Consider the following 72089-nt stretch of genomic DNA (forward strand, 5'->3'; position numbering starts at 1 on the left):
TTTACACCTGAGCTTCTGAGGGACAGTCAGGATCTGAACTGCAACAGCAATGATAGGCTATGGAGTTCTCCCCCAACGTGTTGAACGTTTGTCTCTATGCAGGTAGTCCAATCAACGAGAGGTCATTGACTGAAGGGGGCTGCCCTGTCATCACTGTGTCATGTATAGATGGATTCATAACTTGGTGACATCCTTAGGGCATGGTGGAGATATAAAGCTGGGCCAGACTAGGGGAAGTGGCTCAATGTGGTATATACCACTGAAGAAGAGTATACTTTCCTCTGCTCCCATTTCTATTCCTTAGCCACCACATGGTGGGTGAGCAGTCTTCTCTGCCACAGTTCCTACCACCATGCTGTCTGACTTACCTGAAGTCCAGAGATATAGGTGAAGCCACGAGTGGACTGAAATGGTGGGCTGACATTGATGAATTCTTCTTCAGGTTGCCTATGTCTAGCATTTTGTCTCAGTGATGCAGAACTAAGTGTTATCTTGCGTTGGTTGTAACAAGGCACGTATCTTCCATTAAAAGACTTGAGAGAAGGAAAGGGGTGATGGAAAATGAGAGACTCCTAAGCACCTAGTCCCAAGTTAAGCCTGGCATGCTAACGCAGGCCTATAATCCCAGAAGTAGGGGTTTGAGCAGCATTAACAGTCAAGAGGCAGAGAGCAGGGAGCTTCCAGCTAAACCGTTTCCTCGCTATGCTCCCTTTCCCCCAGTTTGGGATGGTAGTGTATATCCTGTGCCGTTGTTTATTGGAAGGATGTGATCTGCTTCTCATCTTGATTTTACAGGGGATTACAGTTAAGAGATTTCATGAGTCTCAGAAGAGACTTTGAACTTGTAAACGAGTTTGAGAGTGCAGGAGACGATGGGGTCTTTTGAAGTTGGACTAAATGCATTTGCAGTATGATAGGGCTGCAAGTCTCTGGGGGCCAGGGAATGAATGTGGTGTTCTGAAAGAAAATGGCCTCCATAGGTTCATAGGGAGTGTCACTATTAGATGGGACCTTGTTGGAGTAGCTGTGGCGTTGTTGGAAGAAGTCTGCTGCTGTCACCTCCTGATGCCTGCTGATCCACACCTCTCAGTTAGCTTCTGAGATCTTCTTCAGTTTCTTTCTTCAAAGACGTAAAGTTCTTGTCATACAGGTCTTTTATCTCTTTTGGTTAGTGTTACCCCAAGATATTTTATGTTATTTGTGCCTGTTTTAAATAGTGACGTATCTCTGGTTTCTTTCTCAGACGACTTATCATTTGTATATACGAGGGCTACTAATTTTTTTTTGAGTTGATCTTGTATCCTGTCACATAACTGAAGATGTTTACCAGCTGCAGACGTTCCTTCATAGACGCTTTGGTGTCACTTAAGTATACTATCATATCACCTGCAAATAGTGAAAGTTTGACTTCTTTCTTTCCAATTTGTATCCCCTTGATCTGCATTTATTGTCTTTTTGCTCTAGTTAAAATTTTGATGTTGACTGTCAACTTTCTGTATATTGTTTTTTTAATATGGTTAGGTATGTTCCTTGTATCCCTGATCTCTACAAGACCTTTATCATGAAGGGGTGTTGGATTTTTCAAATGCTTTTGCAGCTTCTAATGAGATGTTCGTATGTTTTTTTCTTTCAGTTTATTTATTTCGTGAATTACATTGATAGATTTTCGTATGTTGAATCACCTCTACATCTCTAGGATGAAGCCAACTTGATCATGGTGGATGATTTATTTCTTTGATGTATTCTTGGATTCAGTTTGCCAGTATTTTATTGAATATTTTTGCATCAATGTTCATGAAGGAGATTGGTCTGTAATTCCCCTTTCTTAGTTGAGTCTCTATGTGCTTTGTGTATCAGGGCAACTCTAGTCTCATAAAATGAGTTTGGCAATGTTTCTTCTGTTTTCATTGTGTGGAAAAATTTGAGAAGCATAGGTATTATCTCGTCTTTGAAGTTCTGGTAGAATTCTGTGCTGAAACCATTGGGCCCTGAGATTTTTTTTGATTATGAGATTTTTGATGACTCCTTCTATTTTCTTAGGGATTATAGGTCTATTTAAATTGTTCATCTGGTCTTGATTCAATTTTTGTATGTGGTACCTATCCAGAAATTTGTCCATTTCTTTTATATTTTCCAATTTTGAGAGTACAAGTTTTTGGAGTATGACCTAATGATTTTCTGGATTTCCTCAATGTCTATTATTATATACCCCTTTTCATCTCTGATTTTGTTAATTTGGATGTTCTCTCTATGTCTTTTGATTAGTTTGGGTAAAGGTTTGTTTAACGTGTTGATTTTATTGACTCTTTGTATTCTTTTCTTTCCATTTAATTAATTTCAGCCCTCAATTTGTTTATTTCCTGTCATCTACTTCTCCTTGGTGAGTCGGCTTCTTTTTGTTAGAGAGATTTCAGGTGTGCTGTTAAGTCACTAGTGTGAGATTTCTCCACTTTCTTTATGAAGGCACTCAGTGCTATGAACTTTCCTTTTAACACTGCTATCATAGTGTCCCATAGGTTTGGGTATGTTGTGCATTTATTTTGATTGAATTCTAGGAAGTCCTTAATTTCTTTCTTTATTCTTTCATTGATCCAGGTATAATTTAATTGACCACTGTTCATTTTGCATGGGTTTGTGTGCTTTCTGCAATTAGTGTTGTTGAATTCTAACTTTAAGTCATGGTGATCTGATATGATACAGGGGGGAGGTGATTTCAAGTTTTTGTATCTGTTGAGCTTTGCTTTGCTTCCAAGTATGTGGTCAATTTTAGAGAAGGTTCCATAAGGTGATAAGAAGAAGGTTTATTCTTTTGTGTTTGGGTGAAATGTCCTATATCTGTCTGTTAAGTCCATTTGAGTAATGACATCTGTTAGTTCTCTGGTTTCTCTGTTTTTCTGTCTGGCTGACCAGTCCATGGGTGAGAGTGTGGTGTTAAAGTCTCCTTCTATTAACGTGTGGGATTTGATTTTGATTTAAGCTTTAGTAGTGTTTCTTTTACATATGTGGGTGCTCTTGTATTTGGGGCACAGATGTTCAGGACTGAGACTTCATCTTGATGGATTTTCCCCAAGATGAGTATGAAGTGTCCTTCTCCATCTCTGTTAACTGATTTTAGTTTGAAGTGTATTTTGTTAGATATTAGAATAGCTACAGCCATTTTTTAAGGTCCATTTGATTGGAAAATCTTTTACTAACCATTTATTTTGAGGTAGTGTTTGTCTTTGAGGTTGTAGTGTGTTTTTTGAATGCAACAGAAGGATAAATCTTGTTTTGTATCCATTATGTTAGCCTATGTCTTTTTACAGGTGAATTAAGTCCATTGATAGTAACAGATATGACCAGTGATTGTTAATTCCTGTTATTTTTGGGGGGTAGTGTTTGTGTGTTTCCTTTCTTTGGGATTTGCTGGTGTGAGGTTATCTGCTACCTGTGTTTTTGTGGGTGCAGCTAACTTCCTTAGGTTGGAGTTTTCCTTTTAGTATTTTCTGTAAGACTGGTTTTGTGAATAGGTATTGTTTAAGTCTGGTTTTGTCAAGGAATATCTTGTTTTCTTCATCTATGGTGGTTGAATGTTTTGCTGGGTATAGTAGCTGGGCTTGCAACTGTGGTCTCGTTAGTGTCTGCAGCACATCTGTCCAGGACATTGTTGCTTTCAGAGTTTCCAATGAGAAGTTGGGTGTAATTCTGATAGGTCGGATAGGTCTGCCTTTATTATGTTACTTGGTCTTTTTCCTTTACAGCTCTTAATATTCTTTCTTTATTCTGTATGTTTAGTATTTTGATTATTATTTGATGAGGGGACTTTTTTTCTGGCCCAGTCCATTTAGTGTTCTGTATGCTTCTTGTACCTTCACAGGCATATCCTTCTTTAGGTTGGGAAAGTTTTCTTCTATGAGTTTGTTGAATATGTTTTCTGTACGTTTGAGCTGGAGTTCTTCTTCTTTTATCCCTATTATTTTTTAGGTTTGGTCTTTTCATGGAGTCCCAGATTTTCTGAATGTTTTGTGTTAAGAATTTGTTGACTTTAACATTTTCTTTGACCAATGAATCTATATCCTCTATTTTACCTTCAGTGCCTGAGAGTCTCTTTTCCATCTCTTGTATTCTGTTGACTATGCTTGCATCTGTAGTTTCTATTCATTTACCCAAATTTTCCATTTCTACAGTTCCCTCAGGTGGTGTTTGCTTCACTTGTTTGATTGTTTTTTTCTTGATTTTCTTTATAAGAGATTTATGGATTTCTTCCTTTTTTTGTCCTTTCCTCCCTTTCTTTAAGGGAATTTTTTATTTCTTATTAAGTGTCTCTATCATCTTCATAAAGTATATATTTAAGGCCATTTTCTTCTGCTTCTTCTGGGATAGAATGTTTAGGTCCTTCTTTTGTATACCTCGTGGGTTTTTGTGTTGCCATGTTGTTTTTTGAGATTATTGAATACATTCTCACATTGGCACCTACCCATTTCTTCCTCCAATTGGCACAGATCGTGTCTTTGCCGCTTGGTCCAATCCTTGCAGTTGCTGTTTGTTTCTCAGGGATCGTCTCTTGCACAGATCATTGTGGGTGTCATATGTCTCAGGGAACTGCCGAGGTCTTCAGGGTCTGGTAGGTTTGGGGGCAGAGTCAGACTTGTAGATTGAGGGTCTAATCGATGGGGGAAGTTGGAACAGCCTATCTGCATGAGGCTTGCCTGCTCACTAGCTAGGACAGCTGAGGCAGGTGAGGGAGGCTCCGGGGTTTTGCCCTGGGGCCTCGAGCCTAGAGACTCAGGTGTCCAGCTGGTGAGCTGCTCACTCAGCGCTTGGTCAACTCTGTGCAGTCGTAGTCTGTGTGTCAAAGAGCCGCTGAGATTGCGGGTGATTGGTCACTTCTTTTAACTCAAAAAATTTATGTGTCATTCCTTCAACTTCCAGTTTCACCAAGTACCACATATAGTATAGGAGATAACCCACATGCCATCTTCCATGTTCCACATTTCTTGTGGTCTTTTTCCATATTTAGCCACTGTTAGGTCCTTATTATTGGGGTGGTGTCCTTAAAACCTAGTTAGAGTTTTGCAATCTGTTGAATTCCTGAATTCTAGATAAATTGTCAAGGAAATGAAGGAACCAAACAAGAGATAGCAGCGGAAACAATAAAAATGACAGCAAACAGAGTTCCATGTGATTGAACAAGACATATCAATATTCCCAAAACATGGCTTTTATTCAGACTTACTTAGTAGTTATTAAGACAGCTTTTACAATGTAAATGTTATTTAATAGGCTGTTATTCTACTTAATCAGCAATCAACAGATGCTGGTGATACACACATGACTACCATAAAGTGGACCACGTTTCTATTGAGACTTCCTGAATCTGGGAGACAGCTGCAGGTGTGACAAAGGGCTCACTCGGTACAGGTTAAGACCATACAAATAACTAGACTTGCTGATGATTGCAAAAGCAGGTACTCAGTGAGGGATCAAGATTGCTCTTGAGATGAAAATGTCTGTCATCAACAGACTGGTGTTTTGTCAGTGTGAACAAAGAGACAAGAGACGGAATCAAGGAGATTGTGTTTCAAGGGTAGTTGTGGCTGAAAGGAAAGGAAACACATCATCTTTGAGGATGCTGTGCATTGTCTCAGGAAATTTCATAGCCAATTGTTACTGCTATAGAAAGATTTAGAGCTGCTTAAGGAATGTTAATTAATTTTTTCCAGTGTACCACAGTGATAAGGTAGAACAGTTTTACTGTGTGATGTAATGTGTGGGTAGGTAGTTCCATATAGAATATATACCACTCACCCTTTCGGCAATCAGAGTAAAACACATGCTCTCTTGTTACTGCCTGGCATAGTATTTTGAATGAGAAAAGCTCAAGTGTTTGAACACTCAGTCCCCAGCTGCACTATTTGCGGAACCGCTAGGCAGTAGAGACTTTTTGGAGGAAGGAAGACACTGGGAGAGGACTTTGAAGGTTTATAGCCTCTTGCCATGTCCTGCCCACTCTCTCTGCTTCCTGTGTGGAGCCAAAATACCACCATCTTGCTCCCTGCTCTTGCTGCTATGCCAGCCCTCGCTTGCCATGAGTACTCCATAGTTTTGGAACCATTTCGCAAACATAGCCTTTGTTCCTTAAGTTTGTCCTTTTTTGTCTTTCTTCCTACTTTTGGTCACTAGCCTTACTTGTGAGCACACCCCCATCCCTTAGTTTATAAATATAAGGAACCCCTCTACTCCATTACCTCAGAGCATTTATTATCTTTATAATTATTTTTGGAGCTACCCTTGTACTAGACACTTTAAGTTCTAGGAAAGCAAAGATTATGCCCATTAACTATGGAGAATAAGGCTTATATTAATTGTTACAGTTAAGAAAACAAGTAAATGGTCACTGGATTTAGTGGTGACTGCCTATAATCTTTGTACTTGAGAGGTAAGCAAATTTTGGAGGAGGATCACAATTTTTGGTCAGTCTACATTACCCAGTGGGATCCTGTCTCAAAATCAAAACAAGCAAGCAAACCAACAGAAACAATTAAGAAACAACTGCTAATGCTGGTGAACCACTAGAATCCCCCAAACTATGAAGCAGTTGCTTGTTGGCCTTTAAAGATGGATCTTGGGAGCTGGTAGTGTTCGGGCAAAGGACCTCAAAGGGTATTGCAAGATGCTTTCTTGTTTTCTGGGTTCTGATAGAAAATATATTGTTTGTGTTTGTTGATACAAAATTCCAAACTTGAAAGTAGTGACCTAAATGAATACTTTACAAAAGGAGAGTATGAGTGCCAACCAGCACATGCAAAAAAATTCAACATTATTTATCAGGGAAACACACATTAAAAACACATGAGGAAATATGACTCCTATAATGGTTCATTTTGTAAATCTCACAGCAACAGATATTGGTCAAAGATGAGCAGTTGTGACTTTCAAACTTCACTAGTGGAAACAAGAAGGTGATAGAACCACTTTGCAAAAATAGTTTGCCAATTTTAGTAAAGACACCCATATGCTTGTTCTAGGACTCGACAATTCTTAATTTAGGCATTTACCTATTATAAGAAATGTCTGCCAAAGGCCTTCTACATAAGTGCTCAAAGAAATTTCACTAACAATAGTTTGGAAAGAAAAAAGAAAAGAAGCAGCTCAGTCATTCGTTCAAAATTGAATTACCCAACCAATGCATTCACACAGTGAAATAAGCTTCAGCAAAGCAAAAACAATCAACAGAATTCCCACACATTACTGACAGACAGAGAGATGAATGTCAAAACACCACACTGAGGAAAATACAGCCAAGGGAATACAGTCTGTGGGGCACCATTCATGTATACACAGAGATATGAGGCTGAAACTACCCAAGCTGGCCTACCTGAGACTTGTTGTTTGTCTCCACCTCAGTGCATCAACAAATGAAAATTGACATTTTTCTGGTAGTGGGATCCAGAAAGAGTTTGACAACACAATTAAAAGTAAGAAGTCCCCAAGTCCAAGGTCTGTGTGTTCATTGAAAAGTGACCCAGGGAAGCTACAGGATAGCTGAAATATTCCATACCTTGCATCAGATGATGAGATGGCATGAAATTCATACTTAAGATCTGTGCATTTGGAATGACGAGTGACTTAGTGGATAAGGGTATTTGTTGTCAGACCTGACAGACCATATTCCAACCCTGGGAGCAAGAGATACTCCAGACCATATCTCTGATTCCAGAAACACAGTTTGGGACATATACCTTGGGTCACACTACACACACATATATAATTTAAAAATATATATGCATTTTGTTATATACAAACTACATGTTATGTTGAAGGAACAGCAGCTGCGTTCCCAACCAAATCCCGGCTAGCTTACCCCAAAATAATTACACGGAAACTGTATTCTTTTAAACACTGCCTGGCCCATTATCTGTAGCCTCTTATTGGCTAACTCTTACATATTGATCTAACCCATTTCTAATAATCTGTGTAGCACCACGAGGTGGTGGCTTACCAGGAGGATTCTAACCTGCGGCTGTCTCGGAGAGGAGAGTCATGGCAACTGCCTCATTGCCTTCTTCCTCCCAGCATTCTGTTCTGTTTACTCCACCTATCTAATTTTCTGTCCTATCAAAGGGCCAAGGCAGTTTCTTTATTAACCAATGAAAGTAACACAATAGACAGATAACCCTCCTCCATCAATGTTAAAGTAACAATGATTCACAAATAATCAGCTAAGCATTCAGGGCTGTCCTAGTTCACCAGATGCAGTGGTTGAAGTTTCTGACCTCTGCTTACATAAACCTTGAAATTCATGAGGTACTCTTCAAAGCAAACAATTCTTTACTTTGGACAAGCTGAACTCTGTTGGTACCACCCTACCTTAAAAGAGAATATATATCCCCATAGTGATGTCCTGAGATGGAAACAAAAATCTTTGCTAGTCCAATTTAAATTATAGTTATTCCATGCTGTAGGATGCTATCGAAACCCTATGTGGCCCCTAGGAACAACAAAAATAATTATTCCTTTCAGGCAAATATTATCAGGCCCCAGAATAAACAGAAGTATTAGAGGGAACTCTGGGGTTTGACTGTGGAGCAAGGAATATAGTGCAGGCATTAATCTTCAGCAGAGAATATAGGACAAGAAAGAATTTAATGTGGAAGGCTAGCAGTAGGGACTTGAGAAAGATGGAGATTTAAAAAAAAAAACAAGTTTGGGGCCCAAGGAGGAAGGAAGCTGCCCGGGTCATAGTAGAGGAGTGTCAAGAGCTCCTGTAGTAGCTTTTCACCGAGAGACACATCCAAGAACGCTGTGTGTTATAAACATGGCAGGAAGTCATTACATGTTGGCAGAATGTTCTCTTTTTAAACCTGTGATTGCATTATACAGATCGAGCCACCGTCTGTGATTTGTGCACACTTCAAAGTAATATTTTAAAGGGGGAGAAATTAGAAATGCTAGAAATCTGGAATCTCTCTTTGAAAAGTAAGTTAAAAGTAATTTAAGTGAAAATACACTGATTAAAATAGCCCTGTTTCAGATTTTTGAAGCAGGCCGATTCTTACTGATTAAATCTCTCCGTTATTTAATATAAACCACCCCAAGATCAAGAGAACCAAGCAGAAGTTGTGTGATAAAACTCAGGAACTAAGTACAGACAGCATCAGCCAGCCTCGCCGAGAGCCTCCTGAAGACACTTAATAAGTCTGTAATAATCAACGCATGATCCCCAGAAATGACAATAAGAAGCAGCTGCTCTGGGCAAATCCCAGCTACAGTAGGGATTAATTCTAAACTCATGTCACATTTAGTCAGTTTTCATCTGGGACAACAAGGAAAATGCTCGCCAGGCTCTGGAGCAATTATGTATTTGTCAAAACAGATGAAACATAAAATGTTCACTTTGTTTTCCTCTCGGATAAGTATTTCTGCGGGACACGGACTCCTTTAATGTTGGAGTAATTCATGCAGAAGGGCGGCTCATGCTTCTGTGCCTAGCCTTCCTGCTCCACTCTACTGTCTCTGCTTTGAAAATCCCTTGCTGCCGCTGAATGTCTTCCTCACCCTCCTCTCCAGCATCCACTCTTCAGGATCTCTGATCATGCAAGCAATGATGCTGTTGCTCAGAGGAATAGCAATCTCTGAGAATTTAATTATGCTGGGTCTAAGGAGGAGATAGCTCAGTTGGTAGAGAATGTTGATAACTGTGAAGGTCCCAAATGTTCGCATGTTAAATTAGTGTGAGTAACCCAGATGGAAGTGATCTAGTGAATTTTACCCCAGTAGCTCCAACCAAAGGCCTGAAAGGCTACATGTCCAGAAATTTCCTACTGATGCCCATGCTCCCGGTCCATATCCAAAGTTAGGATAACAGGGGTCACGTTTGCTCTGTGTAGGCACTCTGATCTGAAGGCCCATTGTTGGCAATTGTACTATTGCCATCCAGTTCTTGCTATATAACTGCAGAACTTGTACCTTTCCGTAGGCTGAAGCAGCCAAGTTAGACGCACGCTTTCAAATTAGATAGTTTGTATAGAATGCGCCAAATATATGTGTGGCACAGAGAGCAAATATTTGAAAGATTTGCTGTTGTTATTGAAATTTTATGGCATAGATTTGGAGTCTTAGATAGTGACTAGGTGTCTGGGTGGAAGCGCCACCCCAGGCCCTGATATTCATATACCCAGAGTCTGGAATGTTTGGGTGAAGGCTACACTGCAGCCCCTGGCATCCATGTAGCCAAAGAGTTTGGAATGTTCAGGTGGAAGTTCCATCCCAAGTCCCCTCCACTGGGAGTTGTTTAAGTTCAGACTCCGCCCCCGAGAAAGCCCGCCAAATGATGACCCCTCCCCACAGAGGCTCAAGACCACTCCCACAGGGTATTTAAACTGCCTGCCAGAGAACAGGAGACTTTACGGTCTTCCTTCCCCATCTCCTCTCTTGGAGGGCTGGGAAGCCATCCGGGAGCATTTGTATCCATGAAACCTTGGCTTTTTCTAATTTGATTTGATTTGGGCTGATTGGGATGACTGCGTTGGCAGAGGGTCTTATCGGGGTGCAGAAACTTTTCATCTGGAGGTTCCACCAAGAGGGCTGTTTCTCCTACTGTTCTGGGGTCACATGTTGGGAAAACACCCTTCTCCCCGGCACCTGCTCTCCGCCAGGCTCAGATTTGTTTCATCAGGGTAAGTTCTGATTTCCATGTCATTGTCTTGCGATTTTTTGGCCGCCTTGTGAAAGACATGGCTGCATCAAGCTCCAGACCTGTTACCAGGACAAGGCTGTGGGATCCCCTTTTCAGGATCCTGTTCAAGAAAATTTCTCACACCCCTCTGTTTTTTTGACCCAAAGTCTATCACATTAGACACATTGCACTAGGCCTCTGGTCTGACATAGACTTGTGAAATGGACATCTACAATTACAGTCCTGATCCCCAAACACCCTTGGAATGACTTTTACAAAATCCTTTTAAACTGGGGCTATCGGATACCATACTTCCCTTAACACCTAAAAATTTTTGCTGGCATGGGAACAAGCAAACAAATCCCCCACATGCCCATGGTTTTTGTGTACTGTGCACCTGCTCCCCTTCCCTACCCCTCCCCCCTTCTCTCGCTGTTTGCTGTTTGTCTACATACCTGGCATGTGATTTAATCACACTGGGATTCTCCCTACTATGGATCCTTCCTCCTGTCCTCACACTCTGAGCTGCATATGTGTTCCATCCTCATGATTATGTTCTCCCTTATAGCATTTACTGATCTGGCCCTCAGTGGGGCTTCCTGCATGCTCCCTAGCTATTGCAGCCCTCTCCAGGATGTTTAAGTTGGCCAGATGACACAGTTTCCTAGAAGTGTTGTCTGGCAACATATATGTGTGCATACTGTGACCACATGCTTGCTTCATGCCTGTGTGTGTATAGGTGCTTGTTTTAGGATCTGTAAAACTTGTAACTCCAGATTACAACAGCTCTGGAAAAACACAAACACACTGACAGCTGCCATTTTTTGGTTGAGGTTAAGGTGAAAGTTAGGAGATGGAGAACCTGATCCGTAAGCAGAAAGAAGGGTATCAGACCTTTTTGGCATATTAGGGGCAGCTGTACTCAGCAGGAGGTGGGCACAAAGACTTAAGATAATCAGTAGGAAACAAGAGGGGCAAGATCAATGAATTTCCGGTTGAAGGAGAAGAAAGGAAGCCATATTTGCCTGGGGGCACTACCAATACCGGAAGCCTCCATGCAAACCCAGCTCATGGTAAGAATACAGGAGTCTTGAAGTGCTGATCCTGCGCTTGTGAATAGTCACTGACAATCTAGATCAATAGGAGAAGGATACCCAACATATATGCTAAATTTGGACATGTCATTTACTCAGTCAGTTACAGCTTACCAGTGTCAGTAGAGGCAAGAAGATTAGAAGGAATAGTTTAGTAAGCCAAAGTGTACTGGAGGTAGAATGTCTCCTTGGTTGGACCAAAGCATGTGAGAACTCTTACCAAAGGTAATGTTGTTGGCTACCTTGACCATAGCATCTCTGACTTGGGAACCTACAGAGAGTGGTTTATCAGTGCAGACCAGAATAGAGAGAAATCTCATATCTGAACTGGGGTGTTTCAGGCAGCCTTTGTTGGTGGTGTGTTACCACACAAGGCAGAGTGCTCACACTGTGTGTTGGATACCAAGACTGTAGTGACATTGTGTGACTCACAGGTAGAAAGGTCCTGTATAATCCAGGAGCTTAATTTCCTTACAGATAAAAAAACTCCTTTGTTGTGGAATACAGCATGTTTCCAGGTCCAGGATGAATCAAGGCTTGCATGACACAAATATGTCTGTTTATAAATAAGACCCAAAAGAAGCATCTCTTTTAAGAAGCCATTAACATTTCTCTTTGAGGCTCAGTGATCAAAATTCTTAGGAGATTCCACCTCCATACTTGTTTGCACTTGATGGCTCATGCCATCTTCCACCTTGCACTATAATCAGATTTTAGCATTTAATCCGTTTAAAGTATAGGAGAAAGAGCGAGGACTCTGTCTGCCAGTCTTGCCCACCACACTATACACACTCTGTCTAAATCTGCAAGTCTATTACAGGACTAATAACTCTTTAGACATCAAATTTGACCTTCAGGGTATTCAGTGAGGACTTTAAGCATGGATCCAGGCTCTGTATAGACTTGTGCTTGCACCCCATAAAGAGTTCACTCTGTCTGAAATACTACCGTGAATGATCCGGAAACATGACCTAACTTCCACAGTGCCCTTTCTCCTTTGAATTCTTGTATCTAGGAAGTACTTCCTGTCGTGTGTGCATGTATGTGTGCAATCATGCATGCATATGTGTATGTTTATGTGTCTGTATCTCCAAGTTGTTCATTTTTGAATATCTAATAAATAAACATCTCATAGGGCACAGGGTCCCAGAAGGAGTTACACGAGGTCTAGCTGCCCATTTTCAAGACTAGAAGGCTATTTGGGGGAGAGTTTATTCTGTTGTAAGAACCACACATAATGCTTGAAACCAAGTCTTCTTATACTCAGTTATTATATTTGACACTTCAGCAGCCCGAGTCTTCCTTTTATTTTAAGAAAGTAGGAAATGGGACTAAGCCTCAGCATAGAGCCTTGCATCGCTAGAATTCCTGTTCAGTGTTTAATGGAATGATTGGTTGTTGATTCTCTAACACCTGGTCTCAGCTCTACTTCTCCATTCTAACTTTCCTTCACAAGCAAAGCCTCATTTTGTGTTCTTGATAGGTTGTCAGTAATCCTTAAGGAAGCATTACATTGGTGCTAACTAACTAGCTCAAGCTGTAGCCCATAACTAGAACTTGAATGGTGATTGAGTCTGCACATATACGGACAGCAATGACAATGTCCCAGATGAGTGCGTGCGTCAGCTTTTTATTGTCTTAACAAATACCCACCCAATAAAACCACGAAGCAGAGAAGGTTTATGTTGTGCACTGTTTTGTGTGGTTTAATCCATGTTGGGCTGATGCTTTCCCTTCTAGGCTCATGGAAAGGTATCAGAAGCACACGTCTGGCAAAAATGTGCTTCTCCCGTAGTCAAGGAGCAAAAAAGAGGAAGGGCCAGAGGTGGATGCCACAGTCACATTTAAATTTTTTATTTCAGTTATGTGTGGCTGGGGGGAGGGAGGTGTGTGTGCATGCATGCACACTACAGTGCATGGAGGTCAGAGGACAGTAGATGAAAACTATTCTTTTCCTTCCACTGTGTGGGTGCAGCAGATCCTCACTCCTGGTGAGGATCCAAGTGCTTCCTCCAGTTCAGCTGTCATGCAGGACTACGCTCACCTTTGAATTAGGCACTCACACCCCCACCATAACTTCAAGGCTTCCTACAAGGTTCTACATTGGAAAGTGTCTGTTCCTGAATACAGTTTCACTGAGAAGCATGTCTTAAGACATAGGTCATGATGGGAGGAGGGGAGTCACTTAAGATCCAAATCTGGCCAGGCAAGGTGACTCAAGTCTTTAATCCCAGCATTTGGAAGACAGAGGCAGGCAGATCTCTGTGAAGTTGAGACTAACCTGGTCTACAAAGCAAGTTCCAGGACACCAAGGGCTGCGACACAGAGAAACCCTGCCAGAAAAAAAAAAAGACTCTACTCTATCAGAGAGTGATGACAAGATGCCACCATCAGAAAGACACATTTGACTTCAAGGATGTCACCTTGTTAAAATGTTCATCTCTGAATCAAGGGCCATCAGCGTAGCATCCTCCTCTACTGGTATGCACAGTCCCCTACTGGTCAGTACAAGCTCTGCCCACACTCCACTCCTGTACCCTGTGACATAGTCACACCAGGTTGCTAACTCTCTGTATATGTAAGGTATTTGAGGCCTTTTATGCATGTTTCTGGTGTGTCCCCTCTCCAGAAGTCCTTTTTCCTACCTCCCACTGGCTGTAGTCACACTCTCAAGTCTCACCTCTCAGGGCAGAGTGGACACTCTTGCTCACATGCCTGGAGAAACTTCCTTCGTGTTAATGCAGCTCCTTTCTCCTGCTCTCCACCCCCAGACTGGTGCTTAGCCCAACACCGAAGACTGGAAATCACTTTTGTTTCACTCAAGGTCCTTAAGAGTGGGTGTTGGACTTTCCAGTTTTTGAGAGCTTGATGTCTTGTGTAGGACTGTGATGTAAGAGAGAGTGACTAGAGCTACACAGAGAGCCGGCTGCTCCTCAGCTGCCAGTCTTCTGGAATGAGAGGCGGTTTTTGCTGTAGAACCTGTTGCTGAGGGCGGTTGGAACAAGTCAAAGTCTTGTTTAACAAAGGTAACAGGATCCACAAAAGGCTAAAGGAGAAATACTTCAATTTGTTTAAAATATACACAACCAAAAGCATGTAAGTAGCCACTTATACGATCTTGTGTTTAAAACACAGCAGTGCTTTAGAACCAGATTCTCCTTTGTCAAAGATGTACAAAGTTTCTAAATAAGTTTTCTAATCAAAGAAGAATGGTGTGTAATATGACAGCTAAACTATTTTTAGGGATTCAGTCATGGTATCTGAAATGTCAGGACTTTGAAAGATGAATCAGAAGGGATACCATGATTTGATTGCCAGATAGGAACAGAGCAAGCCCTAGTCCAGACTGGGGTACTGCCTCGAAACAAAGCAAACAAAACGGCAGTGATTATACAATAGAATTATTCTGGAAAGTGGGGGATGAGTCCTAGCTTACTCTAAAGTCTCCAGAGTGTCTGGTAGACACTGAAAGCGTTCATTACTTTTGTATCTCACTAAATATTAAATATTAACTTAATATTTAATTAAGTTAGAATATTAAAAATAACCACAAGAATAAGTCAAATTTCACTGAAATCTACACAGAAGTCTAAGGAAAATATCCAATGAAAAAATAATTAATATCAGAGAAAATATTTAGGGAGAAAAGTAGAGGAGATTAGCAAAATAACATCACAATAGGAACTAACTCAAATATGCCAGTAACTTAGTAGATATTTTGAAGTATATATACACACGTGTTATGATATCATGATGAACATCAAGGAAACAATAAGCAAAACTGCATGGTGATGTTCATGATAAACTTCATGATCACATTTCTTCATGATATAAAATTTAATACTGTCATAGAAAGATACAGAAATGCTTTTAATGCTGAAGTCATTCCCCCTCGCCTCCTGCTGCTCCTCTTCGCCTTCCCTCTGCCTTTCTTCCTTCCTTCCTTCTCATCTTCAGCCGTGCTTCCCTCTTTGCGACCAACTATTACTGTGTAGCTCAGGCTGCTCTCTGTTATGCAATCCTCCTACCTCGGTCTCCTACACAATCAATTACAGATTTGCACCACCACCTCGGGGATGGTGTGTTTTCTCTTCATCTCTTGTTTCTGTCTGCCTTCCTTGTTGATCCGTTATATATAGATGTCCATAGAAATTGCGCATATATATATATATATATATATATATATATATATTAAAGAAAAACGATTGGAGAAGAATCCAAGATAAATAATCATGGAAGAGTTACCTAGCACATAAAAATCTCATTTTAGGAGGAAAGCAGAACTCTAAAAATCAGACTATTTTCAGTTGTACATGGATATTTATTCAACTTGACATATTTTATTTGTTCTTGGAATCAATATTTTTAGCTTCTCTTCCAGCATCTATTTTACCTTACTGCCAAGACTTACTCTATCATTCTAATTGAACCATCTCATTAAGGTAACCTTTAGTATTTTACTTTTTTTTTGTTGGTGGCAGCATTTTGTAAGAAGAGTGATTGAAATATCCCTCACTATTCTTTCATATCACCTCCCTGTCTGGAGCCCGGGGCCTTGTTGTATCTGCATAGCTCAGAGACCTTATTACACAGTCCACTCCCACTTCCTTTGAAAGCCACGTTGTTGCTTGTGGAGAAGCAGACTTCCACTTACATACAATCTTTGTTTTTTGTATCTATTCTGTGCACTGCTTGCCTGGTCTTATGAGACACACTTGGGGATTATGTTGCTGTTTTTGGTCCCATCATCCTTTTATGGTGGTTAGTGAGCTCTTTTGAACAACTAGCAATAACACTGCTTTAACATAGTCCATACCTGAGACCAGGGCCACAGCCTTGTAATCCCAGCGATTTGGAGGCTGAGGTAGGAGGATTGCTAGTTCAAGGCCTCCCTGGGCTCAGAGCAAGTTCAAGGGCAGGTAGGAAGAGACCTGGGGATCTAGTGCAGTGGGAACCACTTGCCTGGCATATGAGAGGCCCTAAGTCCAGTCTCCAACACTAAACACAGAAAAAATGAAGTTCACAGAGCAGTTTATTTTTGACAGTGAAAGGAAGCATGCTCCACGCTGAAACCTGAGAGGGCGAACAGTAACAAGAACAGAAACTTCACAGTGGCCCAGGTCTGCACAATGGCAAACGTTCTAATGTAGGATGACACAGAGTGGGATTCTGTGAGCTCCGTCTGTCTGTCTGTCCAGTGCTTTTGAAAGAGCCCCCGAAGCTCCCTTTATCTACACTTTGAAGAAAAGATAACTTCTTTTGGAGATGCATTCTAGTATTTTATTCCTCACAATAAAAAAACTAAGCCAGTGAATCTTAAGACAAAACTCTCTGACTTCTAGGTCTGATTTGAATAAACATCACTTTTCTAGCATCAGGCAGGTTCACAGCAGTACCTATTACATAACATTTGGGGAGGTATGTTTTTTTTAATCTCATTTTTTAATAATTTTTTGACATAATATATTCTGATCATGATTTCCCTCCCCCATTCCTCTCGGATCCTCTCCACCTCTCTACCCACCCAACTCCAAACTGTTTCTTTCTCTCTCTTTAGAAAAAAACCAAGAAAACAAACAAACTAGAATTCTTTATTTTTTTAAATGAAGAAAAGACACAGCACACACATACACAAAATACAAAACTTACAAAAGCACATAATCAGAAGTCATATTCGGACCAGAGGAAGAAGACAAAGTATATCTAAACAAAGCAAAGTCAGACAACACGTCTCTAGGAAGACCATTTGAGGTCATTTCGTGTTGGCCATCTACTGCTGGCCCTGGGGCCTGTCCTTCACTATGGCTAATGTAGCCAGTGAAACTCCATTGGAGAAAACGAATTTTTCTCCTTTGCAAGCAGTTGTCTGTTGAAGACATCCCTAACATCTTGGTTTGGGATGGAGGCCTGTGTGCATTTCCACCTTTCAGCGCTGGGACCCATCTATCTTGAACTTGTATGGATCCCGTGCATTCTCTGCCAGTCCAATGTGCATCAGTCCATTGTGTATGAAATACAGGGTTTCCTTGGAGTCATTCGTCCTCTTTGGCTTGCATTCTTCCTGCCTCTTCTTCCACATAGCTCCCTGAGTCCCAAAGGGACTTTGACGAAGACATTCCGTTTAGGACTGACTGTTACAGCATCTCTCACACTCCACATTCTGAGCGTAGCCCAGCGATGAGCCTCTGTGCTAGCTCCCATCTCCTGAAGGAGAAAGATTCTCTGATGGTGGCTGAGTGAGGTACTGGTCCATGGGTAAAGCAGAATGTTGTTAGGAGTCATTTTATTGCTATGATCCTTGAGCAGTGTTTGATTTTCTCCTAGATCTTTGACCTACCCATTCTCAGACTCTTGACCACTAGAGCAGTGTCTAGCCTGAGTTCCGTCTTGTGGTGTTGCCTTAAATCCAATTAGAGTTGAGTCGGTGACTCCCACAGTATTTGGGGTTCTTTGTACCAGCGTTTCTTTCAGGCAGATCAGCACCGCAGATGGCAGAGCTTGTGTCTGGGTCGATGGCTGCCTTCTCCTCCGGCTGTCTCCCTTTCTGGTACCATGGCACTAGCAGTAGGAGTGAAGGCTCTAGGGAGGCACTGACTAGAGGTCTGTGTGCTCGATGAGATGTGTAAGTGTTGTCTTCTACAAGGGGGCCTTACTATATCATTAAGGTAGGGTTTTAAATGAGGCTCAGGGAGCGCTCTCAGGAAATGGCCTCATTTGATATTAACAAATGATATTCTCATCGCTGACTTTCTAGAGAAAGCAGTGTTCTTAAACTTAAGAAATGCTGAGATGCGTCTTGTTTGGATTACTTACTATTATTTTGGTTTTTCAAGGCAGGATCTTGTTCTGTAGCCCAGGCTGGCTTGGCACGCGCTCTGGTTCTTCTGACTCATTTCGCATACTCTGGAACTCCTGGAAGCTACCATTGTGCATGCTCTAAAATGTGTTTTAAAAAAGAAGAAAATCTCTGAGGCTGGGGGCATGGCTCAGCTGGTAAAGGTGCTTACTACCAAGCCCCAGGATACACAGACTGGAAGGAGAGAACGGACTCCCAAAGGTGTCCTCTGATGCCATGCCATGCTCCTTTGTCCTCCCACGCCCTCAGAAACATGGCACACAAAGAGAATAAACAGTTTTTAAATCAGAAAAAAAAGACATAGAGAAAGAGACCCAACTTTGACCTACACACACACACACACACACACACACACACACACACACACTTATACTCACATGTGCACATATATACACAGGCTATAAAGAAAGAAAATTCTGATGAACTCCAAATTTTCACTGATTTTATTACTTTAAATTTTTGTCTTAAATGTGACTTGTTATCTGTATAATATAATATATGCCTGTATGTGTCCATACGAAAATTTATCTTCTTTGATCAGATATAGTGAGTAATTTTGTGTGCTCGACTGTAATATTATTTTCTCCCTCAGACCTTTCTGCATCCTGAAATTTTCTTTCTATTTTGAACATCATTCTATTGGCACATGATATCTATGCTGATCTATATACTTTTCAAGTAAGGACAAAACAAACGTGGGTATCTCTATAGCAATTGCATGCCTATGAACAAAAATATATTCAAAAATCAAATACAAAGCCAGTAAAATTCAAAGAGATGATATTAATTCCTGTTATTTTGTGGGAAATGAATCTGGGCACTGTAGTGCAAATTCTCTTGACATCTTTTGACTTTGGCCCGCCTTAATTACTGAGTGTTATGTGATACCTCACGTCTCTCGTTATTCAGAATCAGTCTGAATTAACTTGAAAGCAGCTTGTCATTAGCACATAGCATTGTCTGCAAGCTCTCCTTAGCCCATTTAGTGATGATATAATGGCTGCTGATGCTGGCTTCCAGGAGAAGGTGAATGTGAACACGCACCCTGGGACAAGCGTTCACTGACAAGACCCTCCAAGTAAACCTGACTGTGTTCGCTTTTAAGATAGTCATCAGAGTACGTGAAAACAGAATTAAAACACATTCGTAAAAATCTTGCAAATCTCCCCCAGAGAGCAGCAGGGGTCTCCGTTAAGAAGGCCTGATATTTCTTTCTTGAAATTGGCTAATTATTTGTTACCAGGCAAGGGGAACCATGTAAGACAATAGTTCGGCAATTTTCCTGATAAATTCCCTGGGATCTACCAAGTGGAAATCATTGCTTTCTGCTCTGTGCCTTTTCCCTTAAGGCAAAAGATATTTCCTTCCCAGGGCAATAATGGCGCTTCCCAGCACACACATTAATCTGAGAATTCAGAAACTCTGACTTGGAATTCTGAATGCCAACAGTCGTGGGCGTAAAACGAAGTAATTTATGTGTCATAGCTAATTAAGATTATAGTATTTCAAGGCACTTAAAATTCAAGTTCAAAGGCATTTTAGTGCTTTTCTCTGATCGGTGGTGTCAAGGAGCCCTTGAGAGGGCTTCCTGCCTACAGCAAGAGGCAAGCAGTAGCTCATTCACTAGGGCCTATAATTAAAACAGCGCTTCACTCGGGCTTGAGTACTGATTCTTTTCAGAGAAATGGAGCAATTATTTGCTGCAGTTTTGTTTAAAAGTAGAAAGCCTTTGTGGGTTTAGTTTCTGACCTTTTCATTAGGAGATACATTTGATGGATTTGAGCTTTTTTGCCTGATATAAACAAAGTACAAAATTATGAATGGAAAGAGAGGACAACTATCCAGAGATACAGTGTAGATTTACCTTCTTATTGCTAGAGAATTTCACACATGCACACAATCTGTTCTGATTCAATCCACTCCCCTTCAGCTTCTTCCCCACGCCCTACCTCCACTTATTCCTCCCAACTTCACGCGTGGTTTTTTTAATCCCACTAAGTACAACTAGTGACATCTGTACGTGCATAGGTGTAGGAAATGGAGCATGGGAAGCCTTTCACATGAAGCATCCCGGAGGAAAACTAGCTCCCAACCCAACAGAGGCATCAATTTCCAAAAGCTTTTTGGATAGGGATGGGACTTTGTGAGCCCCTCCCCTATAGGTGGATTTTTCTGTCCCACCAGTCAGCTCCCCAATAATATGGAGAAAACATTAATTATGAAAACTCAGCTGATAGTGTAGGCTTGTTTCTAACTAGTGCATATAACTTAACCCATTTCTATTACTCTACTGTCTGCCTCATGGCTTTATTAGCTTGACTCTGCCCATGTTGTTTTCCTGCTACCTTCGTATATGGCTAGACAGTCCTCTCTTCTTCTTCTCAGGGTTCTCTCCACCCAGAAAATTCTACCTAGCTACGGGCTGTTCAGCTTTTTATTAAACCAATCAGAGTATCACATTTTCATAGTGGACAAAGAGATTATTCCACAAGACTCCCCACAAGACTCCTGGGGCTGGGGCTGGCTTGTTCTTATGAACATCTTGTTCATGTACTCACAGACGCTGTGCATTCATATGTACAAGGTGTTGCTGTGTCACAAACACTGTCTTCCTGCAGATGCGCTCTCCCTCTGGCTCTGACGCTTCACCCTTTCCATGCACTCTGATCCCAGAGAAGCAGGAGAGATATAGTTGTCCCATTTAGAGCTGAGTGCTTCTTTGTGTGTGTGTGTGTGTGTGTGTGTGTGTGTGTGTGTGATTCTAGGTTTGAACCTGGAGATTTGAGTATTGTAGGTAAGTATTGCATACCCTTCCACATCCCGACCTCCCACCATACATTCTTGTACTAGACCTAAACTTTTTCTGATTCAACAGCAGATCTTTTCCTCTGAAGGACTAATTTCATTGATTGTCCAATAGAGATTGCATTCATACCACCACAGTATGTATACAAATGTACCTAGAGCTAGAGATAGAAATATTCACAGCAGAAATAAACATAATAATGAAAATAGAAAACCAATAAACATGTCCACTGACTGTATGGTGGTCAGACAAAAACTGCACAACATTGAAAACCAGCAAATTACAACCCCACATAAGAACATGGATAGATTACACAAACAACATCAAAGGAGAGACACCAGACAGCAAACAATAAATTCTGTGTTATTCAATTTACACTAAATCTGAGCTGGCCAGACTCATCCATCCTGCTAGATGTCTGTGGAGTGGCTACTTTGAGGACAAGGAGACAAATTGACCGGGTATCAGGTCGTTAGAACAGGGCTGTAAACTTCAGTTCTTGACCAAGACTTACTGGATAAGTTTGGCTGAGATCCTTCAAAGGCTGAAATGTCGCTTGCGAAACTGAATTAAATCTACCTCAAGTGATCACCCTGAAGAGTAAGAAGAATGCCTGTAAAGCAATGCACATTGTATCTGGAATACAGCGAACGCCACATCATGGTCTTGGCCACCACTCATTATTATCAGCATTAAAATGCACATTACTCAGTTTTGAGATCTTGTGCCATTAAAACTGTTTTCTTAATAACTCTCCAATTTCTATTTTACAGTCCCCGAACTCTAAGGAGTGTTTGTGAACTAGCCCAATGAATGAGGTTGCTTTGCGTTCATGCAACAGTAAGGATGTTGCCAAGGACACTTTTATTAGCGTGCATAGGTTCCCTATAGAAGAACCCACCAAAGAAACATCTTCCTCACTCCAACATGGGAGTAATTATACTTCTCCTGAACAACTGATCCTATACATATTAGTAATCCTATAAATACATGAATATACCTTTTCTGCTGCCTATCAGGATATTGAAACTTGGCAGTCTTTAAAAACCTGGTGTGTGTGTGTGTGTGTTTGTGTGTTCGCGTGCCAGTGGGCATGCTCACACACATGCATGTACAACAAAGGGAATGTGTGTAGGTGAGAAGATCACTTGCTGGGTTGAGGCTCTACTTTGACCACACAGGTTCTGGGGATCAATTTAGGATTGTGTTGTTCAGCAGAAAGTGTCTTTACTTGCTAAGCTGCCTCACAACCTTGAAATATCTGTCTTAATAACAAATTACCTGGCAAGTAATGAGAAAAAAGAAAATGAAAAAAAGGTGTTCAAATAATTCATTAGACACATTTAGAAATTTAAGAAAATAGTTGATTTCTTTATTTCTAATTAGTTATAGATTGAGAACACAAGAATTCTGATGTAGGCTTTGCCCTTTACATATAAAACTGTCGACATAATATTTTCTTTTCTTTTTGATTAGATATAAATAAAGACCATGTAAGAATGACCGATGACTAAAAGAGAAAGTGAAAACAGTAAATAAAATGTAAAATAGCAATTTGTGTTAGATAAGTCTATAAAACCATTATTAAAATAATTTTCATTCATATTTTTATTAATGCATTGATGCAAAACTATTAGTAAAGAATCATGTCTAGTCCCAATGGCAGGAAGACTTGGTTAAGTCCTGGTGTGTATTTTGAGAGCACAGCCATGGGTAAATGGGCAAACACTGACAAATGAAAGCAGTATCCATATTTCTTGTAAAAGGCATGGTTACTGATAAAAGGTCTTCCCTTCCTACTGATGCCACAGGAAAACATTTACGAAATATGAGTCACCGTCTCTGTGCGATGCTTTGCTAAAAGCAGGTCACTCTTCAAGATGCAATGTCACTAAAGTAATGACTATGTCTTCCTCATTGATTTCATTTGAAAAGTTGCCTTCTGTATTTCATTCACACTTCATCTATAATTGGGAAATGGAAACTGCTGAATTGATCAGACCTACAGGAGGGGAATATATCTTGATATGAAGTGTTATTACTGTTGACAGTCCAATAAGCAAGGCACAATGGGAGAATTTATGGCAGTGCTTGAATTTGCTGAAGCAATTTTCAACACACTGTATTTCATTCTCAGACAAAACTAACACTTTTCTTTTTTTTTCAGAAGTCAGCACATGGAGGGCAGCAGAGACGTCTCCAAATAACTTGACACTATTCAATTTCATCAACATTTTAAAAACCCAGCTATGTGGGCATTGGGACTTCTAATTGGGATGTCTAGCCACTTAATAATTGTGAGAAGTTTATTTTGCATGACATATGTTTGGCAGTGACATTCCATAGTTGCATAAATGCCCTAGTTTTCAAATAGTTGCTCGTGGGAATATGGACAGTCACACCTTCCTCGGGCACTGCGGGCTTGTTGGGAAACAGACAACCCTTAACTAACTGAAAGGCCTTGAGATGGACGTAAGCCCTCTCTCTAGATTTGTTTGTGCATCTTTAATTTGCTTCCCCCCCTCCATCTTTCTCCTCCTGCACCACCAGTTTCAAGGCTGTTTCTCCTGGGTAACCGGAGTCACTTCTCTCAGTATCATCTCTCCACTAACGAATTTTCCCTTTTTCTTCATTGTTTTCTTTGTTTAAAATACACGCATCGACAAGGACTTAGAGGAAGCGATTCTGGGAGTCTGCATCAGAGCTGTACTTGAGACACAGATTTGAAGCATGTGTTTCTTAGCACATGAGCCTCCCTTTGGAGATGAGGAGGTAAACAGCAGCGTGCTCCGCAGGCTTGAACAGTTGGAAGGAGAGGAATCTTACTCAAGGTCTACAGCCTGCCAACCCTGAGGCCTGGACCCTGACTCCTAGCCTCCTAATTGCTACATGTGTTAAAACTGTTATTTCTAACTTCGTTTCCTGTGTCCATCATAACTGTGTGGTGCATGCCCACAGAGCCTTTTTTCAGGGACTGTACAGCAGCACCATGGTAAGTATTTCAGCCAAACACTTACCGGCACCCGAGGACCTGCCCACTGCTTCCCAAAGTGGATTGCTGGCACCGTTTCGTTTCTGAGATGGCGAGACTCTAGACACTCTATCTGAAGACACACCCCAAGTCAGTGCCAGAAATGGCTGCAGAGATCCTTACCTGGCCACAGAAGCAGTAAAACCTCCTTCATGTCCCTGTTTACTTTATCTTAAGCTTTGATGACTTCCTATCAGTACACAGGTTACTATATTTACATACATTTACATACATGCAAAACCGTGTACATGTGTACGCGTACACACATTTTTGTAAAAGTCAGGGTTCTGCTGCCCTAGGAGATGGGAATCTGTACTACCTTGTCATCGGCTGCTTGGTGCCATGAAGTCAGAAAGGAAAGCTGACTCTCAAGCACAGCAGGTGAGGATTCTATGGAGACCCATCTCCTTAACACTCTTCTTGGTGGCTTGTGGTACTTTAAGACCCTCCACATCTCTGCTCTCCCACTGCTCGAGTTTCCACTTTCCGGCACTTTTCTGAGTTATGTTGAACTGACCCTACCTCCTCTTCAGAGGACCACACAGCAGTATTGACAGGGGGAGCGTGTACCTTGGGCCTTCGTGGGTTACTCCTAGAGAAAGAGAAAGCTTTCCTGCATCGGAAATTTTTGTCACAAAGGCAGAGCACTCTGTGGGAGTCTCCGCAAGCAACTACATTCTGTATCCAGTCATTTTGAGTCCATGCCATATTCCGAAATAAAGTTAGAAAGTGTGTTTGTCATCCACGGTTGCCATGACAAAGTACCGCAGACTGCATGTCCTTAGTCACAAACACTCGATTTCTCACGATTCTGAAAACCAGAAGTCCAAGGAAGCCGTGAGCGGGATTCCGCATGCACCTTCTCTCAGAACATCTGAAATCAGGTCTCCAAACCATCACAAGCTTTTGGCTTTTCTACTGTTGTACAGATAGGAATAACTTGGGAAGGAAGACGCAGGTGAAGAGGTTTGTAAGAGCTCTTCCTTCCGTCTTGGGAAGTGCTGACTGCGGTCGCAGCTGCTCAAATGCGTCAAGGACCCAGAGAGGAACAGCCATATCGCTCACATGCTGGCAGCTTTGTCCAGGTGCACTCCTTTATAGCCCCTTCATGTCACATGACCAATGTTCAGGGGTCATCAGAGGAGCAAGGGGGAGAGACGCAGAACTTGTGGATGCTGATGTCTCCCCATCACTGCGTACTCTTCTCTTGATACCTTAAGTGTGCCCTCTTTCCAGATAAAGACAACATTCATCACGGTCAGGATCCACCCTATTTAATCATGTCATTTAAGGCCCTTTCTTAATAGACAAACAAACCAAAACAGTCACATCCCGAGGTACTGGGAGTTAGTGCTTCAGCTGATGAATTTGTGGGCAAAGATTTAACCAAAACATTTGAAACAATACATTCTCAAGGTCTCCATTCCCATTCTATTTCACATCACAGTAGGGTTGGGAATGGAAAGGAACTAGGTGAGGGGTAGGGAGGTCTGTTACATGTCTTGCTGCCCAGGCTTCCGCCCACTTATGCCTGAGTTGTTTTCCTTCCAAGTCACACTGATGAAACGCCGCAGGTCTGACCTGCAGCACTCAGGAAATGAAGCATTGCTGACACTAGCTTTGCATCATACTCTTTCCCTCCAATCCTTCCTGGTTTGACCTGGTGGGCAGTTGTACTCTTGAGTCTGTAAACTGGTGGTAGGCTTGAGTGACAATCCTACTGAGATTTTTTGTAAAATGGTTTTTTTTTTCTAACTAGGTTGTCTGCAAGCAATGTTCAACTAGTTTTCCTAAGAAGACAGGATATAGTCTTGACATTTTGTTTGAGTTTGAGACAGGGTCTCGTATGGTCCAGGCTCACTTTGAAGTTGCTATGCCACTGGTTTGTCTTAAACACCTGATCTTCCTTCCTCTGCCTTCCTAGTCTTGAGATGACAGATGTGTACCAACACATGCACCTTCAAAAGCCTTATTATAGAACTTCCTAGGAATCAAATTTGGTACAACTACTACTTAACTATACTATTTAACTATTTTCTGTATTAAACTATTTAACTATTTTCTTAGTGATACTAAATGCTTCTGTGTAATATTACTAACAAAACCTTGTTTAGTTCACTTAGAATTTCCCCTTAAGTATATGCATGTACATGCCCAAAATGATAAGTTTTCTCTCAATAATATCATTACTAAAGAATAAATTGATTTCACTGCTTGCCTATTTTTTTCTTCAGTGATTTGGTAAGATATTGATTTAGTGTGTTCCTTTGAGTCTCTAAGCCATAGACACTATTGGTCTTAAGTAGTAGTCAGGTGATAGGCTGATCAATAATCAATGTAATATCGATATTAAGAGGCATGTAAACCTAGGAAGACACAAGCAAGGGAAAATTAACAGAACAGCTACAACTCGGCAGGATGATGCTGATTTTGCTGAGAATAAGTAAAATTTTATACTTACAGTTTGGAAAACACACTGAAGTATACCTGAGCCTAAGTTGTGTTTAGCTTTGGGTAATGGGAACTTAGAGAATTTTATGTTTCCTCTTCTGTGTTTTACTGTAGTATTCAACAGAATGAAATATTCTGTTTTCATAGTCAGTAGAAAAAAAACTCAAGAAAATTTGTTGGAAAAAGAGGACAAAAATAAACAAATATCCAGTCTACCACATAATTGGTTAAATCTAATGAGCTATCTGGCATGTTGTTCTAAGTCTGTTTGTTTTCTCAAAGTGGGAAAACATTGTGTGACCTTGAAATGGCTGAATTAAACTCTGCTGAGACAGGGGTTGAAGGCCACTTAAACAAGAACGTACAGAACACGGCAAACGTGGGGAAAGACAATGTGCCCACAACAAAGCCCCCAGCGTCCTGGTTGACACAAAGGATACTGTGTTCTGCGCCAGAGAGGGGCAGTTCCAGGCTGTGCCTCATGCTTTCTTGTCGGCCCCATCTGCTCGGCAGCTTCTAAGCAGGGGTCCCAGCTCTCTCCTTTGTAGAACTGGACGACATCTACTTGTTACCCCATATTTGTTAGAGACAAAGCAGTTATTGGAGAGCAAAAGAGAGGGAAGGTTCTAGAATCTATTTCACAGACTTAGAAAACATTCACTTGGTGTTAACAGAACATAAGGTAAGAAGGGTTCTCAGTGTGACAGAAAGTTCACTAATGTGTTCAGAGAATAACGTAGAGGACCCAGTGTTGGACATTGTTTATCTTGGAGATGTAACTGGGAGTGAGATAAGGACTTTGTGGTGTTTAAATTGTGGTGGACACAATACAGGATAAAGAAGGAAATACACAGCAGGCAAACCACTTGTCCTTGTAACATAATTATACAGCTCCTTTGGATGAATCACAAGCATAGCGCTGCATGGTATTAATGAAGTTAAGATGGTGTTGAGCAGAAACATATTTTATTATAGGCCTAATATAGGTTGGGGAATATATCTTGCCCCCTTTTAAAATCTATCTATCTATCTATCTATCTATCTATCTATCTATCTATCTATCTATCTATCTATCTATCTATCTATCATTTCTGCTTATTCATACACTAGCTGTGCTGGGGATTGAACCCAGAGACTTATTGTGATAGGCAAGTGCTCCACCAAGGAACCACCTCATCTGTCCCTGCCTCATCCCTTTTATTGTAGAAACTGAAATCCACAATTTAAGTAATACAAACAAAAATGCATTAAGAAATTCAAATACTGGAAAACTAGCCACAATCAGAAATAATCACTAATCTAAAGGGTTTGTTTTAGTATTGGGGCATTTTATGTCCTTAGATTTATCTCATCTTTAATTTCATAAATAGACACAGTGAATTTAATTTTCATCCCTACAGTATCTTTGACCTTGATGGAAGTGTCAGAGCGTTTCTCAGCTTTGACGCAGGCCCTGTAGAGACATTGTAAACCCATTTTCTGAACGTAGCAAAGATGGGTGGGAAGAAGAAAAACACATTTTGTCACCAGTGAAATATGCCCAGATCCAACCTTCACTAACCCCATTGTGTCAAACATTCAGAATATCATGAAGAGAAGGCTTACAAGTGTAAATATACTTATTCTCAATGAAATCAACACCGTCCGGCTGATGTGTAACTACTCCCTTAATGCTGCTATAAAGTTTACTGCAGTGAAAACACTGGCTCTGCAGATTGCTTTCCCCTTCCTCAGGATGTGTTTGACCTTCGTGGCAATGCCACTATAAATCTCATGGCCTAACAACCCCTTGTCTGCAAGTGATTTCAAGCGCTATCATAAAAATGAAACAGACAGACTTAATTTGAGTTCCAGACTTGAGGAAACTCAACTAAAATATTAGCATAATTTCACTGGGGATGGAGGAAATTGTTAAAATATGTGTATTCTTGAGGGTCTGCAGTTCAGCCCTTCTTTTCTCTGGCTCGTGGGTGCCACCCAGTGATTAGTTCAGTTTCTAAGGGGTTCGAGGAGTACAGATGATCACAGAAGAGGGGGACAAGGGAATTAGGGAACTGAAAAGCCACTTTCCTGAATTTAATTTAGGGGTTAGAGAATCTTCTGTTAACTGCCATCCCAGGCAGAAGGAGGTGAGCAGGGACAATGCAGGCCTTCTCAGCACCCGGACACTGCAGCTGACTCTCTCAGGGAATGAGCACAGAAAGCTCTTCAAAACCCAGAGAAGATCTCAGCCATGCAGTGGAGAGGAGCACAGCCCAGGAAATCCCTGGCCCAGCCCATGCTCCTTCCAAATTGTTCTCTGTACCTGTCCGTGCTGCCCAGTGGCTCTCTCCAGATTCTGCTTCAGAATGGCAATGGCAAAGGCTTCCTCACCCAGCTTCCCGTCCACATCTCTCAAACTTCAGATTGCTTCTTACCCCTGGAGTTCAAGTACACAGGCAAGAACAAGCCCGCTCTTCAGCCTTACACATCCCCAAAGCATTTTATGTAAATTATTTTCTCTATCAATGTTATGACATAGTTAACAGCATTAGATGGGGAATTTGTGATGTTTTAAAGATGAAACAACAGATAGAAATTCAAAAAATATAATCAAATGATAGATAGATAGATAGATAGATAGATAGATAGATAGATAGATAGATAGATAGATGTTGTTGTGGAATATTAGTTGAAGATGTGTTACATTGACTATGAAATGTTTGTTTAATGATGCAAAGATGTGTTGCATCCTTTTATGTTGTATTTGTTTAACTCTGTGAAGTTGTGTTTCTTTTCCTGTCTAAAACACCCAATTGGTCTAAGAAAGAGCTAAACAATCAATAGCAATGCAGAAAAACAGGATAGGAGGGGCTAGCAGGCAGAGAGAATAAATAGGAGGAGAAATCTGGGAGGAAAGATCAAGGAGCAAGAAAAGGAAAAAAAAAAAAAGGAGCACGGCAGGGGCCAGCCACCCAGCTGCACAGCAAGGCACAGAGTAAGAAGGAGAGAACGGTGTACAGAAATAGAGAAAGACAAAAGCCCAGAGGCAAAATGTAGTTGGGATAATTTAAGAAAAGCTGGTTAGAAACCAGCCAAGCTAAGGCTGGGCATTTATAAGAGTACACCTCTATGTATTTATTTGGAAGCTGGGTGGCAGGCCCCCAAAGAACAAAGAGCTAAAAACAATGGATAGATAGACACACTTTTATGTAACATCAGCTACTTTGTTTATGCCTTGTCTTTCCCTCCTTGTAACTTCCCCAGGACACCTAGGCTGTACTTGGGTTGGGACAGATGTCACACAAGCATGAGGGGATAAGGGAACTGCAGCCCTCAAGCCAGCTGTTCTCCTCTTACTCAGCTGCCATTGCATAGTTTCTGAAAGGGAAAACCCGAGGAGATGGGGAAAAGAGAACCTACCCTAGATGCCCGGACACCCGTGGTCTTTCCGTCCTTCCACTTCCTCAGCACTTCCCTTGTCCCTCACTTCTCAGCCCCTTTATCCTCTTCCAGCCTGACATCTACAACTTTTCAACCCCTCAAAAGAGCAAAACACAAGTATTTTGGTGGCAGAGGTGGTGGCAATAGCTCCCATTGCTGATCTATGAAGCCCAGAGCTAGAGCCTCCTCTATAGGAACCAGGAACTACCTACAAGGCCTGACCGTTCAACGCGAGGATGGTCATAGCACCTGGAGGGACCTGTAGTCTGTCCCATGTGACTTGAAGGGCCTGGAGCTCTTCTTTGCTATTGTCCTAGGTCATCACTTTTCTTCTGGATCATTTCAAAAGACAGGAGGGGGAAGCAGGGTGGTCAGGAATCCAAAGACTTACTCCGTTGCTAAGCAAGTTCAAGGCCCATCTGGGATATAAGATCTATTTTTGGAAAAATTTTGGGGATTTTCAAGAGATTAGCCCCATTAGTCCAATTTTGTCATTTGTTGGTGATCACGTATGTATTCCAGGTCCTATACATTTTTGTGTCATTTAGAACTTCCTGTCATTAAATAGAATTTATTATCACTGGATTGTTATTGTTATTAATATTAATTATTATTGCCCTCTCTTTCATGCTTGCATAACTGGGCCAAAGAAAGAATTTTCAAGAGTGAAAAAAATACACTCAATGAGAGAAAATTTTACTTCTGGAATTTGCAAGGTTCTGCTTCCCTGAGGAAATGCCTGGTGAGCATTTCTTACCACAGAGACTTCCTTCGGAGGCCCCCAGAAGAACTCCACCTTCAAATAATGACATTACCAATACGGCGAATAGAATTATTTCCTACCATCTGACTGCTATAAACCCTCAATTGGATAAGGACATATTTGCCATTTGTTCCCCTAAAATAGCTGCTCAAACTGTTCTTTACTTGTGAACCATTGATAACGATGATTCTCATAGAATGGGGTGAAAAATGACTTATCGTTATAGTTGAGGATGAATAATTTTATAATAATGATAGAAAGAAAGCCACATTTCTGCCTATTTAGAAAGTAGTATAATATCGTGTGTAGAAACTTTTGAAGGAAGAACTGGATACGTTATATTATCTAACAATGTAAATAAAAATGGACTGTGACCAGAAGCCGCTGCTGTTACCCTAGTTCTTGTGCTGCATTGCAATGGGGGTCTCTGCTGGCGAACACCTCGTGATCAATTCATTTCTAATTTTCTCAACTCCTCTTGAAATGCTGACCATTATGGTGGTAACTTAATGTTCATCTGTGCTGTACACAAAGAGCCATCTCTGGGAAAAAGGAGGTCAAGAGCTGTTATCTTTTGGGGAGTACCAGATGTCATAGGAATGAATGGACTATTGTAAGACAGTCAGTGATGTTGAGGAAAAATACATTCTGTGATCCAAAATAATCTTAGAGTTAGCATCTTTTAAATCAGACCAAGTCACTGAATTAGCAATCAGCCACCTTCTCAGGTGTGAAGACAGTCTTTTCCTCACGACACCTGCTAGATGTCACCCTACCAACAAAATCTTCTTTCACCTCCCTTCCTTTTCCCTCTCCTCTCCACTCCATTCTACTATTTAATTCTTCTTTATGGTACTTGAAAAATTATTATATGTGATTCCTAGCAGTTCCCACAAGCTAAAATGCCTACTCTTGAGAGTGCAGAACCATATTTGATGCTGCAAAAGCGTGAGCTAAGTAACTGGTGTACGCCTTAACTTTATGAAATCTTAACATTTCCCTAAACGTATTCCTATTTTTCAAGATACATGAGTTGTGTGCCTCAAGCATAGTAAGAACTTGTCTTCTTCTGTTTTTATGCTCCCATAACAAAATGCTCAAGACTAGGCAGCAAGCAATAGATTTATTTGTTGTATGTCTGGAGCCTGGAAGCCCTGAGTTCCCACATCTAGCCAGACACACATCATCCTGTGATGGAAAGCACAAAAGGAAGGAAGCAAGAGGCTGGAAACCTGGCAGAACTCAGCCTTTCATCAGGAGACGTGATGAGTAACTCACTCCCATGGGGGTAAAAAAATAAATCCATTCATATGGATGGAGCCTTAACAACCCTTTATGACTCAGCTGCTAAAGTTCTTTCCTGCTAATCAATGCTGTTGGGTTGGGATTAATTTTCAAGAACATGAACTTTGGGAGTGTGCTCAAAGCTTAGCAGCACGATGGGAACATCTCACTAGTTGTGGGGTGGGGATAACAATGTTCCCATTGGGCTACTCTCAAAATTTCATTCTTCACTACGCATCACTAAAAACATCAAACTGGAGTCAAATTCTTTCAAGTTGCATGGGTGGCTAAGGTGCCGTGTTAGGTTAAGTGAGTTATGTACTTAATAGACACTCAGTATCCTTGGAGACTACTATAGTGCTTTCTGAAGAATCCCTTTATCCTTGACAATTAAGGCTTCATTTTTCCTGGGACTGGACTGCTTCTGAGGTAAGTCCACTGCCTCATCCTGTATCAGGCTGAACCCGGAAGAGGATTTCCCTTTAAAGGGACTCTTCTGATTTTCACTTCTTGTAGTCATGAAAAGGAAGCTTTCTTGAGCATTTTCAAATAGACAATTATTTTCCTAAATGAAAATTATCTTAAAAAATTTTATTTTAATTATAGTGGGTAGAAACTATGGCTATAGCCCCACAATTTGTATCCAAACCTCATGTTGAAGGGGGTAGAAAAGTGGACAAAGCAGTTTCCAGAATTCTTTCTTAAATTGCAAGCAACCGAAAAAAACTTAAGGAATTGCTCAACATCATTAATAATCAGGGAAATGCAAATCAAAATGACTCTGAGTTATCATCTTGCACCAGTCAGAATGGCTAAGATCAAAAACACCAAAGGTAGCTTATACAGGAGAGGATGTGGAGTAAGGGGAACACTCCTCCATTGCTGGTGGGAATGCAAACTTATACAACCACTTTGAAGATCAGTGTGATGGTTTATCAGAAAATTGGGAATCAGTTCACCTCAAGACCCAGTGAGAACATGAATAGCTATGTAAAATGAGAAAAGACTGTATTTTAAAAATTCTTAATAAAATAAAAACTCTCTGATAGGCACAAGGCTGGATTAAGTTAGCCAGAATACCTACTGGTGTGTGTGTGTGTGTGTGTGTGCGTGTGTGTGCACATTCCATTCTCATGAAGAGAGATATAGTGTCAATCTCTTACAGTAACTGTACTCCCTGAATTCTTGCATTAGTACTGCTCAGCTGGCTCATATTTGCTTTGGAGAGGAGTACAGTGGTAAAGCCCTGGCAAGCCTCTTCCTCAGAGACTAACGTCCAGCTGAGGGCTGTCAAAGTCTATGCGACTGATCTGTATGCTGTGAATAACTGGCCCCTGACTTCCTCTTAGCATCATATCTGTCTAATAAAAAAAGATGTCTGTGAACCACGTTGCCTGATACACATAATGCAATTGCAGATTCATTCTGCAGAACTTGTATTGCGTTCTATGGTGCTCTGGTAAAGCCATCTTGGTTTCCTTTCAGGAAAAAGAATTTGCCTTTGGCCAAGCAAGTAAGCTTCCCATTTTTGTTTTGAAGCTGAGAAATCTGGAAATGAACTCAATGTAATGTCCACTTGCAGCTAAGGTAGCTTATTTGTAATGGAATGTTCTATGCCAAAGTAATTCAGGCCCAGCATTTTGGGAGACCCTTCCAGTCTCTAGAAGCTTCTTTGATAAACTACATCTCTACTTTATGCCATAGGGTCAGGTGAAGAATCTCAGAATCTTGGATAATTATGTGATTTCACTTTCCATATGGATGGGTCAAGGTTTATTTTAGTGGTAGACTGTCTAAAGACAGCAACACATCCTGACCTTGGCTTTCAGAAACATCCATTCCTTCTCTGCTCCACTCAGAGGAAAAGACGTTCTTCACTCAAAACTCATTCAAGAGATTTATTGGGAGGGAGGAACACAGGAGGGTAGCTGCCTCTGCAAAAGTGGAAAAGGGCAGCTGCCAACTGAACAGGCACAAGGCTTATATAGGTTGTTTTAGGAGTAGAGTTTTCCCAGGGTGAAGATTTTTAGGGTGGGAATTGGTCAGATTTCAATCCCTGAGCTTTGACAAACTTAGAGATTGACCGGACTTCATGCTCAGGGATTGGTTAATTTTCCTGCTCAGGGACTGATTGGTTTCATGTTCAGTTGGTCAGGGGAAGAATGTGGGATTTGGGGTTCTGGTTTAAGGGCCAGAATATGTTTCTTTTACTCATCTTTTTAACACTTTGGCTCTGGTTTCAGGGTCAGGGTATGGTTTCTTTCACTGACTCTCATCTCTCATTTTAAGGTCAGGGTGTGTTTCTTTGCCTGATCCTTTTACCCTATACTTATTCCATCCACCACTGAATGTCAAGGCCTTGGGAGTAACCATAGACCTCTCTGACTTTGATAAAAATGATCTTGTCAATTTATGTTCAGGCCCACTGTTCTAATCTGTCTTTATCTTTTTTAAATAATGAGTCATGGGCAAGAGATACAGTTCCGTATTTAGCCACCATATATTAGTTCCTTGGTTTGATTTCCAGTACCTCAAAAAAAGGAAAAGTAAACTAGAATGATAGGCATTTTATAGAATTACGTAGTAATTCTTATTTCCTTAAAGTAGTACAATGTTCTTTTTTAACTAATGCCAAAGTAGTCTGCTATCTTCCCTCATCATTTTCCCCTTCATCCCCTTAAGACAGACTATCTTAATGGACCTGAAGCTGATCATTTCCACTAAGCCAGCCAGTCAATGAGCTCCCTGGACGTACCAGTATTAGGTGAGGTTACGAGTAAGCATGGACATCCTGGCGTTTTAAAAAGTGGATGCTGGAGATTTGAATCTATGTCCTCATGCTGGCATAACAGGTTCTCTACCCACTGAGTCAACTCCCCAGGCCTCTATTTTAAAAATATTTTAATGACTAAGAGGAGATTCTGAAGAAATTTTAAGTTTCCTTCACTTCCTCCATGTTCCTTACCCAAGATCTATATAGTATAAATGGAGACAGAGCTTTTCTTTTGTCCCAGCTGCCCAGTCCCAAATAATCACACAAAAGCTTATATTAATTACAAATTTATTGGTCTATAACTCAGGCTTATTGCTAACTAGTTCTTACATTTAAATTAACCTATTGCTAATAGTCTATATAATGCCATGTGGGCATGGATTTACTGGTCCTCTGGTATCTTGCTTCATGGGTGGCTGGTTGGCATCCTCTGACTGTGACCTTCTTTCTCTCTGTATCTCTGTTTGGCTTTTCCACCTGGCTTTATTCTACCTTGCTATATAGGCCAAAACAGCTTCTTTATTAACCAATGAATACAGCACATATTCACAGAATACAGAAGGATTGTGCTACAGCAACATAGCCCCTCTCCTTGCCTGGGAAATCCTTGGGGAGGAGGACTGAGAAGCTCCTCATTGTACCATAGGGCCAGGCTAAGCAACCTCACCAAGTTCACAGACTTGGGGCTGTCATGACTTGAATCTGAGCCCCTACCACTTGTTAATGTTTTGAACTCCCAGTCTTTATGTCAAAGCTACAACTGACTGCCTAAAATATTTTTGTGAACCTTGGGACTTCCCACAACATCTCGAGTTTACATCATTAATGAATTCATCCAGTTGTCCAGGGAACCTTTGTATTAGAGACCTAACAGTCTTCTAACATAAAGGGTTGGCGTCTCCCACTGAGGACCAATGGTGAATATCGTTTTATTGAATTTTATTGCATTCTACACTTTTCTCTGCTTCCTCCCTGCCCCTCCCCTTTCCTTCAACCCTCCCCCAAGGTCTCCATGCTCCCAGTTTACTCAGGAAATCTTGTCTTTTTCTACTTCCCATGTAGATTAGATCCATGAATGTCTCTTTTAGAGTCCTCATTGTTGTCTAAGTTTTCTGGGATTGTGATGTGTTGGCTGGTTTTCTTTGTTTTATGTTTAAAAACTGTTTATGAGTGAGCACATGTGATAATTGTCTTTCTGTGTCTGAGTTACCTCACTCAAAATAATGTTTTCTAGCTACATTCATTTTCCTGCAAAATTCAAGATGTCATTATTTTTTTCTGCTGTAGTACTCCATTGTGTAAAAATGTACCACATTTCCTTTTTCCATTCTTCTGTTGACGGGCATTTAGCTTGTTTCCAGGTTCTTTCTGGCTATGACAAACAATGCTGCTATGAAAATAGTTGAGCACATGTCCTCGTGGCACAATTGAGCATCCTGTGGATATAAACCTAAAAGTGGTATTACCGAGTCTTGAGGAAGGCTATTTTCTAATTTGTTGAGTATCATCACACTGAGATCCAAAGGGGCTGTACCAGCTTGCATTCCCACCAGCAATATGATGGCAAATATTTACAGCTTGGCCTGCAGTGAAGTTTTCCATATAAATACTTAACTCTGTGTTGCAACAGTCAAGGACACTATTCAAATTAAATAGGTGTGTTCGTATTTTAATAAAACTTTACTAACAAAACAGGTGATGCCAGATCAGGAAGAGGGCACACGTTTTGTTAAGTCCTGCTTTATGTTCTTGCTGGGTGGGATCCTACCATATCCATTTACTCCTCTGTGATCACAGCTCTCCAGGCAGGTCCTCCCCCCAACCCCGTCTCTCATTAATGATCACACTATGCCTCTCATATCCAGAGAGCTATTTCTAAAGGGACGATCTCACCTTCTCTCTCCTTTTAAACTCCTTTTTGTCTTTTGTCATCTCAGTCATGGCTCTAAATCAAACACATGATGGGTGAGTTCCTTCACCGGGACACTTCAGTGCTATCCAGCTTCCATTCTACTCCCTCACAGAATTAATGGAATCGGATTTAATGTATATGACATAGAAGGTCGTATATGTGATTAAGAGAGACATATTTCTTCAGTTCATCCCTGATTGTGCAAGCAGGGCTTTCCACATGAAGGGCTGAAATTTACTAGTAGCCAAGAAATGAGCTTTTCCATGCTAAGACTTTTCCTGTCCCTTTCCCTTTTGATTTCTACCCGTCTGACACTGTTGACAAATCTGTTTCTGTCACATATTCTCAGCCTCCAATGGGAAGGAGACGTGGTCTCTGCCTTAAGAGACTTACAGGTGATCAGCTTTTCCCTGATCCTTGGGAATTTGAAGGAGATTGATTGGTACAGTTGAATAAGGTCTGGCGAGAAGAAAAGCTCTTCCGGAAGTAGCCCGCTAGGGTTTCTGAAGTCAGGCCTGTCCCAGGAAAACTAGGAGGAAACTGCTAGCCCTACCCAATCTTCCATGTTCTACCTTTATTTTCAAAATCTGCCATAAAACTATGCAGTCATGAATAGGAAGCCTGAATCCCAGTTAATCTGATGCTGAGACCACTTCCTCCACATGTCACTCTGTGCCTGTCTCCCCACTGTCTTCTGGGTAAAGGTTTTTATTTCGAAAGGACTAACAAGGTCCTTCATATTTTGTTCCTGCTGTGCTTTTGGCAACACTGGACCTGACCCTTAACAGTACTTGAGAAAGTGTTTGCTGAACGATTCAACTGGTGTATGACTAAACGAAATGCCAAAATTTAAGAAAGTGTCTTTCTAATGAATCTATAGTTTTATCAGCGTGCAAATAAATGAGTTGCTTTTTGGCAGATGCAAACAGTAAAACAGAGGAAGTCACTACTTTGCTGAAAGTTAACGTATAGGGTCTTGAGTTCAAGTCCTGCACCACGGGACAGAGCATTTTTTCCACATGGTATTGGAACTGAACCTGGGGACTTAAACACGTAAGGTGGGCATTTGCATTTTCTTTTTGCTGTTTTAGTTTTTGTTTGTTTGTTTGGAGACACAGTCTCATTATAAGCTCCAGGTTGGTCCTGAAGTTGAGATCCTCTTGCCTCTGCTTATCAAGTGCTGGGATTACAAATGTGTGTCGTAACATGTGGATGCAATTTTCTGGTCATTATAAGTTTTCTAACTGACCTTTTGACTGTATTCAACTCATGGTTTCAAAAGCCATTTCCTTGAGTGGCTGAGTTATGAGCCATTAAGTAACATCTAATGGATCAGAGATATACATTTTGTTCTTAGTATCACTGAATACACTGAAATTAATATTTGATCTTGCTATTATTTCTATGGTAATACTGGTATAAACTAAAGGATCATCTCTTCATTTTGCTTTCACAACGTGTATACATATGTCTAAGCTATACACATTCAACAATTTGGAAATATGGCATCCAAACGAACATTCTCTGTTTAAGTGTCTGCAACCACCTTCGCAATGTTTTCATATTCAGTACTAACAATGTACCAAGGTTAAAATATTTGTATACTCTACTTTGTCCTATGTGTGGTTAGCGCACTTATCAAAAGGACATGAAGAAATATGAGGCTTGTCAGGAGAAGGAAGAGTTGAGGAGAGGGAAGTTGGGAGAGGAGGACATAGTAAGAGGGAAAGATGACAAGAGGCTGAAGAGCAGAGGAGGATGCAGAGGAAGAAGAAAAGACGGAAGGAGAGAGCTGTGAGGAAGTGGCGCTACAGAGACAAATGTCCCATAATTCCTAGAATTAAAGGAACACAAGCTGCAGACTCTTGTATTTTACAAGCCTTCAAAAGCAAATGACTCTAAAGCTATGAAATCTCTCATTATTACTGAGTACTAAGACAACACAGTCAGTGAGAAGATATTAAACAAGCCTTTTGTCTCAGTGTCGGAGGAATGTGAAAGGAACAGGTTTGGCCGACCTGGTCTGGGTTTCCCTCGGCAGGGTGGTAACATCCACAAATCTTACTGTTGCCATGATACACAACCAAACTGCTATGTGCTGCTAGACATTAGTTCAGTCTCAGTTTGCCAAGAACGTTATAGAACACTGTGGGGAGTAAGCCATGTTCTTGCGGGTGGATGAAGTAAGGAATTTCAGAGACCAAACTCCCTCGGCTTCCCTCCTTACTTCCTGGCTTTCCCGTTCTCATAATTTCCCTGCGTCTCCATCCAGCTTCTCCCACACTTTACCTCTTTCCTCTTGCTCCACTGTGATCCCCCACCTAACCCTTGTCCCTGTCCTCAAGCCCTGCTGAATTGATTAGGGACCCCCCACCACACCCCTACTGATGTTTGTGAATATCCTCCCCTTCTAAGCCCCTTCCATTCTCCTGCCAACACACCATTGTTTTCTCATCTAGCCCGAACTGCTTAGACGGTTCCCTGCTTCTTCCTCAGATGACTGCTAGACTTCTGGAAATACGATTGCACAGACCTCCGAGTTTCTTGGACAGCCTCCCTCTGAATCTGTTACCTTTATTACCCCTCACTTCCTTGTATCACCCCTCACCTTCCTTCCTTCTAAACCTTCACAACCTCACCTACTGTCCTCTTTGGAAAGAGTCTTGTCTCTTCTCTGCTTTTAAATTTAGGGTCTTTTCTTGCTTTTTCCTGCTCCACCTCTTCCTTATTTGTATGATAATCACCTTACATTTCAGCCACTAAGCTATATGGGCAAGTATCAAGTCTTTTATTTGATGTAGAAATGTGTTTCTAATTCAGACTATGGATTTCCATTGACTCCTAGCTATCTCCAATTTTCATTTTTTTAGAAATTATTTTACTTACTAATTTAAAAGTTTTTGCTTCAAGCAATTTATTTTGATCATGTTTTCTCTCTCTCAGTTCCTCCCAGATCTTCCCCTCCTCCCTACCCACCCAGCTTTATATTCTCTTTCTCAAAAAGAAAGAAACCAATAAACAAAAATCCACAAAACAAAAATTAATAAATACAAACACAAAACAGAGCAATAAAACAAAAAAATGCCCAAACAATGAAAACAACACACACACACACACACACACACACACACACACACACACACACAAAACCAACAACAAAAAGACCGTGGAAGTTCCTTTTGTGTTTTCCAACTTCTCCTGAGCATGAATCCTGCCCTGGAGTGGGATCGATATAACTCATGACATCCCAATGAAGAAAGCTGATTTTCCTTTTTTTAAAGCAACTACTGGTCTAAAAGAGCTTCTTGGATAGGACTGGAACCCCATGTCCATCTCTCTCTCTGTGTGCTGGGACACCATCTGGTTTGAACCTGTGCAGGTCTTGTGAGTGTTTGATCTGGTCTTAAACTCATTCTTTAACTTGTATATCCAGTCACCCCTTCTATATATATTATTAAAGGCCTACTGCATTATATATGATGAATGCTAAGATATCGTGCAAATGCAACGGTTTGAATGTAGTAGACGTTTGTTTATCCTCTTATTTAACAAGATGACAATGCACATTGTCTACAAAGTCATTCAGGGATCTGTGGACCCATCAGCCTTGGGGCTCTGACCTCCCAGGGCGTAATTTCATGTGACTGAGTACGGCTGTCTCACTTTGCTGAGAGCAGATGAGAAAGAGGAAGGAGATAAAGACTTGCATTCTCTATGTGGCAAGGACCAGTTGACACCTCTCCAGCTCCCGTGCTGTCGCTCTGGCTTAGTCATGTCACCACGTCCCAAGGCTGAGGTGCAGCTTTCACAGCTGGACCATGCTGTGCTGCTATACAACATTGTTGTGGCTCGTAGTCTCTTGGTGCTCTAACAAAATGTCCAGTCAAAGAATTATTTCTTGAGGGAAGAAGGGCTTATCTGACTCACAGCTGAGGTCACAGTTTACCATGGCGGGGAAGGTACAGCAGAGTTCAGGGCAGCAGAAGCCTGCAGCAGCAACTTGACCTTAGGGTATGCTGGTGTTAAGGACTTGGTCTTGGACCCTAGCTCATGGGAGTAGAAGTAATGGTTGTTCATTTGTTTAGAAAGACATATTTGTAATATTGGTAAAGACTCTCTTGGTCTTACAAGTCTGCTAATAGTGATAGGGATTGAAAAAGAATTCTTATGAAAATGGAATTATTTTTCCAACAATGTACATTTCCCTTCGGGCTATCTGAAATGCTTCTGAGGTCTCAATGTTTTTTTCTTAACCATTGTAAGATTTTGTGCTATATTTTCTAGTGAAGCTCATGAAGACTGAAACTGATTTCATTCTAATTATTCTGAGGTATTTCCAGTCATAGTCAAGTTTCTGAAAACTTTTACAAGAACGACACTTTTCATAAGATTTTCCGATTGAATTTTATGGGCTGGAGATATTGCAATTCTTAAGGTAATTTCCCCCTAATGCCCAACATTTTTCCGCACCAGAGCTCCTGCTGTTTTGACATTTACGTATCTGAGACATTGGTCTAATGAAACAAGCATTCCCTTTAACAGATCTGCATTGGCCTTCTGGAATTAGAACAACATTTTAAAGTGGCAGGATCTCATAAATGTTTCATGGGAAATAAGAAAAACATGCCATAAAAATCACCAAGCCGTGAGATAAGAAGAAAGAGGAAGGAGTGGGTGATCAATGGGGGCCCTTCGGGATAGGTCTGGGCTAAGTTCTTTCAAGACTTGGGACAGATTTTCACAAGTCAAAGCAACTTTCTGGCTACAGGTCAGACATATTTGGAAAGTGCTTTAACCCATTCTGGAACTATCCCACCATTATCTACGGAGCTAACTTTGCTATTTCTATGTATTCTATACTGTATCTGGAGCTCGGTAGATTCCGGTATGAAATAGCTCCTGACTGTATCCCAGCTAGTGAATGTACTGTCTGCGAGATTCAGGACCCTTGTTTATTTAAACTATTCTTAATTAGGACTTCTCCTGTTCTGTAATGGTGGCTGAATGACATTTTTTGAGGTTTGAATTATTTTGTTGCAAATTTCATATGGAAGAAATTATTCATAAGGCTTACTGAGAATTATAAAAAACATTGGCTACAAGCCACCCAGTTCAGCAGATGGTTTGTTAGTTGATAATTGCTATTGGTAAAAATGATGACTTTACAGGTAATAATCACTGTTTTTTTTTAAACAATAGAAATGTACAGAGCAATGTCTTGGTGTTTGAAGTAGGCTATGAAAGGGGAACAAGGTAGTCTATTAAAGAGGAGCATTAAGAAAACTAGAGCCAACCTTTAGTCCTCAATGGCCTAAGTATTTGACTCCAGGGCAAAGGATAGAATTATAGAGTCAACTGGTCTGTGGTGGCGACTGCCTTTAATCCCAGCACTCTGGAGACAGAGGAAGGTAGATCTCTGTGAGCTGAAGCTATCCTGGGCCTAAAAAGCGAGTTTCAGGACAGTCAAAGCTACACAGAGAAACCCTGTCTTTTAAAACAAAACAAAACAAATAAACAACAACAACAACAACAAAAAGCAGAAAGGAATTTACAGAGCCAAAGCGGCTAAAATAAGTAGCAGGCACAATACAAGGCAACCTAAGACTAAGATCAAAATGAATAAATACAAATGTAGAATTGTTAAAAGTGAATTGCTAGTTCCATATTTACCAATATTTCAGACACATGTATGTCAAACTATGTGTTCCAAAGACCTTCAAAGAGTCCCGTATTCAAGTATGAATGTATAACACACACTAAGTATAGCATAGAGCTTCTGGAAAGCAGGTGCTTGTTTGTGTGTGTGTGTAACACTCATGCTAAGTATAGCACAGGGCTACTGGAGAGCAGATGTGTGTGTGTGTAGGGGTGTGTATGCAGTTGTGTGTGTGTAACACTCATGCTAAGTATAACACAGGGCTTCTGGAAAGCAGGTGTGCATGCACGCACGCGCACGCGTGTATGTGTGTGTGTGTATGTGTGTGTGTGTAACACTCATGCTAAGTACAGCACAGGGCTTCTGAAAGGCATTTACGCTTCAGCCTTGAGTGGCAAGACAATAGAATGTCATGTAAAAGGAATTCTTTCTGGGACCATTATCAGAAAACCAGAGGCCTGTGTGTGACAAGTCTTTTTCCTCCTGCCTACAATGCCACCAGGCACCATTATCCCGATGTGTATAGTAAGGAGCGGCAAATGCAGAAACCACAGAACTGATGAGTTAACAAACAGCACACTAGAGCTCCGTGAAATGAACATGATCACTGGTCCAGGTTAGCAGGGCCGCAATGACACTGTGTCCAGGGTGAACTTCAGGAATGTCTATGACACCCCAGGGCCAGGAGATGACTCTACCTTGAGATGCAGATATCAGAATTGATACACCCTGACAAGCATCCCATGTGTTAGAAAACAGTCTTGGTGGGGTGGCTTACAAGTTATACATATTTTGTGCTCAAGTTGAAAAAGAAGGAGGTGATTGTATCTGATAAAGTTTAGCCTGATGGGAGTGCGGGGCAGGGTTCCATAAGTGAAATTTCGTTATATGTTTTACATTCTAGGCAAAATTAGTTTTTTTTCTGTGTAAGTTTGGGTGAGTATCAAATCCAGTTCCCAAGGGATGAAAGAGTCAGTGTGCTAAAGTCATAAGTTGCTAAACACAGCTTGCTGTAAGATGGAGGAGTCATTAACGTTTGCTTAAGCTTTGGGACGATGAGCTGAATAACCCATATTTTATTCAATATAAAACTAAATCAAATGAAAGTGGGGGAAACAAACATTTGAAATGCATGTTACTATTCTTTAGTATTTATACCAAGGTTTAATTTAATAACATGAAATATTTTTCAAAAAATGACATTGACCATACTTCCCTTCTGCATCCATCTTACACCTGAACATCTGCTTGTGGCGTACACACCTGGCATCCAGCATCTTTTGCGTCCATTTACTCTAAGGGACCACTTTGCCTCTAACCACACGCTTGTTCTTGACTATAAAACCGAGTCCTATCTATCAGTATAAACATTATCTGATGTCAGGGAGGGGGATTCTGCTGTATCTTCAGAGGGGAGGAAGGAGTCTCGGAGAGCACTGGAAGCAGATAAATGTTTCTTGGATCCTGGCTTTGCTGGAGCTCTTTTCTGCGAGTGTCACCATGTGAACTAAATATCATAAAACATAGACATGGCTGACTGCGTGGTTAATAAAGCTGGGTAATTAGGACCCTGCATCCTAAAGCCAATCTTCAGAAAAAGCCTTGATACTATGCAAGAAGTTAACACTTTTAAGGCAAGAAGGAACGATTTGCATTGGTTTACTCAATAGCCAATCAATGAGCAAGTATTGTGTCATTTAAGTAGCTAAATAAACTTGAGGATTTTAGCCAATTTTACATGTTCATTGTTGTTACTGATGTGCAATTCAGTGCTGTCATGCTTTCTTGCTGATGTCCAGTCCTGTCTTAGTCTGCATAGGTGTTTCAGATAAGGGGCTTGAGCCTTAGACAGCTAAGAAAATACCGACCACATAAATGATACTTATGGCCCTGCAGTCTCTGCTACAGAGTCCACTGCTAAGAAACAGTAACCAAGGACAACTTAATTCCCCTTTCCCTCGTTGTGGGCAAGTTTGAGCATCTTTTCGTGTGGCCAAACTACTGTTACAACTTTTTCTAGAAATTCATTGTGTTATTTATGTTTCAAGCTAATTTTCCAAAAGATTGTTTTATTCTGAGAGAGAGAGAGAGAGTCGGGTGGATTGCAGGGTGGGGAAGTTCTGGAAGGCACTGGGGGAAGGGGAAACATGATCAAAATATATTGTATGGAATTTAAAAAAAATTTCTTTATTTAATAACTGTTTATATCTTATTTTTCTTGAACATAAGGTGCACAGATTTTTCCAGTTTGTCATCCCTTCTTTTCTTCAGTCTTTCAGTAAAATTTTCATTTTTATCACTTTCTCACTACTGGGTCCTAAATAAATCTGCTCATGTCTTCCTCTAATGTGTATGTCTTATCTTTTTAAATATTTAAATCTGTGGTCTGCTCCATATCTCTATTTTACAATTGTTTTTGTTCTCCCAAAATGAAGCGTCCACGATTCTGATGAGTTTCATGCCATTACATAACCAGATCTCTAGATGCCCTTAGCAGACATAGCCCTAAGCCATTTCATCATTCTGGGATGAAAAATAGCTATTCCCAATGTCGATTCAAATAGCTAATTATAAAGTTATAACATTAAAAAAGAAAATTTGGTGTGACTGTGCACTTTTTCTCTTTCCTATAACCTCTTACCTAGGCTCCCCGAGTGTTGGTCTGGATCTGGAAGTTGGAGCAGAGAGGATCGGGTGGTTTGAAGTCACCCAATCCTCTTTCCCGTTGATTGCAATGTGTTTGCCTCCCTTTCCGGTGTTTGGTATGAACCGAAGAAAGGAGAACACATATCTTCAAGGGAGGAGAGCTTAAGCTGGTTCTGCCTGTGCGGCCAAGTGGAGTGATGAGAAAGTAGCCAGAACATGATCAGGGAAACAGGCAGAGCTCCAGAGCTCCAAGATTTGAAGAATTATGTCTGGGCATTGAAAGCCTTCGTTCAGAATGCTGGAAGAGTAAAGAATAGGAGAAATATTTTCAAGGTTCCCCAAAGCATACCACAAAGAGACACACTGTGGAGGTGAAGAACTTCAGGAACGTTCCCTAGGCCATTCTCTCTTTCTCAATGTCGGCCCTGCTTCTGCTTACAGGGGAACGGGGCGCAATCACTTCCTGTTTTCTTCTACTGCTTAGTTTTGTGTAAGCCCACTTTAGGGAATAACCCAAATCAGAGAAAAAATGACTTGTGGGAAATAAAATTTCCAGATCTCTTTAACATTGCAGGAGTGGAGGCAGGTGCTTACAAGTCTCTTCAGGACTTTTAGGGACCAAATTTCTAGAATACTCTCTGTAGTTTGAACTCATTTCATTTTTCCTTTACTTTTTGGATGTAAACATATAAGATGTGAATCCCAGTAATAATAATTAAATACTGACCCTTATTAACCACTTGCTATGCACCAAACAGTGTATTATAAAGTCTTGAAGCACATGGGAGTGGAGAAGCGGGGGGGGGGGGGGCAGTTACATTTTCACTACAGCCTTGATCTGAGTCACATCAATTATGAGACTTATGAAAAAATAATCTTAAAAGACTGCCATTCACTGGCATGTAATTAAACTATACTAAAATGGCCTTCTTGCTTTTTTCTTGCATCTTTTCTTAAAGATACGTGTGAATAGTTTGGTTGCTCAAACTCCTGCAGATTGTATAAGTCTATGGATTTCTAACCATAAAGTAACCAATATGCATTGTCTAAGAGCAAGAACGCCTTTGTTCATTAAGAGACATCACTCAGAGAAGCTCATAAAGAGAAAAGCATATTTGGATTAGGTAATGTAAACCATCAGACTCAAGAGATTAAAGGGGGTGTCGGAAGCCCAGCCACAAATGATCTGAATATCAATAAAACAGTTTAACTAAAACATAGAGAAATGTATTCATTTCTCTATGAGGAAGAAAAGGACAATCCTTTCATGGGCTATCTTTGGAGAATGCGAGAAAAGAAATTTCTTCCCCGTACTAATACATAAAAGCACAAAGTGAGCACATGAAGCATCTTTGGAGACTCTGGTCTCGTCGTACCTGTGGTTAAGGATGCTGAGAGAACAAACTTATGCTTGACTGCTTTCAGCTGGTTCCTCCGACTCTTACACTGTTCAGTGTCCAGTCCTGAAACCGTGTTGCTTACAGTGGGCCGACTCAGTTAACAACCAAGACAGTCTTCCAGGAAACCAAAAGGTGCGATAGGAGAAATTTCATTTCTTAGAACTTTGGCTTAAATGAATGAAAAACTGGCCATAAAATTAGAATATCACCACTTGTTAGGAACATTGACTAATTTAATGGATCTTATCCATCATCATCAATGGCTTCAAGATTACAAAATGAGACACAACTCAGAAGCATGTCCCCTAATATGAATAGGTAGTATCACCTGTGACTATTCTTACCACAGCCAAAGCTGATTGAGTCGAAAGTCTAAGAACAGAGAAACAGAGCCACAGCGAGATGATAAAATCATCTGAACTTAAACGGCCACTTTCATCAACAAGCAAACCACAAGGAATGAATCAGCAGGGAGACGTTGGTTCCCAGGGCTGGTTGGATTTGGGACAACTCTACATCCATGTAGCCAACGAACACAAATTTCCGATCTTGGCTATCAAGACGATGGCTGCGAGACACGAAATGTAGGAAAACTGACAAAAATCACACGAGCTGCTGAAAGTTTCCTCGTCGTTACATGAAATAGCAAGACTCTGCGTATCCTCCAGGGTGCAAATCCTAGCTTGCCACTGCTTCACCGCCCCGCGAATGGAACTAAGTGATTAGTGGGACATATTACTGCGCTGTTTCTCCTCGCCCTTCCCTCTGCTGCCTGACCCCGGGAGCGAGGGTGTTTTCATTTCATTACTTGAATCTCCCTTTAGAATGTGCACATTGTTACTTCTTTGGGCTCAAGTTGGAGCCCGGCTAATTATGGGACAAGAATAGTCTTCAGGCAGTAAGTTATTTTATGCAGAATGTAATGCTTTCGTCATATATATTACATATAATATATACATTTTTTTCCTCCTTCAAGATTGATTTTGCCAGAAATCCAGATTTTACCAGCCTAACAAAAAGGGCTGTAGAGAGGGGCACTCAAATAAGAGAGGAAAGCTTTAGCAATGAAAACCAGGCACTGCCAACTATGACCAATCTGTTGGCACTTCCCATTGGATGAACTTGACCTGAAGTCATGATATATATATATTTACATATAATATGTACTATATACATATGCATACATGCATACATATGCACTACATATATATTAGTGCATAACAGTTGGTCTTTTGGGGTAGGTGTGAACAGCTTAGCGGAGAAATACAGACTCTAGGGACACACGGGCAATGATGGTCAAAGACTCACTTCTTGTGTAGAGAAAAGTTATCTGCTGCTTTTAGCACGTTTTACATTTTGTGTAATCACCGACTTGGACTGATCTGCAGTCAGATCAGGTTCTCACGATTGTTACTGTTCTTCACTCCACCACAGTTACTTCATAGCAATAAATAATTTTTGTTTTTGTTTTTGACTTTTTTAAATTTACTTATTTATTTATAAAAATTTCCACTTCCTCCCCTCCTCCCAATACTCTCCCATTCCCCCCACTCCCTCTCCTCTCCCTCTCCAGTCCAAAGAGCAGTCAGGCTTTCCTGCCCTGTGGGAAGTTCAAGTTCCTCCCCAATTCCTCTAGGTCTAGGAAGGTGAGCATCCAGACAGACTAGGATCCCAAAAAGCCAGTACATGCAAACGAAACAAGTCCCAGTGCCATTATCAATGGCTTCTCAGTCAGCCCCCATGTCAGCCACATTCAGAGAATCCGGTTTGATCACATGCTTGTTCAGTCCCAGTCCATCTGGCCTTGGTGAGTTCTCATTAGATCAGTCCCCTTGTATCAGTGGGTGAATGCACCCCTCGCGGTCCTGACTTCATTTTTCATGTTCTCCCTCCTTCTGCTCCTCATTTGGACCTTGGGGGCTCAGTCCAGTGCTCCAATGTGGGTCTCTGTCTCAATCTCCATCCATCGTCAGATGAAGGTTCTATGGTGATATGCAAAATATTCATCAGTATGGTTATGGGCCAAGGCCGGTTCAGGCACCCTCTCCTCTGCTGCCCAGGGAACAATCTGGGGACAAGGCTGTCCACTCTCTCCATACCTCCTCAATATAGTGCTTGAAGTTCTAGCAATAGCAATAAGACAACATAAGGGGATCAAGGGGATTCGAATTGGAAAGGATGAAGTTAAACTTTCGTTATTTGCAGATGATATGATAGTGTACATAAGCGATCCCAAAAACTCTATCAAAAAACTCCTACAGCTGATAAACACCTTTAGTAATGTGGCAGGATACAAGATCAACTCCAAAAAAAATTGGTTGCCCTCCTAAACACAAAGGATAAAGAAGCAGAGAGGGAAATCAGAGAAACATCACCTTTCACGATAGCCACAAATAGCATAAAATACCTTGGGGTAACTCTAACCAAGGAAGTGAAAGACCTATTTGACAAGAACTTTAAGTCTTTGAAGAAAGAAATTGAGGAGGATACCAGAAAATGGAAAGATCTCCCTTGCTCTTGGATTGGGAGAATCAACATAGTAAAAATGGCAATTCTACCAAAAGCAATCTATAGATTCAATGCAATCCCCATCAAAATCTCATCAAAATTCTTCATAGACCTTGAGAGAACAATAATCAACTTTATATGGAAAAACAAAAAACCCAGGATAGCCAAAACAATCTTATACAATAAAGGAACTTCTGGAGGCATTACCATCCCTGACTTCAAACTCTATTACAGAGCTACAGTATTGAAAACAGCTTGGTATTGGCATAAGAACAGAGAAATCGACCTATGGAATCAAATAGAAGACCCAGATATTAACCCACAAACCTATGAACACCTGATTTTCGACAAGGGAGCTAAAGGTATACAATGGAAGAAGGAAAGCATCTTTAACAAATGGTGATGGCATAACTGAATGTCAACCTATAGAAGAATGAAAGTAGATCCATATCTATCACCATGCACAAAACTCAAGTCCAAATGGATTAAAGACATCAACATTAATCTGACCACTTTGAACCTGATAGAAGAGAAAATGGGAAGTAGTCTACAAGACATATGCACAGGAGACCACTTCCTAAGTAGAACCCCAGTAGCACAGACAATAAGAGAATCAATGAATAAATGGGACCTGCTGAAACTGAGAAGCTTCTGTAAAGCAAAGGACACTGTCAGCAAGACAAAAAGGCTACCTTCTGACTGGGAGAAGATCTTCACCAACCCCTCATCAGACAAAGATCTGATCTCCAAAATATACAAAGAACTCAAGAAAATAGACACTAAAACTCTAATTAACCCAATAAATAATTTTTGGAAAGGCATCAAAATGGACCACTTGTCATTTGGCTGCACTCTTTCCTTATGCCGATTATTCGGATTCTACTCCTTGTATCCTTTCTTCCTCTTCTCAAGGCAGAGATCACTGATCAATCAAGAATCTACAACTTCAGAAACCTTCTTAACCCAGTCTTTTACTAGCTGTGATAATCAATTTTAAATGCCAACTTGCCACAGCGTAGAGTCTTCCGAAAAGAGAATCTCAGCAGGGGAACTATCTGGATCTTGCTGGTGTTCATACATGCCCATGGGCTCGTCTTGACTGCCAATCATTCCAGCCCACCGTGAGCAGCAATCTTGTAAGAGTGAAGAAAGCTATCTGAAAGCAGGCAAGAAAGGAGCACATACTCTCGTTGCTCCGAACTGCAGAAGTGATGCGAGCAGCTGCCTGAGCTCTGACCACTGTGACTCCCTGCTGTCTCCTGGGATGGTAAACTACAATAACCCCCCTCCTTAGGTTGCTTTGGTCGGGGTGTTTATTCAAACAGCAGAAATGAAATGAGGACAGCCCTCAAATCAATCAAGTGGAGTTGGGGTATGTGGAGAAAGCCTTTATCATTCAGTCTTGAATTAATGTTTCCATGTCTTTTATAACAGACCTCTTCCTACATCCCCTGGGAAGAGATTTCCACACCAACAGCTTTGTTTTGCTTTGGACTCAGAGAATAACATTAGCACAGTTAATCACCGGAGACTTTCCTTGAACTTCCTAAGTGATGAGGTTCTTGCTTCCCTTTGACTCTGTTCCCTTATGTCACCTGGCATGGTTCCAGGATCTCCCCCTCTGTGCACCAAGCTCATGGTCTGACCACACTTTCACAGAGAGTCTAGCACTTTCTTTGCTCCCTAAGCAGATGCAGCTTGCCTCCCAGTGTCTGCAGCAACAGGAGCCCCCACATTTGCAGAATACTTCAACATGCACAGGACAGACTCCCATCTACTTACCAACCTCTTCCAGATCAAACGCTCTCTTCGGTAGGTAATTAAAGACCTTGGGTTTTATCTTCCAAGTCTCTTCTTGGATATCAGAGTCTTCCTATCTTAGGATGGTTTTGAGTGGTCTTCTTTCGAAAATAATGTTCTATCCATAAAATCCCTTTTCCTGCACATATTTTTCTTCAATTATACTGTAAGTTTTGGCTTTAGAGAGTTACTCAAAGGAAGTAAGATGTTAGAAAAACAAATGTGGAAGAAAGAAAAAAAACCTTTTAAGGGTTGAATTGCAACCACTTTCTTCCTCTGAGATGAGACTCGGCAGCAGAACTGCTATCACCAAAGACACCGTGAACATGAGCTCACAAATTCATGATGCCAAAAACACATAGCCGAACACTTTAAGATGTCTTTTTCTTAAGAGATGTCGCCTCGGGGGCTCTTTATTTTCTAATCTTCTTCTTTTTTTTTCCTCTCAAAAAGGGGAAACAGTTTGATATATTGCAGCTGCTCCCTAATGATAAATTGGTAAAATCACATTTCCTGCGGCATTTTAAATAGTCATCTTTTAAAAATAAGGACAAAACAACACAACACAACACACACACACACACACACACACACACACACAAAAAACACCTCATACTTTTAACTGGAATCTCTCTTGAACTTGAAAAAATAAGAACTTATCAGACAAATTAATGAAATCCTTCTTTATCCATCCTGTCTGGCCCACCAGTCCTCATATCCACCCCTTGTCTATATCTCACCTGTCAAGGGGTGTACAAAGGAGAGCATTACCTGGATGTCTCCCTCTCTTCGCAGAAGAAGGAATAGCCTGTTTAACATTAGCCTGCATTGTCGGCAGATGTCTAGCGACGCCATCACATGTATCTGGATCTCTGTTCTAGTTCCCCACTTACTGATGCATTCGGGTGCTTCTCTTCGACCACACAGTCCACATAAAGTCAACAGCTGTGCTACGGACCCTATTACATGGGAAAGGGAGAGTTAAAATTAGAGTTCTTCCTACCTTTGTTGTCCCCTTTGTTTTCCAAGACGTTTGCAGGTCATGATTAGAGTGGAAAGTGCAGCTAGCAACTTCTGGTACCTGGTGGCGTCTACATTCAGGGTATTAACACTCCGGGGAGTGTCGTTAAAGCAGGAAGCTGCTATTAGAGAAAATGACGATCTTTAGGAGGACAGATCTACAGCCAAAATGCTGCAAAGGCCAAGTGTGTGTTCTTCAGGGCAGCAAGAAGATGGAGGGTACGCCAGAGACAGGGAAGCAAATTGGAGGTTTGCCAGTCCTCACTTCTCTTATTTCCGAGAGGACAGTGGCTAGCAGAAAAACAACGGTCACTGAAAGGGAGCTGCATGTAGTAGTTAAGTTCAGTGGTCAGATCGTATGTTCAGTAAGGCAGCAAGTGATGACAAACACTTCATTTTCCTTCCTGTCTCTACCTTGTCCATAGCCCAATGGCCACCGTCACAAGGGCTTTCTATGTAAATTTACCTTTTTCTATGATTTGTTTATCTCTGAGAGATCCACACAGAATTCTCCATATTTGGGAATAGGGGAGGGTGGAGACTTAGAGAGTCAGGAAAAAATGAAAACATCTTGATTAAAGGTAGCTAGTCCATCTTAAACATCCTGCAATCTTGTTCACTGCAGCCTGTGAATCTTATTTATCATGACGAAAGCAGGCAGAATGAAGAACCCACTGAAACACACGTAAAGAGTCTCTCTGCTAAGACTGGGTGGGAATGGACATGGATTTCAGACTCTCTTCCAGAGTAAAATTGGAACATTTTATTCCACAGAACCTTGAGAAAGTAAACACTAAAATATTGGTTTAGTAATAAAAGATTATGTTGGCCATGTCACAAAGACTAGACATGACTTGTTAAGTCTGTTCAAAGGATGGAGGACTTATGTGTTGACTGATATATAGAATAGAATTTTTGGAAGGCAGGACATGCCCCAGGATGCACATCTACTTTGTAGCCACCAATAAGGCATACCTATATACAGTATGTATTCAATAAGGCATACCTACTACATACAGTATGTATTCAAGAAATATTGGTTGGGCTAGGCCTGATGATATAGGCCTGTAGGCTGAGATATTCAAGAGGCTGAGGGAGGAAGATGGCAAATTCCAGGTTGCTTGCACTAGAGAATGACTTTAAGGTCACCATGAGCAACTTAGTGAGACACTATCTAAAAGAAAAAAGAAAGGAAGGAAGGAAGGAAGGAAGGAAGGAAGGAAGGAAGGAAGGAAGAGAAAGGAAAAAAGAGAAAGAAAAGAAAGTCTGGGGAGCCCAAACCCTAGTTTCACTCCATAGTAACACACACACACACACACACACACACACACACACACAAAAGAGAAAGAGAGGGAAACACACACAGACACATAGACGCATACACATAGAAACCCACACAAATGGCATTTGAGTTTGTTGATGAAACAGATCAACAGCAAACTCAGATAGTATCTAATTTCAAATAACTTTAGGTAAATAGTTAGAGGAAGGAAGGAAGGAGAAGTAGAAGGTAGGAATGAAAATCAGAATGCCTTCCATTCAACTGTTCCTCCGAGATCAGCGGACCAAGGATACAAAGTGGAAGCCAGCTATAGGTACTCCCAGGGTTCCCCCACTTAGCTCGGAGGTAATAAGGCTTCCTTTCAAAGCAAAGTATGACACTATGAAAACACTACATATTTGATGTGGAAGTCTTTTTTAACATCAGTTTAAAGGGGGGGGATTTTTTTGTTGTTATTCAAGCAGGGAAAAGGTTTTAGATTTCTTTGAACATTTTTAGAATTTAAAAGAATTTCCTATGCATGAAAATCAGGTTTCTATCAAAAGGCTTTTGAACAAAACTCTATACTTCTCTCCATAAAACAAAACAAATATTTTTCAGCGTAATGTTCTCTTATACAAAAGATTCTCACAAATCATTAGACCATTCTGTGTGAGGGAAATAAAATTCAAAATTATTCAGTAAAATATTTTTCTTTCATTTTTTATTGCAACTGTGAATAAAAAGCCTTAAAGAGGATGGATGGCTAGGCAGATGAAAGTCAGCCTGCCAAACATAAAGAAAAGAAAATCTTTTAATGCTTTGGTCACAAACTTTGACAATGATAAATCACTTTTCAACAGCTGCAGGCAGCTGTTAAAGTCTGGAGCCTGCAATGCTTAATTGGGGAAGTGTGTTAAAAGTTAAAGGGCCAGCATCCTGTTAGTTATGTGAAGCTGTTTCTCTGCAGACTCCTAACAGTGCATTCCAAGGGTTGGGAAAGAATATGTTCCTTTCTGCACACAATGTCTGCATAGGCATACATCTATGCCCTCTCCACACACACATACATAGACACAGTTCTGAAACAAGGGGAAGGGCACAATGCAGATGTTCTAATTCATTTTTGGCAATAAGATTAGGGATCTTATATCTCAGTTGTTTGAACCGGTAGCTCCTGAATGTCTCAACAAGGCCTTTATCCAAACAAATGGAGTTACCCAAGCTTATGTCATTTAATGCTGATTCCCAGCCCTAAGTCAGAAGAAGAAGAAAAATGTAGAAGTGTTCATATTAAGTAGTTCATACTAAGTCACTTTGCTTTTGCTCTGGCAATGTTTGGGCAGTGAAATATTCTGCTGTATTTAAAGATTATTTGGTCCCAAATCTGTCTTCATGAAGATATTTCAAATTAGTCCTCAGCCATATTGGTTAAGACTAACAATGGCTGACCTAGGGTTCTTGAGCAGCCTTTGTCGGTTGAACTGTACCCCACCCCCACCCCCAGTGCGCTCTTCAACTTGTTCCCCTACATAGAGGTGGGTTTGTTTGTATTCTGCTGGGCTCTCCACACACCGGCCTGATGGTTCTATTTTACTTTTGCTGTGGGTACTAAGTGCAGTGAAGTTTAGCATCATATATCTGAGTGAGGAGGGACATTTCCCATTGAGTAGCTGTCAATAGGTCATTTCTCCTCGGTAACCCTCCTGGCATTCAGGAAAGGGAGTAGCTCTGTTTCACACTCCACAGCAAAGGTGATGGCTGGGAATTGTTTTTCAGAGTAATTTGCTGTTACACAATACATCATTTTTATTGGTAATAAGGCAGATGTGACCCACAGTCGAGCTTGTCCAAGGCTGGCACTGAAATTTCTTTTTAGACATTATGCTCCCAATCAGGCAGAAAACTGTCGTCAGTGATGGCAGATTGAAAGATCAAGTTGCAGCATCCAAGGACAGTTTATGACTTTTCCAGCCATGCAGAGTGGGTGGTGGAAAGCAGCCTCCCACTTATGATGCATCTGGAAAGACTGTTCCTGTTTGCTAGTGGGCATGGTTTTGGGAGCAAAGACCTTGAACATTACATTTTATTATTACATCAATAAAGTTTGTAATCTGTGGGGACCCTGGGTTGGGATCACAGAAAAAAAATACTTGTCACTGAGAGGTCTTTCTAAAAATTTTCTCTCTGAAGCATTTCAGTCTAGATAGCTAGATGGCCTTAAATTATGGCTCTTTACTGCGAATTTTAATTAGAGACAGGTTCCCCATTTTGTTCATAGGTACACTTCAGGTCCCTCTTAGTGTGCTGACCAATGACCACAAGATGGTTTGCCTTACAGAACTTGGAAATGGCTCCGATTCTCTTCAATTTTGAAAGGAGTTGGTGTTAATCTGTGATAAACTGATTGATTTGTAGATTGATCATCTGCAAATGCTGAGGGCTTTTAAAGGACTGCTCAGATAATGAAGAGCTGTGGAGAGGCTGACAAATCCCACACCCACCGTTGTCAATGGAATGAGGAAAGGGTTCCCAAGAATGAACGCCAAACCATGCATTTTCTTGCCGCCTTATTATTTACAGGATGAATATGTCTTTGCAAAGCTGATACTAGCTAACTGTGAGAGACTCATCTTACTGTGAGAGACCTGACAAAATAGAAGGTTTCCCCCTCACATCACCGTCCAAGGTGGTCTAATCCTAGCTAGGTGATTTTAACCCCAAGTGGTGGCACAGGACTTAAGTTGTATATCAACCCTATGTTCATGTTATTACCAATTTGGGGGCTCAGAACAGCCGTATGGGGTGGTATCCATTGGAAAGGAAAAGGAAAGGCAATGTTTGGGTGCACAATTCACCCAATGCCTTTGGACAGAGTCCAATCATACAGGTTGCTCTGCAGGCAAAGAATGCTGGGAAATATGCTACTTGTCTGGGTATCTAGCTCTCAGCAGTGTCATACCAAGAAGGAAAATGTCATACCTTACAGGAAATTTCAATGGAGAGATAATCATTTTGATTAAGTCTCTTCATTGCCCCCTTTCTCTCCAGCCAGTACTTGTTTTAAAGATCACAGAGTAAGATAAGACTTGTGCTAAATAGGGAGGGGGGGGAAGAAATTTTTTATTTTTAGTAACTTGCTGGAGTTTTCAAGAAATTATTCTTTGCCTTCTTTTGTGTCTGAGGAAGTCAACTGGAGACCGAAGACTGAAATGAGCTCATATAATGGACATGGCGAGGCACCTCCATGGTCCTCCATTCAGCAGCAAGGCTGAAAGATCCAGCTAGCCTCACAATCCTCCTCAGTATTCAGAAAGTCTCATCTCACACAAAGTACATGCCATGTAAATCTTCGGATAGCAATCTGTATCAGTGTGGAAGATGAAGGAACTGTGGGACTGAGAACCTGACCTTGGTTCCTCATGAGTCTGCTTCCAAGAATAGACCACAAGAAAGCCGGGCAGTGGCGGCACACACCTTTAATCCCAGCTCTTGGGAAGCAGGGGCAGGTGGTTCTCTGAGTTTGAGGCCAGGCTGGGTCTACAGAGTGAGTTTGTGGATAGCCAAGGCTGTAGAGAGAAACCCTGACTAGAAAACAAACAAACAAAAGATAAGAAATTAAGATGGTTCTTAAATATAATCACGCAAAATATTGAAGCATGTAATAATATGAATCCAAAACTTCTCACGAATGCACATTCGTGCTAGGAGGTAGCAATAACGAGGAAGAAAGTTGCAGAAGTAAGAGCAGGGCATTTAAATTCTACTGATGACAGGTTTAGTAAGGCGAAAACAAACGGAAGGGGAACAATTAGAAAGATGTCTGTAAGTGGTAACCTGTGAAAGCAGCAATAGTTATAGAATGTCCTGTATGTAAAATAGCATTTAAAGCTTAAGGACAATATTTACACAATATAAAAGCAAACAATTCAAGAGAGTGAAATATAACTATGGAAGAAATAGGAAAGGAATCCATTGAATTCAAAGTGCCCGATATGGAAGCGGGGAAGAGGCAAGACTGAAGAAATGGAAAGTCACCTAAGGAAAACAGCAGACAATAGTGCTTCTACCCATTGGTATATAAAAGAACAGATATGTAAAATACTGTAAAAAACACAAGCAGGAGCTGGTAAGGTGGCTTAGTGCCTAAAGACACCCGCTGCCAACAGAACAATCTGAATTCAATCCCTGAGCTTCACATGGTGGAAAAAGACCTAATTTCCCAAAGTTGTGCAACTTCTGCAGGCTTGACATGGTTTGTGTGCCCCTGACACTCCCTATATACACATAAATAAATGTATAAGTGAATAAATATAATGAATTTATTTACAAACATTTTGAAATGCAAACATAAGGTAAACATTTTTTAAAAACTATTTTATGTTGGAAATAACGTGACCAATGTCTTTGGGAAAAATTCCACAAAGTCAGAGAAGAATTGTAACTTGTAACTATGTAACTCGTAGTGAAAGAAAACTGCCCCTCAGAACACACCAAGCAGAAGGAGGGAAATATGAAAGCAACTTGTACTCACAAACACCGAGGGTCTACAATACCCAAGGACAAATCTAGCTGTGTTTGTGTCCACTGGCAAAGAGAAAGAAAAGCCAGCACTGAAGGTTGCTGAGGCAAAACGACGGCAGTCTGAGCTACGTGATGTGATCTACGTCTCAAAAACCTGAGAGCAAAACAAAACAGTGCCACTCAAATAATGATAGTGGTGACAGCAGAACTAACATAGTCAAGATTGGTCTTAGTGCTTCATTTGGTGTGCCCACGAGGAAGGGCACAAAGAATCGCCACCCCTCCTTTAATATGTCCTTCGCAATGAATCAGCAACAACTGATCTAGCCTCCTTTCTGAGGGACCACAAACGTCCGTCCATGTTGATTGTCATCTTCTGTCTGAAACATTCCTGACTGGAAGGGTTTTCAATTTCAGATACGTTTGCATTTTAAAGAATTTGTACCTCCATAATGAGACATCTTGAGAATGAGACTCAAGTCTAAAAATGAAATTCATTTGTTTAACATACAACTTTGTACATGGCCAGAAATCATTTCATATAATATTTTCAGTGTGCCTGATTTCAACTTTAACCTCTTCCAAGGAGTCAGGTGCAGATGTATCTACTTATGACCTCATGAAGGTGTTCAGAATGTGTCAGAGTATTTGAGATTTATACTTCCAGATTAGGGATGATCAATCAGGATTTGACTCCGTGGCTACCTTGTTTTCCTTATTCCCTTACCTGGACTGTTTGGTGTGATGATGTGGGTATTATCTATCTACCATATACTGAGTGCTGGATAAAGATTTCTTCTTGGATTTTCAATGTGTCTTCAAACTCAAACATAGTCTCTGGTATGTGATAGACTCCTAAAAGCTTGTGAATGTGATTGCTTGTGAACATCAAGCAACTTCTGTCTGACCTTAACACAAGCCATCTCACTCAATTGGTTGCTTACCATTTGGACTAGACTGGATGGCCAGCAAGCTCTGAGGATCTGCACGTCTTTGTCTTCAGTCCTGGGGTTCCAGACACATATAACCGTGACAACGTTCATATGGTGGGTGCTGGGGATTTGAACTAAAGTCTTCATGCTTCCATAGCAAATGCTCCTACTCACTGAGCTGTCTCTTCAGTTCCCTAAGAAATGCTTCTTAGCAAAGGAGTGAAGCAAAGGAGTGATGTGAGGGTTTGAAGAAGCACTTACTTCCTCTTTTAGATGCTCCTTGTTTCTGAGATCCTGAATTCAGGTGACTTTCTAGGGGGAGCATTCCTTTCTTTGCCAGATTAGGTCAAATGTGCCTTTTATATGTTGTCTTGGCCCATATTCTTTCATTGCCTTTGTACATGTTCCAGCTTTATATTTGTGTTTGGATTTATTTGCTTCCTGTCTATAAATTTTAGAGCATAAATCATATTACTGTTGCCACTCAGCAGAGTGATCACTATGTTTGGCTCTTAATTAATCAAGTTAATCAAGATGTACATGTTTCAAAAGTAGTCTGAAAAAACAAATGAGTGAATATATGAATTGCAAGTGGTCTTTTAAAGTTGGCCTGGTAGCTGTGTGGTGGGGGCACACAGCTTTAATCCCAGAACTAGGGAGGCAGAAGCAGGTGGATCTCTGTGAGTTCGAGGCCAGCCTGGTCTACAGAGCTAGTTCCAGGAAAGCCAAGTTAAAACAAGGAAACCCTGTCTTGGGGAAAAAAATTGTCTGGTAATGAAAAACTTACAAATAACAGAATAAAAATAAGATATAAAATAATCTCCTGAGCCACAAGTTAAGATGCCCAGAAGATTGGTAACAGTTTGAAGCCCAATGCCAGCTGTATGTTCCTACTGGAGCCCCACTTTGTAAGGAGATAGAGGATTGCTTTGAGTTGTATGTCTGTCTTGACAACACAGAGAGACCCTGTCTCAACAAAATGAAAAAGAAAAAGAAATCTCAATTCTGAGACCCCCCAAAGATTTGTTCTAGGCGCGAGTGGTTTAAACTCTCTGAAGTCATTAAAGACATAAAGCACATTTGGAAGGAATGTGAGTCAGAAAAGGAAATGAGGGTTTGAGGATAAATTGGTGAGGAACACGCACAGTGGACCAACGTAACTGACTTCAAAAATGAGAACAAGCCGCCGCCCTCTTTGTGTTCTCAATAGACCTTCTGCTCTGAGAGGCTCAGGGAGTAGAGGCTCAGGGAGTAGAGGCTCAGGGAGGGGTCTCCAGGCCTCCCACCAGGAGAGTAACACCGAGAGAAGCAATGCTGGGACTTCCGTTAACACGAGGATATGTGTTGGAGACTGAGAGTTCCCAGCCATGGATTAACACTGCACACTGTGTCCTGGGGAAAAAAATCTATGAAGGCAGATATTTTTACTGAGGTGGAATGACACAAGAAAGTCAAGAGGGCACTTGTAAAACAAAGGCTTCATACTTTTACAAGCACCTTCAACCATCATATGGGATAATGAAGGGAACTGGAGAGTGAGTGTTTGTTGTCTGAGTTTTCTGTTCTGCTCGGTTCCCACAATCCTTAAGTCCCAAAGAAATCACACAGAGGTCTACATTAGTTATAAACTGGTTGGCTTATTAACTCAGGCTTCTTATTAACTCTTATAACTTATATTAGCTCATTATTCTTGTCTATGTTAGCCATGAGACCCGGTACCTTATTCAGCGAGAAAGTCACATCTTGATTCTTCTGTGGCTGGGCCAGGACTGAGGATCAAGCTTTCCTCTTCCCCAGAATTCTCCTGTTCTCATTAACCTGTCTGGTGGTCTGCCTATACTTCCTGCTTGGCTACTGGTCAATCAGCGTTTGTTTATAATATAATTGACAGAATACGACCATTGTCCCACACCAAGTGTTTTCAGTGGACATCTTCCATTCATTAGCTGTAGATTCTTCTCTGCACTCAATCACATGATTTCCTTACTCTGTAAAGCACTGCCAGTAATTTCAAGCTAAAGGAGAAATAGATTTCCAGAATATAAATGAAAGGCTATTAGTTCACATAGTATCCAATGGGGACTTTTATTTTACATTTGGGTTAAGGAATTATCAATCAAACATCTAACAGAAAGTTCCTACTATGAAACCAGAAACAGGCTACAGTTGACGGTGAGTTGCAGAGAGGGGAAGTTTTCAAGTCGAGTATTACAGTAAAGCACCTGAGGACTGGAGAAGCTGCTACTTCTTACCCGGAAATTTGCAGTCATCTTTGGTGATCTGTCTAACGAGGAAACGCAGAATTGCTACCTCATGGACTGGCTCACTTCATTCAGCATTGACAGTCACCCGAGAGCCAGCTGTTGAGTGTGCCATCTCACAGGCTGGGTGTCACAAGAACTCCAAACAGGAAACTGGCTTTCATGAGGCCCATAAACTCGTCCTTTATTGATCTACTGCAACAAAACTGGACTTGGCAAACTTTTGTCAATATTTATTGTATACTAATATAATCAACCCTTGGGACCGAATATAACTTAGCCAAGGTGAATGGCATGATCTCAACATGATCACATAGACACTCATATAGAAAACTCATCTCCCACATGAAGATACAGATCCTTACGAGAAGCAAATAAGTCATTTTATCTCTGGAGGTTTATGACAAATGGTTCAGATACTATTTGGCATATAGGGGAATCTCATAAACGTTATTAGGAAATGTTTACATTCTTTATTTTAAGCATAATAAGAAATACCAAAATTTTGTGTCTCTAGTCCAGTTCTCCAGACGGATGTGATCATATGTGTTTGCTCACACAGCTTTATTAGCATACCACGAGTATCTATATGTATGTCTGCATATACACAGGATTACATTATATATATCACAAAATCTACCAATAAAGAAGTTAAAGGAAGGCAATAAAATAAATATAGTAGACCTCACAATAAGCCTCATATCTCAATGAATCAAGGAGGGCATACCCTCTGGGCATTTTAAATAACTCCGCCTGGGCAACGTTTTTCCAATGTAGAGTAGCATAGAATTACTTTAAGGCCAAAAAGAAATTAATTTTTAAGATCACATAAATTACATCAATATCTTAATCAATGTAAGTCATTGAATGTTGTTTGCTTCTAAATTTTCTGTCTTTCAAAGTTATAGTGGTTAGCTCACAGTACTGAGGAATAAACTAAATCATAATTTGGAATCCAGTCAACTGCTCCCACCTCCGTTTGCTCTGAAATAGGAGGCAATGTACCTGAAAAAAAACACAGATTACTCTACACTGAGCTTTAAACACTGTTAGACACTAGGCATAAAAAGAGCTACTTCTCAGAACTCACTAAGCATTGGAGAAAGAGCATCTGAGTAGACAGGACAGGAGCTGCCAGGTTAGGAACTTGTCCTGATACGATGGAGCCTCCCACCACAAGGAGAAGAAATTCCAGCAGAAGTTGGGAAAAGCCCAAAAGTTCATGTCGTGAGCTGACAGGAAGGACATTAATGGTATTTTGCTAGGATTTTTCAACAATTATAGAAAAGTAACACATTCCTTGTTCTTAATTGATTAAATAGCATCCTATCAACCTATTTGCCTTTGATTATGAGAAAAAATTTTGAATTTATTTTTCTGCTAGAAGGATCCCTGTGTCATAGATGGAACAATAACAACCAGTTTAAAAGTTGTCTATGAAAATATAAACAAATAAATAGACAAACAAATGCCTAGATTTTGTCTTTCTGGTTTCTAAGATGCATTAGGAAAATAAAGGAAAAGTCGAGCGGGGCCAGGTGTTAAAAGAGCGATCAGCTCATCTTCCTGAGACAGGAGACAGGAATTTGCATAGCAGAGATCTGTGCTGGGGTCAGTGGGAATTTATTCTCAGAAATAAATCGATAACTGGATCTTTTGATCAGGAGATTGAAACTTTCAAGCCCTTGAGCCAATGGTGTGACCATAATGGTATTGAAATAAGACTGTGCTCGTGTTAACATAAAAGATAGCATGCCATTTAGGGGCTTTATAAATGAAAAGTACATTTGCAGAATTTCCTTCTTTGGGTGAAAATAAAATGTTCTTGTATTAAATTATCAAAGTGGCATTTTATGTTTTACTTGAGGATAAGAGGAACTTAAAAGAAAAATAATTCTTTACCCTCTTGTTTTCAGAGGCGGGAACATCCTAGGGGTTTTCCCACATTAGATCCTGGAAATAGCAGGTTGTCCACTTCAAGCCCTCTGATTCCCACCCCTGTATTCCTCCCTGAAACAAAGCCAAGTGCCTTTTCATTCAACACTTCCCAAGAAAGGGAGTTTTTTGTTTTGTTTTGTTTAAAATTATCTGGACAGATAGTGTATGATTTTGTGGTGGAGTGGTCGAGATCACTATTTTTTTATTTGTATCATAGTTAATGTTGTATTAACTGGCTGCATGGCAGAATTACTAGAGAGATTAATAATTGCTAGTGTGTGTCTGTTTGTTTACAAGTTCATTATCTACGGTTCCTGAACATTACAAGTGTCACATGTTTGGTTCCTGAAAACTCTCTTGCTGTGTGACTGTGCCTTCATCAACCCCTACAATGAGCTCACAGCAAGATGCTGCTACCAAGTTCATAATGGAAGCCAGAAGCCTCCTTGCGGTCTTGTTTCATTCCTACTGAAATGAACTTATTTTAAACAAGAACATCACCGCAAGTTGGGTTCACAGAGAGAGTAGCAAGAGTTCCTTGAGCTCAGCTGTGACCAGATATTGCAGGTGACCCTGACCATCTGAATCCACTCCTGGGTCCTATCAACTGGGTAACGAAGAAACATGGTCCAGGGGTCAGAAGTGGTTCTGTACTGCTTGTCTTGTTTGTGTTCACATGTGTTGGGTTGCACAGGCATTAGTGTGCTTTGGTGTGTGGGTTAGGGTCATTAGTGTGTTTATTGGTGTGTGTATTAGTCTGTGCTGTGTGTATTGCTATATGTCACTCAATGGAGTATTCTCATTAGTGTGTGTGCTGATGTATGGTAGTGTACATGTATTAGTATGTATGTTGGTGTGTATTGGTGTATGTTTTTATGTGTGGGTGCCAGTGTTAGTTTTGTGCTCATCAACTCATTATACTGCATGTGTTGCTGTGTGTGTTTGATGCCTCTGATAGCATGTTTGTATTAACATGGATCTTGTTCTGTATGCTGGGGCTATGTTAGCACATAGGCATGTATTCATTGATATGTATTGGCATGTGTATATGTTTTAACTCATGTACTTTACATGTGTGAGTATTGGTGTGTCTATGTTAGTGCCTATGTCAATATATATGTGTGTGTGTGTGTGTGTGTGTGTGTGTCTGTGTGTCTATGTGTTTGTATGTGTGTGTCTATGTGTGTCTGTGTCACAAAAATAGGATCCAGGATAAACAGACAAGTAGAAATGGGAATCCTTTTTTACCCTTTTTTTATTAATGTAATTTTTATTAATTCTTTAGGAATTTCACATTACAAATCCTAATCCAAATCATCTCCTACTCCCTCCATGTCTGCCCTTTGTCCTTGTAGCGTCTACCTGCAAAGGAAAGCAAAAAAGATAAAATGAAATAAATAAGATAAAAATTAAAACTACAAACGACAAAGGAGACTACTAATTAAACAAACAACAACAACAACAAAAACAGGGATCTTACTGAACATATTAACAAAAGAAAGTTCTGTGCTGTGCTCCACTCTGGCCCATAGAGGGCTGGCTGGCTCTCTAAGGACCTGGAGCAAAGAGCAAGCTGGGAAAGAACAGCACATTGAGTGAGAGAGGACAGAGAGCAGTGAGGGGAGAGGGGATGCGATAGGAAGAGGAAAGAGAGAAAGGGGAGCGAGAGAAGAGAAGGAAGGAAGGACAGCAAGGTTCTGAGATGCTAACTGAGGAGGGGGAGGGGCAGCAGGAGCTGCTGGGACAAGCCCCGCTGTCCCCAGGAACCATCCCCACAGAGTGCAGAGAGGAAGAATGAGAAAAAGGCCAAGTTCAACCACACAAGCTGAAATCCATCCCACCCTGGGTCTGTTTCACCCTTTCTGAAGACCATTAACGGCCAAACTGATGAAGGACAGGGTGTAGACCAAGCAAGCCCCTGAAAGCGTCTAGACTGTGTGGTGGTTCTTAGGAGTTGACAACATCCCCCTGTCAGCATAACATCCCCCAGATAGAACGAGGAGAGCTGGCTGCCCCTGGGATTAATTATTAATGGACGGGTGGCAAAGCCAGAGAGAAGACAAGCATCATAACCTTCCTAAGTATCGAATGTCATTGTAGCTGTGCCGTAGCTTGTCTTGCTTGCACACTGAGATCGCACAGAAGGCATATTCTTGTGACACATGCCCAGGAAGGTCTTAGCCATGAATTCACGTAGCTAGTCTGTGTCGTAGGCTCACCTTGCAAAATCAAATCATCACATTTAAGATAAGGGAGACTTAAAGGAGGAAAGAAGGAATGAGTATTCACTACAAACATGGAAGGTGGCTTAGAGTCAAGTCACAAGTAGAGTAATTAGCCCGCCAAATGGGGGAGGATTTCCAAGAGTCAAAACAAACTACGAAGGCCTCAGAAGCGCGCTGTCCCTTCAGACTCCCCTTCCTTCTGCTCAGCCCCCATGTCCGTCATCTCTCCTCAGTGGTCCCTAACTGGCTATTTGTCTCTTTCCACACTACTGCATCACAAGACAGCAGCCCACTTGCCTTGAAAAGATAATATCTCACACATATGGGCCTGCCTTTGATCTCTGTGGTCGAGCTAGGGGTCAGAGGCCCTCCTTCTCCAGACCCTCACTTCAAATGATTCCTTTCATTTATTGAGAAACCAAACATTAAAAGGGCAAAGGAGGAAAAATAAAAGCCATGATTTAATAGCAGTTGATGTGTTCGGCATAGCTGGGGTTGGGTTTTATTCCCTTCGGGTCACATCTAATCGTCATCCCTCACTGGTCCCCTGTCCTCCTGTCCCCACACTTGTTTGTTTTGCAGTCCTCAGACAAATTGGCACTCCAAGAGCTCATCTCCCCTGCAACTCTCCGCAGGCCATCTTGCCTTTCTAAAAGGTGACATTAAAGAATTTGTTCACTGTCTCCTAGGAGGTTAGAAAGTACAGTGTCATGGCAAATGCTCACCAATTTAGTTGTGAGCTGTGCACACGGGTGGATAAGATTTTTTATAGTGTTGTTCCCCTTCGTGAATCAGTGAGAAGACAACCCTAACCTAAGGAGAGGATTCAGACTTAAAAATGCTAATTTTGATGTAAATTACAATAAACGGTCTGCAAGGCCATTCACACCCCAGCAAGCCTCACAGGTTAAACCCCGCTGTGCAATTACAGGATGTCCACAGGAACTGAGGCTCTTCTGTGTGCTGGTCTCTGAAAACTGTGGATATAGTGTGTTCATTAGATCATGCAAACCCATGGGGCAGGTGTCATTATCTCCTTGTTAAAACGGGAGCTAGTCAATCAGCACCATACATATACATAGGTGAAGCTTGTTCGGTTTCTCTGGAATTGGTGAGTCCTTTGGATGAGTTTTATTAAGAGATTTAGAAAATATCAGGAAACTCTCCCTGATACTCAGCTTTCACAGTGCCGAAACACACTGTGTAAGGGAAAAGAAGACATCAACATTCTTGCCCAGTCTTGAACCCTGCATTCTATAATACTGACCTGCTAGATAAGATAGAGCAATAGAGGCAAGATTATTAGCAATCAGTAATTTTCGTGATTGGAGTGAAGTCTGCTCCACAGAAGGAACCTCACACCTGGTAACTATAAACTGGTCAAAACCCCAGAAGCTAGGGAAGTCAGGCCCTAGGGAGAACCTAGTGTGTTCTCTTGCTAAGTGGCCATATTGTCAGACTGTCTGAATATTTATGCTTATAGTCATAGATGCGTGTGTCTCCCAACCTTGGTCAAAGAAGGTAGTGAGGAGTGAGGAGTGGTTAATGCAGAGACTCACACTCATTGTAAGTGCTGAATGCTAGCAATTGTGAGGAATCTGCCATAGATGGAACACAGTATCAACCTGACCCATCTCAACTCCAAGACTCAAGGAACATTGGGGAAGATGGAGAAGAAAAAAATATAGGAGTCAAAGAATGGAGAACACTATGAAGTGCTGCATTCTACACATGGCATGGCTGTTGTGCACAAGAATGCACAGCAGCTGTGGTTACCCAGGAAAGACCTGCACGAGATTGAGCCAGTTTAAAATTCCCAGTATGGATGAGGGAGCAGCTACCAAGACGCCATTCCTAGCTGAGGGGCTGTTGGTAGTTGGCAGCCGCTGTGGAAAAGAGTCACTTTTGTTTATGTGTGTGTTGGGCTGGTAAACACTAGTAGATTGCTATGCCCCTGTAGAGTGTCCCATGGCATACACATATAGGCATCACTAATTAGGCTCCATGAATTTAAAAACAAGTAAAATAAGGGAGATGTGTTCTGAGGGGCCTGACATAATCCAAAGAGAGGTAGGGCTGGATTTGATAAAGATACATTATGTATGTGCATGAAGTTTTCAACGAATAAATCAAAGGTATCATCTTCAAAGAGAGAGAGAATACTGTGCCAAATCGTGAAACTTAAAATGAAGGCGCTGAAAAGCACAATTCAGGATAACACTGCTTGGATTCCGTAACTCTGCTTCCCTTGCTTGTTAAAAGTGGAGATGGTCTTGCCAGGACCTCTGGGTTAAGACATGTGAAGTTAAACACTGATCCTAAGCTTGTGCTATAGAAAGATAACAGAGTCTTGCACGTACCCACTGAGTTTTCCAGATTCTTCTATCCCATGAAAGTTAATTTGGTTGGGACATAGGGACAGTGACAGAGCAGGTACGGTTTCTGAAGAAATCCAATCCAAGGAAGGGAGTGAAATGAAATGGAGCTGAGAGAAATGTCCAAAGCAATGTCTGCTGTTCCCAGGGCACTGAGACCTTTGTGGGTTGTTTGTATTGTACCTGATATTTTCATGCATGTTACATGTTGTCATAGAAAGTGTTTCCAGTGTGTCTTTCTGATAATTGGTTTCTTTTGCATCCTGATTTTGGCCTCATGTTCTGCCCAACTCTGTTGCCATGCTCTGGACTCTGTGGGCTCACAGGGCTGCCATGAGGGTTAAGTGAAGTGACATGTATTGGATCTTTGTTCTATCCCTTTCTCTGTGTATTTATATTTACACTCTATGTCTATAGTCTAATATATAATCCAAGTATATATATTGGACATTTATATATACCTCATGCACTGCTTAATTCCTTTGCTTCCCATTTTGGGGTCACCAGCCCAGGACTTGTACTTCCTGGCAAGTGCTCTACCACCATATTAGTTCCATTTTTGTTGCTGTGATACAGCATCATAGCCCGGGCTATTTAGAGGAGAAAGCCTTGCTGGAGCGTCTGGTTCCAGAGCTGTAGGAGCCTATCATGTTGCAGAGGCATGGAAGAAGGCAGGCATGGCGGGTAGAGCAGGAAGTTAGGGGCTCCCATCTTGAACTATAAGCATAAATCAGACAAAGATACGAAGTAGAATGAATCTTTGAACTCCCAAAGCTCACCTCCAGTGATATACTTTCTCCGGCAAGTTCACACCTCCTAAATCTCCCCCAGCAGCACCAGCAACTGGGGGCCAAGTGTTCAAATGCCTGATGTGATGGAGGACAGTCTGTTTCATTTAAACCACTAGAGCCACTAAGTTAAAACCCTAGCACCACTCGTGGCTTAATGATGTTCGGATACATTCTGCATCGTTAAGCACTTTGACCATGCTCAAACGTCACAGAGGACACGAACAGAATCTTCCATGTTATTTAAGCCACTTACTAAAGATAATCTTTGACGAAAACCAGGGACATAGTGAAGTTTGATGCCTGAGGAACTTGGTGCGACGTTCTACAGCAAATGTCTTCCTTGTAAGCAGACAGAGCTAGGCGAAGAGGACAATGGATGCACAAAAGCAAATATGCCAGTCACAACGATTTACCATCAGTAGCAGGTGTTTCCCGCTGTGTGTGACTAGACACACTACACATTCATATGACCTGGAGGGCGTTCATTCACACCAGTACCATGACAAACATGAAAGTAACCTGTTGCGCTGTGGTGTTAGGACAGTTAAGCACATACTCAGGTATAAGAACATTAGAGTTCCCACGCAGTCGTATGGAGCCACTATTGACTACACAGTCCATCACTGAATCAAACCCTGCTGTGAAGTACGTGACTGTGCAAAGAGTGGAGTGGGCAACACGGAGAATGACCTTGATGCCTCCCAGTGGTGCTGCTGCTGAGGGCCCACGGTGGCCCACAGAGAGATGGTAGCCACGCAGCACAGTGACCAAGGCTTCTGCACCTCATCCAGCTGCACACAGGCAGTTGAGCTGCAGACTACTGCAGAGATGCTAGCTATGGAGACACGGCAAAGAACATGACAGAAACAAGATCTCTGCATGTTGCCCTCTTTTGAAACAAAAACCAAAAACAGCCACAACAAAAGCCAGGTGTAGGAGGTCCTTTTTTCTATGTGTTGCTTGTATTGGTTAATGAGTAAAGAAACTGCCTTGGCCTTATAGGGACAGAACTTAGGTAGTCAGGGAAGACAGAACTGAATTCTGGGAGGAAGAAAGCAGAGTGAGAGAGTCACTATGGAGCCGCCAGAGTCAGACATGCTGAATCTTTCCCGGTAAGCCACTGCCACATGGCTATATACAGATTAATAGAAATGGGTTCAATCAAGATGTGAGAGTTATCAATAAGAAGCTAGAGCAAAGGGGGGCAATACAATTTCTGTGTGGTTATTTCAGGTGTAAGCTAGCTGGGACAAAAAAACAGGTCCCCTCCTTGCAACAAAAGCCCACAGGAAGTCCGTGCCAGTGAGAAGCTGCATATTTGTAGCATGAGAGTTGTGTGCTGTGGGGAAAGTGGCATTCAATTTTCTGTTGTTAACAAGAGGCAGAGACAATATTCACTAAGACTTAGACTTTGTTCAAATCCTGGCTTAGCTATTTCCTAGTTGAGGCTCTGGGCAATTTAATTAAATTCTCAGTACTTTTCTTTCCCTGGCTGATCCCCCAGTTGATATCTAAATGAGGAGTCCATGACCCACTGTGAACAGATTTCTGGGAGTACCGTTGGGCCAAGGTCAAGGGTCACACAGACGGTCACTACCCAGACTACACTACTCCTCTGAGTGAACTCACCCCAGAGCCTGGAAGCTGAAGGTCATGTTTTCCAAAGATTCTCCTCATGACTCTTAGACTTTGTTCTAAAATTGATTCACAAGAAACAGTGCCAACTTTTGGAAGGTTACATGAGTGTCCAAAAGTTTTCTAGCATGTTTTCTTTGTTGGATTCAGGATGGGGGAGAGAATGTAGAGGAGGGGAGAAAAGGAAGAGAGATTCTAATGCAAACAAGGGCCCCAGTTGCTGCTTCGTCTCAGTCCATAGCCTCTTGAGTAAAAGTTGTATGCTCGAGGAAGAGAGAAAGGTGGGCAGGAAGACACCAGGGAACCCTGTTTGACTGGGGGTCTGTATGATTGCAGATAGCCTGCGGTGACAAGGTGGTCCCACGAGGAAACGCCCTTCCTGCCAAGCTTGATGAGTTTAATCCCTGGGACTTACATGGTAAAATAAGAGAATCAACTCCTGCCAATTGCCCCTTGATCTACCCATGGCAAATAATAAAAAAACAAGAAAAAAATAAGTGAATATATGAAATTTTTCAGATAACGGGTGCTCAAAACATAGAAGTTGAAATTGGGAATGCTGGCAGTAAATGAAGTTTCCTTTCCTTGGGTGTTTAGAATGCTTTAAAATTGAATGGTGATAAATAACTATGCAAAGAACCCACTGGACAACAACTTTGGAGGGATGAATTATCTCATATGTCAACTCAATATGATGTTGAAAAATCAAAACCTTGGTTGGGTCCCACTGTCATTTTCCTTGGACATTTTCACAGATGTGTGAAAGTTAGACGTGTTTTGAAGATGAATTGAGACATGAAGATAACATGGATGGAGGGAGGGCATATTCTGCCTTCACAAGCTCACTGAGCATGGGAAACAAGGAATCCCATTGGATGGTGGTCTGCAGCTGCCACATGCTTGTCTTCCTGCAGCTTCAGCTGACACAGTCAGGACGAGAAAGTCTTTGCGAGGGGAAAGTCGTCCCTCGCCCTAGAGATGTGGCTCTCAAGATTGGAGAATTCACTTCTTGAGCTAGGTACGGCAACAGGGATGCTTGACCACTCAAAGCTGTCCTGGGCTACGTGAAACCCTGGGAAACGAAAGAAAGGAAGGGAAAAATGGAAAAAGCATCAAGAAAAACTCACCAGCTGTTGACAAAGCTTGGCATGCTGGCAAAAAGTGTGAGAGCTTGCGGCCAGCTTGGGCCACACAGTAACACCCTGTCTTGAAAAGCATAAAAAAATAAAAATAAATAAAAATAAAGAGCCTTCACTTTGGGGCACATTATAGCAGAAGGCAGTTGCAAAATTCACCTGAGTTTAGGAGAAGTTTTCCTGGAGGCACAGAAACCGTCACACATGGGAAAGGAGTGAGGGAGTTGACTTGAGCAGAGCTGCAGAGCCCGAGGAGGCACGCATCGGAGAAGTGGTGGGTGCACCAGCTGGATCATCCCATGCCCACTCCAAGCTGAAGACACTGTAAACAGGCGTTCAGCGTCCACATCTGGGAAGAACTCTGCTCTCACGGACCTCAGAAGCAAGCGCACGGCCGCTCCAGCAAAGGAATACTGACTTCTGTCTTGTTTGGATCACCTTCTGTGCTGCCTTCCCTCCCTGCTCCTTTGCCAGTGGGCTGTCTTTCTTACTTGCTGTGAAAGGGGGGTGTTTTGTGGTCTTACCCAGAGCCCTGAGTCTCTCACATTGACTAATTTCCCCATGTACAATAGTTTAAAGTCCTACAAACCTGGAACTTTGAGCCACCTGCTAGTCGTTAAAACAATTACATGGTTAAGAGCTCACAAACAAAGAATTAATAATGGACCTGGGTTGTGTTACCTCCTGGTCCATATGCAGGAGGATGAATTGCATCTTTGTGCCACTTAGGAGCAGTGGTTCGGGAACAATGGCACACACGAAGCAGACTGAAAGAGGGGATGGTCTCTCTGGCCTTTTCTGTCTGGACACCTAATTCTCATAAGTTCTTTGATTGACATCATTTACTTTATTATTTCTGCATGTGATGACTTACATGTTTTTTTTTTTAGTTGCGTTGAATCTTAGTTAATTAACTGACACCTGCTTACTG

Source organism: Myodes glareolus, chromosome 16 (assembly GCF_982192425.1).
Source record: "Myodes glareolus chromosome 16, mMyoGla1.1, whole genome shotgun sequence".
In the NCBI taxonomy this organism is placed as follows: domain Eukaryota; kingdom Metazoa; phylum Chordata; class Mammalia; order Rodentia; family Cricetidae; genus Myodes; species Myodes glareolus.